We start from the raw sequence: 72,089 nt of genomic DNA on the forward strand, positions 1-72,089 counted from the left end.
ATTTTCCCACACACAATGGACTAATGGGCTGCAACTAGTTTAATGCTAAACCAGACCCAGCTACAATATGGAACAGAAACTGGACACTGGCTTTGTTTCTAGTTCTACTGAATCCCCAGCTGCACATCTGATGTTGTTTCCCTAAACCTCTGCAGAAACAAACTTTGCAGACCTGTAGGTTGAATACGATGCCACTTCTGAACAGTTACGAGGCCTTGGGAAAGCTAACCTTTTAAAATTTCTGTAAAACGGGAATAACACATCAAATGAAGCTGTCGGGTGGGCTAAGGTACAAACAAAGAACCCAGCAGAGTACCTGGCATGTGGCAGGCGCTAAATAACAGTATTGTTGTACTCCAGTTCCACTGTGCTATTTTCCCTGTGGAGACAGACTCCAGGCTGCAGGAGCATGGACAAGCAATGACTAGATGTTTTATCATTTTTCCTTTTGAAGCCGTTAATGAGGTTCTGCCAAGATATCACAAGCCCAGCAAATTTTCCTCGGGCCTCTTAATGGAGACGATCTATTTTCCTTCCCTTAGTTAATTCTTCAGCCTTCCCCTTCCACTGAGCAATTGCCTGCCTATTGTGAAAAAGATGATGGAACTGCTCTTTTCTCCCCATAATGATCTGAGTAGTCTCTCTATTAAGTTTCCATAGAGGCAATAGGCAAAGATGGGAATACAAACCCAGTACAGGGAAAGACTAGTCAGAAAACCCCTTCACTCAGTTGGCATTTGTTTAAACATTTGCCGGGGTGGGTACTAATTTACAAGCAACACCCAATGTCATTGGGATAATTGGAAATAGGGGACCAGTTAACTCAGGTTTCCACATGCGATTTCTTACGTTTCCAGCCTAAGGAATGCAAATTGGTCCTGCTCCCAGTCAGTGCATTGAGTAAGTCTCTTATTTGAAGTTGTGACAAGAAACCACCTTGTAGGAAGGAAGAATCTTGGTAACTGACATTTATGTTTGTGAGGAAAGCTAAAATCTCACCCTCGGTATGATGGTACTTAATGCTCTCAAAGATGGGATTTAGTAATGGGAGAGGACATGTAAGCTTGGAGTATGTGGTTAGGACAGCAATAAATGAGAGAGAGAGAGAGAGAGAGAGAGAGAGAGAGAGAGAGAGAGAGAGAGAGAGAGAGAGAGAGAAGAGAGAGAGAGATCTAGGAAGGGAGTGGGAAGGGACCTCGAAAATAGGGTGCATTGAGGGGAAAGAGGGAGACCCAGCAGCTGACAGGCCTGCTCTTGACGCCTGGGGAAGAGATGGTCTAGTCTAGTGCGATGTTTGAAGAAATGCTCTGAGCTGTAGGAACTTTCATTTGCCCTACAGCTCCCACTTAGCTCTCTGCTCAGTCATCTCTAAACTCTCTCACTCTTGTGAGAGTTTTGTTATTGGAGAAGGGACTAACTAGACAGCTCATATAAAGGTTCATGGTTTTAAGTAATAGAAAACCAGTTTCCCCACCTCTACCAAATACACATTGAATAAATTATTCAAAGTGTTTTTTTAAAGGGGTGCTAAATTCTTGCCTGTCCACCTCCGGTCTGGTCCTGGTGCCAGGCACTGCAGGGGGCTTTTTAAGGCATCTCACTTGAGATGGAGTCATTAGGAGTAAATGAGGGCCATTGAATTCTCAAGAGCTTCCCTTGGGGGCTGCATTTGATAAAGGTAAGGCAAAGAGAAACTGAATAAAAAAAGGGGAGGGAAAGGAAGCTTCTATTTGGTTTGTTCTTATCTCAGCAGCAGAGGGAGGCAGAGAGTAAAAAATAATGTGTTGCGCTCTACACCAACTAATGCCTGTGTAAAAAGGCGAACAAACTTTAAGGTGTTTATTGCGAGTGTTTACGAAAAGGGGCCACATGCTAACCTGACTAACTCAGGGAAGGCCTGCATGGTGGCCTTGCAAACTCAAAGACCTAAAGTAACCACAAAGGATGGTCTGAAATGAAAACTTTTTAAATGAAAAAGCAGTTTATGGTGGTAGTCATGTCCTTGGCCGATATCTTCCCTGACAAAGGTGAATCTTTACTTAATTGAGCCTACTGTCTTTGTGTATCTACGATAACATATCGTTGGAATGTCAAAGTAATTTTCCTTTTTTTCTGGAGCCCCTCAAAGCACAGGCACTGCTCTGCGGAGATCACAAATCCTCATTGTTACTGAGTTAATTGTTGACTGTTAACTATCCTGTACCCACCTAAGTAAAAGAAGTATGTGTATATCATTTTATTTTTTTATCCAATCCCAGAGGTTTCCCTGCTTTGCTTTCTCCCACCTCCCTAATCTATCACTAATGGAGCTCATGTAACCCACTTACATCTCCTCTTTTGACTGTAATGTATAAAAGAAGGTGAAAACCCGCCATTCTCTGGAACATTATCTTAATTCATTGAGATTCTGCTTCTCAGCAATTGTCAACAGTTTGGCTCAAATAAACTCACAAATCATTTTTTTACAAGTGTGACTATTTCTTACATTAACATAAATCATTTGAAAAGCTCTCAGTAACACACAGGTAGTCCTATAGAATCATTGATATTTAGGAGGCAGGACTTATAATTCTAGTCTAGAGGATGATGAGATAACACAAGGTGAGAAGATATTTGAATTTAAAAAGGACTGCGTATTTCTTTCTGACCCTCCTCTGGCCTATAGTTACATATTCCTCTGGAAACATGGGGCTTGAGTTCAAGGTTTAACTTTGCACCTTTGGATGAACAGCTGGCCTCCAGACCTCGGAGATGAGAGGGACAGAGTTGACAAGCTAGGACTTCAGAGAATCCAGAGGAGAAAGGGGCAGAAGCCCAACAGAAGCTGAAGCTCCAGACTCAAACCGTGCCCTTGACCACACGCACCCCCCCGCCCCCCCTCGCACAGGCAGGTCCCTCACCACGTTTTTGATAAGCCATTTTGCAATGTGGAAGTGAATGCTGAAGAACACGAAGCCACACTTAGTACGGTGCTCATGGGGGCATGTCACCGCCCTGCAGGCTGTTAGCAGAGGACCAGCGTCCCCAAACACCCAGCAGGCCCTGGGTGGCTGCGAATGCCTTGAGCCTGGTGCAGGCTTTATTTTTTCAACATGTAGGGTGTTCCCCCTCCCCCCCAAATGTATACACACATTTTGAATAATTATAAAGGCAGTGTTTACCTGTCATTTTCAAAATTGAGCTACCAGCTGTTAAAATGTGTAAAATCCTGTATTTCCCATTCCCAAGGCACTTGGGAGGAAAGCCTTCTTGAAGAACCGCCTTTCCAGGAAAAAATATGTCCATCTGGTGTCAGCAGCTAATTTCCTTCATAATCTGGTTCGGTGTGTATCAAGTTCTGTCCTCCAGCAGAGAAAGGATCTGAGGATCAGCTTTCTGATGTGTTCCTGACACCGTGTGTGTGTGTGTGTGTGTGTGTGTGTGTGTGTGTGTGTGTGTGCGCGCGCGCATACGCTGAAATAGAGGAAGAGAAGGGTGGGGGGGGGGAGAGATATCAAAATAAAAAATGATTTAAAAATAATAAAAAACAAACAGATCAAATGACTATGTGTCTATTTTTCCCAATGATTCTATTTTTTCTCCCTTTACTAAACCTTCTGAAAATGTCATCTTGCAAATCATTTCTTTGTTTTTTTTCTGGAGCCAGGAAGAGAGGCAGAGATGGGCTGGTTAGTGATCTCAGGTCCCCAAGGATGAACACTGTTGGAAAGATGAACCTCTTAGGAGAGTGACAAGTTTCACCTTCCACTGCCCCTCCGTTCATTCAAGGATCAATCCAGCTCTTTTTAGGGGCTTGCTATTTTGTGACAATTGTAGCTTATTTTGAAAACTCATAGGACTGTTATGAGATTCGTGTGTAAACCTAAAATCTATCATTTGGTGAATTATGTAACCGTACAGCTGGCTGCATAGGAAAGTGTGGAAGGAGGAAGGGAATCACTTTTGGAACCTGGGCACTGACGGGTAGACACAGGTAAGAAATAGTAGTCAACTTCTTTCAACTTTTAATGTTTTTATTTGCCATTTGTTATAAAAAATTGAATCTTCCTTTTACACAAAATGTACTTTAAAAACAGTAAAGTTTACCAAACCTAATGAATCTCAGGCAAAGGGATTTACCACTAAAATGCAGATTTTCATGGTAAACCTGAGGGCCGAAAACATTCAACTCAAGCTAAAGTCTTACCTTTTCTAATAATTTATTGCCAGAGGCAAAAGCTGATTATGCATGTTTCAAAATATGGGACAAAGATAAAATAAGCAATGCTAGCCTTCACTGGGGATGCTAACAAGAAAATGGCTCTACTTCAGATTGGCCCAGTATTTCACTGAAAGTGAAACATTTGTTTTTTGTTTGTTTGTTTTTGAATATATTTCTTTATTGAATTCAGAGAGGAAGGGAGAGGGGGAGAGAGAGAAACATCAATGATGAGAGGGAATCATTGATGGGCTGCCTCCTGCACGCCCCCTATTGGGGATGGAGCCCGCAACCCAAGCACGTGCCCTTGGCCAGAATCGAACCTGGGACCCTTCAGTCCACAGGCTGACGCTCTATCCACTGAGCCAAGCCGGCTAGGGCGAAAGTGAAACATTTGAAGAATTTTAAAAATATTTAAACATATTTAGGATTATACACAACACATATATGCACAGAGACATTCACTCTCATTCTATGCCCCTCTGTACTTTTTAAATTGCACCATCTCTGTTGATAATACATGACATGCAGGAGGCACTCATAATTGTTTTTCTCAGCAGTAGTGTATTATACAAGTCAAATGCAAAACTTCAGTATAAATTAAGTTCAACTGGAAACCATCTCAATTCAGTGCTTTGGCTTATATTTTCTATGTTAATGCTTTCGTGGTGATGAGATTGTTCATGTAAAAAAAAAATTTTAAGAGAATGTAGTTCATTACCAAAGGAACTTAATAGATAAGTTTCCAGTGCATAGAGAGGTGATGGACCAGAAACAGGAAGAAAGCAATTAAATAGGACTGCAGATTTTCCACTGCTTCAGCTTTCATATCCAGCTGAAGATAAGAATTATATTTAGGGCATTTTGCAAGTTTCATGTATGTGTCGTCATAATTCAAACAAGGGTACAAAATAACTCTTCCCCTCTCCCATCAGCCTTCCTCTTGTTTCCAGAAAAAATAAACACAGATTCTAATGCAATATACAGTTCCTGAAAACCGACTTACAGTTATATTCTCATGCTTTTAGGAGAGATGGAGGACCACTGGATTAGCTCTAAATGCTGCAGGGGTGGGAAAGGTAGAACTACTCAACTAGGCATGATTACAGGCTCTGGCTTCTCCTCAGGTGTCACTGTGAGTTCCCTAGCACAAATATATTGTTACTGTACAAGTGCTGATCAAATTTAAGGAGGTGAGTGAGTGGAGGGAGAAAACAAAATACCTTATGTATATCGGACAATGATAAGAGAACAAAGATGGAAAGAGCATTTTATTGAAAATACAAGGAAATAAAGCTATAAATCCACAGAATTGTTTATTATAATAGTTTCTGAACCCATCAATATTATGCAGTTTTAATTAAACATACAAAATTTGAATCGTGAAGCACTTGAACAAAAACAAATATTTTCACCATCCAACAAAGGTCTGCAAATACCTCAGTACAGCTCACCACAGCACACACATGCTGTGTAAGCCACAGTGCTGAGATTCTGGGGATCTCTACCCTGTTTCACACAAACATTCTTTACGCAACAGCGACATATGGTGACATCCAGGGGGAAATTAAGACGGAGGATGAAGAATGAAAACACAGTATCTATGTGTCACAGAGTCACCCTGATGTAGGTTAGGAAAGGAACACTATATCTTACCAGAAATGCTTAAAACTGCTTAGGTTCTCAGGCTAAGGTTGAGCAATCAGTTTCTAAAAAATGTAACTAAGAGAAAAAAAGACACTCCATAATTATGAGATATGAATAAAAAATATCCTCTTGCAACTTTGGGAAAAAATACTAAACATATCCAAGACTCATGTTACATTTTGCATATATAGGTGTATGCATGTCTCATGTGTGTATGCATGCAAATAAAATGAACCAATGCCATTAACTTTGTTCTGAATAACATCCATGTTTATTTTTTGGAAAATGTACTGCACATTCTTGGAAATCAAATGCCAACTAAAGTCTCACAATTATAAGTGAACCAACTTCATTTTCTCCATTTAAATTCCCCATACATGAATATGAACACATATAAAATGATCTGTTCCAACCACGCAGGAAAGGTGGCATTAAACCCCTTTTGTGTGTCAGGTGGTGGTCTCAGAGTTCATTGCATTGGTGTGACGTCATTTCAAAAGCTACCTAAACACTGGTGTGTAAGGATGAAATAAGAAAAAAATCTGAGAACTTTTTAAGGGCATTGAGAACAGAGTTTGCACCAGTTACTACACCCTTATGTTTGGAAAGAAGCTTACAATATTCACTATTAATCCTGATAGTAACTCACTTTCAGAAATTGAGAGAGGTGATAAGGAAGATTATCCAATGACTTTTGCATGTGAATACAACCAGTGACTATCCAGGGAGAACTAGTTTGTCAGGAAAATGGTAACAATCTAAAATTTGTTTTGAAAACTCTTCTTTAGAAAAGAGGATGAAAATTTTCATACAAATTATGGCTATTTATTTGTCCCCAAACATTTAAGTTCTGAGAACATACCTCTCCATATTTCTTGTTCACATCCAAAACTTAAGATAATCCTATCTAACACGGGATCAACACACATGACAATTCTATTGTGAAATATGAAAATGAGCATCAACTCACATTAAAAATAGGAAAAATGACAAAAAGAACTATAGTCAGAATCTGTTTTCTGAAGTCCTAGAAGAAAGTTTCATCAGTTATGCCTGGGTCCCTGAGAACTTGAATGTTCTGACTAAAGGCAAGTTTTGGTAAGAATTACATTTTTACACCATTCCTTCTCATTCAGAATAAACCATAAGGTTTAGGCAGCCTTTGGTGTTTTATAATTTTTATAGCTAATATTATTCAAATTCATCTGACGCAAACAATTCTTTCTCTGAGATTCAGTCCAGGTGTGTGTGGCAGGAGAGGGAAGCTACATTTTGTTATAAAGACTCACTTTCATCTTTTTGGAATGGGCAAAGCAAGAAAAACAGCAAACATCACAATTCCATGTTTACGGTACTCTTTACCCATAGTGTTTTTCCAGTTTTGTCTAGGTGCGGTTAATCAATTACTTCATAGTCACACCAAAAATTAGATGGCATCATAATGCCTAGAGAAACACATTAAAAACGTACATTTACCCAAAGTGAGTCCGTTGATTTTCGTTTTACAATATGCACGGTAGAAGGCCAAACACAAAAGCTCTTTATAAAAAAAGAGCAAATTGTATTCCAGAAAAGTTAACCAGAAGCATGAGATGAATTCCAGTTAAATGGGTTTATTCCTTTGTGAGCTTTGAGAACTCATCTTAAACAATGAATAGAGGCTGAGTGTTTTACATTATAATCATATCTACAGATCATGCAGATGGAGAAGAAAGTAAAGTGTTTTGGTTTAACTCTTAATTTCTACAAGATATTTTGAAGTCAGTTTTAAAGATTGAAATCTCTACCTCTCCCCTCCATCACAGTTTCTGAAGTTATTAAGAATTGTACCCGTACAATAATAGCACAGCAACAAGGGAAGAGAGAGGTAGATGGTGTGGCCATCCTTTTATAAGGAAACCCTTACATATTTTAGGGCATGAAACACAAGGCTTTTGTTATCCAAAAGTAATTAGTTGCAGAGTACAAAAACATTTTGGAGAATGCACACAAACATGAGAATCATAAGCAGGCAAAAAAAAAAAACCCCAAGCATGTTAATAGTAAATTCTTACAGAAATGCATGTGTTTTCTGTACCTTACAAAAATTATTCCCACAGATTTTGAATCCAAGATTATGCAATAAAAATATTTATGTTTTACATTTAATATAAACACGAGCAAATAAAAAAAAGCTTTGATGATACACAAGAAGACATCTTGGAGAAGACATGGATTTTCAGGGTGTCCCAAGGGTGACATGTCCTAAGTACCCTGCTCCTGTCCTAGGCAGAGGCCCGAAGCAGGCACTTTCTCAGGTTCATCATTGTTAAGAGAAAACCACAGGAAGGAAGACTCAATCAAGCTGGGACAGGAAGTAAAAAACCAAGAAGGAATTCTGCCAAGCACCAGACACCCTGCCTAAAAATAATTAAGAACATAAATCAAAGACAGCGTTGAGTGTACATCAAGGGCATTTATATTGATGAGTTTATGGTCTAGCTGATAAATATCCAAACAGGACGTCAGTTAAAACAAGTGTGCAAATAAGTCATGGGGCTGGGGAGGGAGAGGAAAGAATAGCTAATCTTCAAGGTAATAACTGCAAGGTGGACATTCAATAATTTCATGTCCCCCATTCCACCCTCAAAGCGTACATCTTACAAGTCAATAAGTAAAAGATCAATTATTCACAAAACTCATTTCAGTGTTAACACTTTTTACCTGTTTACTTAGACACTGAGACGCCTTTTAATAAAACATTTGATTATAGTTAGTCATAATTATTACCCATTTTAAAAATCTTTATAAGTTAGGAAACTTTAGTTCTCATTTAAAGCCCTGGGGCACACTTTTAGAAGTTTTCTCTGTAGGTCAACATTTATCTAAGCCCGTCTGCAAGCGTTCTGTGACAGGGGGAGGAAGAGTATTGAGCAAGTTCTCCTCGACAATCAGGCAGCTCCGTTTTAGGGACTGACACCCTTCCAGTTCAGGAGGAAGTGTTTCCAGGTAATTACCAATGAGCTCCAGATGAGTAAGGTTCGACAGCTCACCCACGTGAGGGGACAAACTCATCAGGCTATTTTTCCCCAAAAGTAAACACTGCAGCTTTTTGCACTGAAACAGCCCATCTGGTAGCATCTCAATCTGGAAACGGAAAGAAAAAAGCCAGTAAGACCAGTTTTGGATGGCCTGTTATAGTACAATTACTTATATATACCTCTACCCTTTTCCAAAAACATTTCTGGATGTTTACATGTAACACTGATGATACATTTGAAGTAGATGGAAAATATAAAGGAAAAACAAGGACATTCCAACATGGAGTCAGAATGGAGGCTACCATAAACTTTCAAACCCTTGTTATATGTGGGTGGGCAACCTATTTGGCTCTAAACATTCTAATAAGCAATTCTCAAAGAAAACCTAATCAGTTACATACTGATTGTCCCTAAGGGGGGAAAAAACAAGCTAGTAACTCAGGAGAATCATAATTATTCTTGAGTCCTAGATCAGAAGTAAATTGTTCTCAAGAGTCCTTGTGAAGAATTTACTGTCTTATGTAATAAGCAACACCCTCAAAAACATCCTGAGAACAGACATGAGGCTATTTCCTTAGGGTTTCACAGTACAGACTGAAAACATTATTCTGTAAAAAAAAAAAAAAAAAAAAAAAAAGTCGACAGAAGCAGAGACAAGAAGACATGATAATATATTTCATTGCCCACTACATATACAGGAGTATTTATTTACCCTTCTTCCTGTTTTCTGGCTGGTTCAATTAAATGATGTAACACAGAGAAATAATTTAAAATATGATAAATAGCCTGCAATTAAGTGAACTCCTGGAGCCACTCAACTGAACCGCTCCCCTATCTGGTGGGTAGGGTGCACGTGGATTTCTAAGAGAACCACTGTGTGTATATGAGATAGGGCTGTTGGGCAAAGAGGTCCACAGGAGAGCTGGGCATGCACAGTGCCCTCAGCTCTCACCCTGCCACTGAGAGGTGAGTTTGGGCCAAGCAGAGCTGGGCTGCACACACCTCACTCTACAACACTCCACATATTTACACAGGTGGGGACAGGGCATCTTTGCTACCATGAAACATGGGCTCTTGGTTCGGGAAGTGGCTGTGTTAGAAACAAGGAGGATAGGAGCATTCCGGAGGAGAGGGGCTGACGCCGACCCAGCTCTCTGCTGGAACTTCTGGGGCCATCCAGAATGATCTCCTCAAAAGGATAAACATGTTCTATACACAAACTAAAGAACTGCCATACTATATTCATAAATGCTCATTATGTTGCCACCTCCCCTCCCCTCCATCCCCCGCACATACACTCAGTAGTGAAGAGTCTTGATAATAAACCTAATGATCACTGTCGCTAAAACCAGCATTCAATATAGCCCATTACTGTACCTCAAAATACTGGGTATAAGCAACGAAAAAACATCTACCCTTTTATTTCAATCTCTTCTCAAGAATGCAAATGCAACACTATGCATATGTAGATTTCAATATAGAGATATGACAGAGAGATGAGACAGAAGAAATGTCACCCCTTCAGAGACATTGGCAGCTCGGAAGTAGAGCCAGTGAGATGGGGTAGAGGAAACATTAAGTCCTGTGCAATATGCTCAGGATAGTGCCTGCTGGTGCCTAAGCAACGACTTAGGCAAACCAGTTGTGAATGTGTGCGGAGAGCCTCCTTTTGTGCTCAGGTGTTGGGGATAAAGTGCTGAGCATGACAGATGGGTCTTTAAGAATCTTAGTCTAATGCAGGGTTTCTTAACCGTGCACTGTTGACATCGGGAGAGGATAATTCTTTGTGTGGAGGGTGCCCTAAGCATTGTAGGATGTTTGGCAGCATCCCTGGCTTCCGCCTACTAGGTGCTGGTGCCACTCCCCTCCCCAGGTGTGACAACCAAAAATGTCTCCAAGGCAAATGACTCTTGGGGGACAAAGTTGTCCCCATTTGAGAAACAGTGGTCTAATGGGAGAGAAAGATATTGAACAATTACACAATTAATTAGTCTGTAATGTTATGAAGAAGAGAGCCCTAAGCAGAGGTGCACCAGGGTACCCACATCTCACTTCTTCAGTCCGCTTTCAGATGCCAGGAAGAACCTTGCTCATTGGAACTGACTGCCTAGTGGGTGGACACCCTGAAGCCTCACTCTCCTTCTGTTGGGCTGTCAGCACTACCAGGTTTTCCCAATCTTCTTTCAAATTTCAGACTGTGTGATCTTAGCGACTTCCAGGAGAGGGATTTCACAAGGCAAAGGAAGTGAGCCTCTGAGGCTGGGCTGTCACCATGCCCGTGCTGCTGCCATGACAGTGAGTCAGGGCTGTGGTTCGTGGAACCACTTCCCCAGAACTAAGCGTCCATTGCAGGCTTTTTCTCAACATCCGCACCCCGTGAAAGCACAGCCCTAACTCATCTACTGGGATTCAATTTTGCTAAAGGAGGCTGGGAGCTATGTTAGAGACTCAAGACCTTCTTTCAACTCAGCAATCTCATCCTGAAAAATCTACCTACACCTTTAAAAAAGAGTTTGCATGAAGCTTACAAGAACACCAAACAGTTTTCGACTGGGCCAATGAATTTTATTTTTAAAAGATTTGTATAGCATTTATTTATACTGAGTTCATTTAACATGTTCTTTCTTAGACTATATATGAACCAGAAAGAAAAGAATTACCTTGGTGGACCACTGATTTCTTTTCAAAAATCAAAAGAAATACTTATAGATTTGATCAGAGAGGTAATAAAGTTCATAAACAGAAAGGTTTTATAGACTAAACTATAATATATAAATACAATAAACTATAAAATGAACAAAATGAATAGCTCCAATATCACTCTATATCCTAGAATTCTCTGGCAACCAAATATTTTCTTTCTTTTTTTTTTTTAAAAAAATATATATTTTTTAAAATATATTTTATTGATTTTTTACAGAGAGGAAGGGAGAGGGATAGAGAGTTAGAAACATCGATGAGAGAGAAAGATTGATCAGCTGCCTCCTAACTGGGGATGCACCTGCAACCAAGGTACATGCCCTTGACCGGAATCGAACCTGGGACCCTTCAGTCCGCAGACTGATGCTCTATCCACTGAGCCAAACCAGTTCGGCACAACCAAATATTTTCAACAAAATGTTCTAATATCCCCAGGACATCCGAAGGGAGGTGATTCTCTTCCTATATCTATGGCTGACATTGATAATGAAATCCTCCGTTTCCCAGAGGCTGGGACCTTACTTCAGAATCCTTCTCAATGTCAGATTTCCTTTTTTTCTGGCCATTGACACGTGCTATCTCACTCGGAAGTACTAACCAAATATATAAAATCTAATCGTTTCAAGAAACAAAGCTGAAGATTTCCGTTTCTAAGCAGTGATGGTAAAAACAATAAGCCCTGCCACATAAGTGACTTTCTGCATCATAGCACATTAATGTGTGAAATAAGGAGGAATTTCCACATTGTTCACCTTTTGGCTAGACGTCTTTGAGTTAATAATACAAGAAATGCTTTAAATGCAGAAATGTAGAAGTCAGAAGACCTAGGTGTCAATTGGGCTGGTTTACAAGATTTGAGTGACGCTATGAATCCCCCCTCGCCCCCTTCCTTGTGCTTCTCCATCACGTTCCTTATGGATGAGCATCCAATGACATTTTAGCACTGGGACAGAGGTGGACGCTGCCTCTCCCTCTCCTGTCTTCCACACACACCACTCTTCATATCAACATCAGTTGGACTGATGCATCTAAGATGCACTAGAAAGAGCTCTAGAACAGGGGTTGAAACACTTGGGTTCCATCACTGGGTAGCTTCAGACCTCAGTTCAAATTACTATGAGCCTCAGTTCAGTATCAGTAAAAGGAGGGCATTGGACTAGAGCAGAGGCTGGATAGTAATATTTTAGGTTTTGTGGGCCAAGAGGCAAAACTGAAAATTATGTAGGTGCTTATATAACAAGAGAGAAAAGATTTCATGCATATTTAAGAGATGAAAGTCAAAATATAATAATAATTGAACATATTTTTTTTTGTAATATAGGCCCACAAATGAGAGCAATGGAATTTACTCATGAACACTGTAATTTGAATTTCATATAATTTTTATGTGAGACAAAATATCATGATTCTTTTGAGTTTTACCCCCAACTGTGTAAAAAATTAAAAACCATTCTTAGCTTAGGCTGTGGGTAGATTTGGCTCCCCTATCTTTAAGACAGGAGTCATTGTCTCTCCATTTAGATCTGTATTCCTAATTGTAAATCATAACTGATCAAACCTTTTCATGGGGTTCTGTTTTTTGGCTGTCCTCTCCCAACTCTTCTTTTTTTAAAAAGGTTTTATTTATTGATGAGAGAGAGAGAGAGAGAGCGAAACACTGACTTGTTGTTTCACTTATTTATGAATTCATTGGTTAATTCTTTTATGTTCCCTGACCTGGGATCCAATTCACAACCTTGGTGTATTGTGACGACACTCTAATCAACTGAGCTTTCTGGCCAGGGCCCAATCTTCTATGCACCATAATCAGAGCCACCTTTGAAACTACCAGTTCAAGCTAACTAGAACTTTCAAGCTCAGTCTCACCATAGCTATTTTCCAATGAATCAAACATGAACTTGACTTGCAGACCTCAAGGCACTCTCCATTCTGTCCACCTTGTTAAGTGCTCTCACTTCTTATTACATCTGGGCATGTCTGTTGCAATCCTTTGTGCATGATTTCTATCTTTTTTAGATTTCCCGCCTCCAGCATTCTCAGGATGTGTTCCACGAAACTCAAGCGAGTTACTATGAAAAAGTGTCTTGCTCAAGTAAGTTTGACAAATATTGCACACCATACCTCCCTCTTAGAGAAGCAAAACGCATACTCATTTTTAAAAAGCTCTGAAGTACCCTGCTGCAAAAGCATGATAAAAAAGAAATGTTGAATGCTTTTGTGATAACACCTAGTACTATCCTGTGGAAGAAACTCTGGAGGGCCCTCCCAATGAATGTCTATCATTTGGGGACCTGCCCAATAGCTCTGCTATCTAGAGAATTCCCTATCTTATCTTGGTGTGAGCATTCATAACTCTACCAGTCAATGCTCAGACTTGGACTTTGAATTGGGGTAGTGTCACAAAGAAGCAGAAATCACTAAGAACCTATTTGGTGGAAGGGCAAGGGCTGCAGTGGCAGCAGAATCAAGTTTTCAGGGGCAGCCCTGGTGCCCAGGGTTGGTCGGTGGCACGGTATCGCTACCATTTCGCGTTTGTACTCTGATTTTGGGCTGTGGTCCTTTTTGCTGTCTAACCAGCTTGGTGCTTGTTTTCCAAGTTTAATTCTGCAACCTTTTCAGTGATATTAGCTACCCAACATCCTTTAAAAAAAAAAAGTCTTTAACTCCAGAGTTAGTATTTATTGCCTCATTTATGAATCTCATACATTTCTTAAGTCCTTAGAAGAATCTTTAAAACTTCTCTCAGGAATCTTTACCAACCTCTACTCCAAATGCATGAATCAACTCACATTTCTAAGTATATGCATATATAAATACTTATGCATCGAAATTGATGTTTTATTTTCTTTTTTTAAAATATATTTTTTTATTGATTTCAGAGAGGAAGGGAGAGGGAGAGAGAGACAGAAACATCAATGATGAGAGAGAATCACTGATTGGCTGCCTCTTGCATGCCCCCACTGGGGATCAAGCCCGCAACCCAGGCATGTGCCCTTAATCGGAATCTAACCCAGGAACCTTTGGTCAGCAGGCCCATGCTCTATCCACTGAGCCAAACTGGCGAGGGCTATTTTCTAATTTTTATAACTATTTTGGTCTACCTTATAGAATCATGAGGCTATCAAGATTAGAAGGAACCTTAAAATTAAATTCCACATGAGATGCGGGAAAAGACTGGACAAAAATTGTGCACCTAGGGATGAGGACAGTGGGGGGGTAAGGGCAGAGGGTGGGGTGGGAACTGGGTGGAGGGGAGCTATGGGGGAAAAAAAAGAGAAACAAATGTAATAATCTGAACAATAAAGATTTACTAAAAAAAAAAAAAAAATTCCACATGAAACCTGAATCTCTAATTCCCTTTAACAACCTTCCTACCAAGAGATTGATAATCTATATCTAGATAGTCTTATTAATAAGAAAATCACCGCTCCCTTCTTAATTGTTCATTCAATCTTTGGACAGCTTTTGGGGAAAGATGAGAAGTCTGCTTATTCTATTAATATTAATATTAACATTAATATTAATATTAATCAACTGCATAATTTAACAACACTAATGATAAATCTCTAGACCCGTAGACTTCAAAGTATGGTCACAAAATCAACAGTATCAGCTTCACCTGGGACATTTTAAAACTGCCAACTCTTGGATCCTACACCAGACCTACTGAAATGGGAACCCTGGAGTGGGGCCCAGGAATCTATTTTTTAAAAAATATATTTATTTATTGATTTCAGAGAGGAAGGAAGAGGGAGAGACAGAAACATCAGTGATGAGAGAGAACCATTGATCAGCTGCCTCCTGCACAACCCCTACTGGGGACTGAGCCCACAACCCAAGCATGTGCCCTTGGCTGGAATCGAACCTGGGACCCTTCAGTCTGCAGGCCGACGGCTCTATCCATGAGCCAAACTGGCAAGGGTAGGAATCTATGTTTTAACAAGCCCTTCAGGTCATCCTGAAGTGCACTATTAATCTAAATGAAGCCTAAAAGAGCTTTAAATCCTCATTATTCTTTACGACCTTAAGATTTCTTATCTAAGAATGGGCTCTAGCCTTTTACATATGTGTAAAGTCTTAAGAGTTGTAAAAATCAGAGCCCTCATTAAAATTTGTATGAATTTTGTGCCATGAATTTTGCCCTCATTCCCTGACTTTCTGGTATTCCTCTAACAATCCATGGTTTCCAAATATAATACCAGGTGATTAATATGTTTATTAGCCAACACCATCCTCACAGCTATATTTAGCATAAAATACGAATGATGAAAGGTCTAAGAGATAACACATTTGTGAGTGGGATAGAAGAAAATAGCTCCCATTTCCAAGGAAGACCACTTTCCTCTCTTGGCAGGCCTGAGTTAGGCTTCCCCGGCTCCCCTCTTTCCCCTCCCCGCCTTCTTTCCTTTTGGACATTACCATCACTCTCTTGCTGCTTTTGGCTAGCATGATTTTTTTTTTCCTTTTTCCTCCTCCTTCACATTTTAACCTAGGAAACTAGTCATTTATTTTGTTTTTTCTTGTTTCAGAGATGTTAAGTTTTCCTTAACTTGGCTTTACTGTTGCAAATTATGGTTCATTTGTAAAGCATGGATGCTGGAAAAAGCTTCCAAGAAGCCCTAGTGTTGCATTATGGAACCAGGCCTTTCATTTCGCATTGCCTTTCTAGACATGCGTGTAGATTTCAAATCCGTCTTACTGCACCACAAAAAAAGATTTATGAATAACTCATGATCACAGTATGTTTACCAAAAATTCCTGCTCCTCTGGCAGATACGGAAAGCCGAAAAGTTTTATGAAACTTTCCAAGTAGTTAAGGCCTTTCCAAAATGAAAAGTAAGTTCTGTCACACCTAACTAGTTTAACATACTTCAACTGTGCTGTTTCTGTAAAATCGAGGAAAAGAGAATAAAGAAAACATATGTTGAGCAACTACTACATATCAGGAACTGTGCCGAGAGCTCATATAGTTTTGCATAAAATCTTCCTGACAACTTACAAGTTAGCTTAAAAACTGCTGCTCAGTGTTTTGGTGATTTGTCCATGGTCACATGTCTAGTAAGTGGTGGTCAGGCTGTTCTCTGAGGATGCTTAGTATGATTTAATGTCCATCTTCTCTATCCACATTACACACTGCAACAGCAGACACTCCAATGACTAAATAAAGAGAAGAATGAATTTACTTACATTGTTGTTGGTCACAGCAAAGTACTGCAAATTACTCAAATATTGGATTTCTTCTGGAATGAAGGTCAGGTGGTTATAGCTTAGATCCAAATAATGTAGTTTAGTGCATAGAAAAAGCTGCAGGGGTAGATTCTCAATATTATTATGGTCCAAAGACAGCTGCTCTAGATTAGATAATGCCCCAATTTGGGCAGGAATATAAGCAATGTTATTGTGCCACAATTTTAAGCAAGAAAGATTCTGGAGGTGCTGGAAGCTGATGATCTCCTCCACAGTTTTGAGGTTGTTTTCTTTTAGGTCTAACTCATGCAGGTTGTTCAGGCTGAAAATGGAGTGCGGAATGCGTTCAAGGTCACAGCTGAGCAGCTCTAAGCTTTTCAGATGGACCATTTTTTTCAGGTTGTTCAACACAACCAGTTTGCTTCCCTCATTATTGAGGGACAGTTTCTGCAGGAAAGGCAGGAGGTCTGTAATGACTTGTGGGATCCGGGGCAGGCTGCTCTTCAGGTAGAGGGTCCGCAGGTTTTTTAAGTCCTGAAAGCCCTCCAACTGCATGGTACTCAGCTGCTCAGGGAGAACACAGCCCGACAGATAAAGTTCCTTGAGATTCTTCAGGTGAAATACCCAGCGTGGAATTTTCCCCATTTCAGTAAATTTCAGGCGGAGAACTTTTAAATTCTCCTCTAGAAAGGCCAGGGCAGGATGGTCTACCACCAGAGACGAATGGTACACATGAAGCTCCTTGAGGTTGACCAGCTGGGAGACGGCGGAGGGCAGCTTGACCTCAGGAATCAGCTCTAGGCTGAGCACTTCGATTTCAGTCAGCTCAAAAACGTTGTCTGGAAGACCGTTTAGCATAAAGAGATGCAGTTCTACCTTGTCCTGGGCATTTTTCACCAGCTTGCTTTTCAGTTTCTCCACCGTCCATTCGTTATTGAGGTTGATCTGCTTCAGTTTGTTCTCACTGACCTCCGACAGGAATATGGAGAAGCGTTTGGAATAAAGAGGATCGTACTGGTCAGCCAGATGGAGGATGAAGGCAAAGTCATTCTTGACGTCCGGTATGTCGCTGTAGTTGCTTTTTTCTCTCAACGCCTCAAAGGAATATTGCTTGAGGGAGCTCCTCAGCATCCACCACAAGCTGTAGGAGGAGGTGAAGCCATAAAGTATAACCAGGATGACATAGAACGAAGCCAGGACCTTAAATATTTCTGCCAAGGAGTAGACGCACTGGTAACGCTTATATCCCGTGAAAGCTTGCACGTCAACTGAACAGTCAATTTCAAGAGTGATGTAGGTTAAAAAATACGGAACGTAACTAATGATGAAGACAAACAAAATGACTTTGACTATTATCTGCTTCAGATACACTCTGTAAATGATATCCTTCTGCTCCACGTGCATGCGGAACCTTTTCACTTTTTCGAAGATGGCTTTGGCCTGCTCGCCCTCCTTCTTGTCCAGGACACTGGAAGTCGGGCTTTCTATGCCAGCCGACTCCATGCCGGGCTGCGGGTAGGGCAAGGACTGCTTATTGGCATCCACATCAGCCGAACACCCTGAGGATGAAAGCAGAACCTTGGACTTGGAGAGCGTCAGGGGCCTCACTGACTGCTCGGCCACCGTTTCCGACAGGGCGCGGGTGGTCCACGGAGAATCGAAGCACTTGTGCAGGATGGCCACAAAGTGCTCGAGCCGGGAACTCGTGCTGGGGTAGTGAAGCCAAAAGTTGCTGCAGGCTGCGAAGATGAGCGTGTGCAAGAGCACCAGGTAGGGGAAGAACTTTGCGAACCAGTGGAGCTGCTTCTCGTAGCAGACAGCGTCGATGTAGGAGTACTGCTGGCGGTGGAGGTCATTCTGGATTCGGAGGGGGAGCGGGAGCGGCGGCCCCAGGTCGGAGGACGCATTCACGCTGGCTCTCAGGAGGTGCCAAGGCACGGAGCAGTGATTGTCGAATTCCACCTTACACGGAAGACAGCACAGAACCCGGCTCTGCGTCAGCTGCAGCGCGCCCGCCAGCACGGCCACCAGCAGCATGACCAGGGTGATGTAATACCAGAAGACGTCCCACCAGGGTTTTAGGATGTGATAAGATGACTGGGCGTCTGCTAAACATTTTAGCTCCGTTAGTGTGATCATGACTTTCCCTTGGAGGAGGAGGACAGAAACTGGAAGAGAAAAATAAAAGGGGCTGAGGTAAAAGTATCCAAAATAAGCATTTAACTCTAACGCTCATATACACATATCCTAAGTAGGATTTAGTTCAGGGGCAAACCCTGGAAGGCAGGACTGATCAGGGGATACAGAAGGCACCTGGTTTCGTTAGAGAATGTGCACTTTAAAGTGCCTTCGGTGAGACACCGTTTGGTGATAAACGACTGGGGCAGGATGTGAAGCAACAATTTCATTTCCTCCTGCATTTTGACTTCATGCTGAGCTATTAAAAACCGGATTTTCTTCAATCAACACTAGGACAACTTGTTCTTATGCTACTTGTTCCTAGCTACACTTTACACCCTCCCAAAAACGGTTTGAGTAAGCTCTGTTCCACACCCTACCCCCCACGCCTGGAGCATTCACTTTAGCCTAAGAGTTGTGTTTCAGTCACTAAGAAGAACCTCTTTTGAGCAAGCACTGCCTTATAAAATTACCCCTTCAGAAAATTCTAGAGGGATCTGCCAATTCTATGTTCAAAACAAAATGTAATTTAATGCATTTGCTCCCCTAAACCCCCAGCTCTTGAGATGTAACTAAAATTCATGTCCAACTTAGAGGACTTAAAAGCTGACAAACAATAGTAATGGCTTAAAAAAGGACTGGGAATAAAAATCCAGTTAGAGCAATATTCTATTATAGAGACTCTCATGTTTAACGTTTCCATGGCAAAATACTAATAGAATAAATGACTAAGGGCATAATCTATTCTTAAATTATTTTTGCTATCAGAAAAACAAGGTGGATTTTTCAGGTTCTTTAAAAGTACTCAATGTTCCTTATATAAATGGTTTATGCAAAGTTCAGAAAGAGACATTACATAAAACATTAAGTCATTTAAAAATATTTTTAAATCACTTATTTTAAAATTGTTAATTAGTAAAATCCAGACCTCCTATAAGAGGGCACAGAGCAAGATAGATAAAAGGACATTTTGAACCTAATAATGTTTTTGGCAAGAAAAAAGAAGGAAAAACCCCCACAGCGGCATGGTTATCTTTTACTGGGGGTCCAGTTCTAACCTATGTCCATGGTCTTCTCTTGTACTTTCTTGAATCTGAAGTCTTAGCATCTTTCCTAGGTCTGAGTTTCTCTTTCTAGATATCCTAGTACTGGTAGCACCCCCAAGGAAGCCTTTTTTTGGCTCATTAATCCCCCTTCTAGAGACCAGCATCCTGCCTCGAACCCCAGAATTCCATTACAGATGCTCTGCTACCTGTTAATCAGTGTGTTCTCTTTTGCCGGTCAGCTCCAACATACTCCTTATCATCTGATCCTGAGCCCTATACCTTCTTGCTTTCCCACTTGTTAGGGCACCCATGACACCTGATTTTAACTGCTGGACTGGAGCACCACTTTCTCCCTGCATCCTCTCTGAACATCATTTTATATGGTTTCGACTTCCTCTTAGGACTTGGATCTTGATTATACAACTCGTCACCCTTCCCTCCTTTAGTTTAGTGGGTCTAATTCTAACTCTCAGCTCCTCTCATTCTGCCTCATCCAACTTCAGTTAACCATAATTGTTTGTCAGTACAAGACAAAAACCAAAACCAAGAGGAGTCCATGAGACAAACAGGAAGTCCTGCACGTAGACCCCCAAATGCCATAAACATGGTAGCAGGCAGGATGGTAGAACATACTGATGGATGATCATGTGAAAAATACCTAGGGTTTTTAGTTGGTATGAATATATGCTTTTAGCTAATAGAGTGATAGCTATCACGATAAATATAGCTATGTGCTATATTAATGCTAACTACAGTTACAACATTATTATAATCTGGTGCCACATTGATAGATGAACCCAGATAAAGGGGCAACAGTCATTCTGTACCTGCCTGGTGAGATCACATCTGGAATTCAACCCTGAGTCATAGGTTAAAAATTAATTGGGCAACAGAAAAGTCAGGAGCTACTTGTCTGCAAACCATTATCTACAGAGAAACACAGGTAACTGACGATATTCAGCTGAGATGATGGCAGTGAAGTAGATGGAAACTACGCTCACCTCCTCCCAGGACTGAACCAGAATCACAATAAATCACAGAACAATCATCCTGAAAAACCAACTGAAGGCTAGTGGAAGAGAAGTCTTATAACCAAGGATTAACAGAAGAAGCCAGGATTTGCAGTAGAGACTGGTAGGAAGGGCGGAGATGTGAAAAGGGCTGTCCCCACACCCACATGTGGCAGATAACAGTCTGGAGGGATCTCTTAGTTGCAAAGGTCCCTCCATAGGAGCAAGGGTTCTCAACCCCATATTGGGATCCCCAGCCCAGAGCACCAGAGCCAGGAAGAGGAGCCCAAATAACATTTGGCTGTGAAAATCAGTGGAGATTCCGACCACCAGAGAGACAGGAGTCTGCTAGAAACCCAGGCACGCTCTTAAAGAGCCAGAGAAAAAAAATCTCATTCGTGGCCACTCACTGTGGGTTCCAATGGAAGGAAGGCGGATCAGAGAGGACTGGAGTCATTCAAGGGGAAACTGGGTTGTGCGCCTTAGGGAAGAGAGCTGAAGAGGCAGCTGTACTAAATCCCTCCTGATACCATCCACCGACACCATCATTCCTGGGTCCGCTGTTCTCCATGCTGTGTCAGCCTGGGGAGTGCACTAGCCTCACCCACCTGACTTCCTGCGGCTCTACACTGCTGAGCTCATGCCCTGCATAGGAGCTGGCTGGCTGTGGCCAGCCTGGCAGCAGTGCAGACTTCTCTGGGGACCTCTCAAGAAGATCTGAGCACATCTGAGGGGTGGAAAAGACAACAGGGAAGGATGGAGTAGTGTGACTCCAGGGCAAGGGCCATGTTTCCCGCACATGCTGACCAGAGCCACCGCCGTCCCTGTGTTGTGCCCCCCTCCACACACCCGTTACCTTGGTCTGTGTTCATCTGATGAGTTCTGCTGGCCTCACCCTGACGAGTCCCTGAGACCCCGCCCCACCACACAGATCTGCTGCTCCCAGGCAGGTGGTGGTTGGCCGGGGTGTACACTGAGGCTTTTGTTGAATGGCCTCAGACCTAGAAACCCGATGAATCCTACTTGTCCCTACCTGGTGATTCACTAAGAACCTACCTGACACAGCTCGCGTACTACCAGAGGCATTTTCAGTGACTGAGCCTGGTAGGCAACCAGGAGACAGAGGTGTGTGTTGGGTGCCTTGGGCCTTTTGCTCACCTGTCCCCAAGCTTGGTGCTGGTAGAAGCCAGGCTTAAATAAAACACAGGTTGGCCCCTACCACATACCCAGGCCCCGCAGAGGCAGCCACAAACTGGATTGCTTTGGAGCTCCAAACTGGTAACCCAGGGTTGGGCACAGGCAGCGCCTGACATTGATCTGCACTAGAAGCCTTCACAAGAGGCCCCAGAACCAACAAACCAGGCGACAGGCTTCAGGCCACATCAGAGCATGACCAAATTAGTCCATAAGTGGCACAACCAAAGGGAGAAGGTCAGCAGGCACCAGATCCAGCTGGGGTGAATTCTGCTTTGTGGCGTTAGCCCCCAGACAGCAACTTGTACAATATGGTCAAGATCGATCCTCACAGTCAGCTAGACTGAGAATCAACACCATCAAGATAGGCCAATAGCACTCAAGACTCCACTACAACAGGAAGGCTCACATAAGCCAAACAAGAGACATTCCTGAAGCACCAAGCTCAGGTGACAAGGGAGATTGTGTCACCAAGCCCCAGAGAATACCTATTAAATAAGGCCATCATACCAAGACTGGGAGGCATAGCAGATCTACGTAATACATAGAAACAAATACAGAGAGACAGCCAAAATGGGGAGCCAAAGAAACATGCCCCAAATGAAAGAACATGAGAAAGCTCCAGAAAAGAACTAAATGAAATGGAAGCAAGCAATTTACCACATACAGAATTCAAAACAATGGCTGTACGGATGCTCAAGAAACTAAGGGGAAAATGAATGAACTCAGTGAGAACCATAATAAAGAGATAGAAAACACACAAAAGGACCTAGAAACCATAAAAAAGAACCAGTCAGAGAAAGAGAGATACCATATGCTTTCACTCATATGTGGAATCTAATGAACAAAATGAACTAACAAGCAAAACAGAAATAGATTCATAGACAGCAGGGGAGTGGGTGGCTTGAGGGGCTATGTGTGTGTGGGGGGGAGGGTGGAGAGATTGAGGGAAAAAACAAAAAGAGAAAAAACTCATGGATATGGACAAGAGTGTGGTGATGCCAGGGGGATAAACGGTGTTGGAAGGAGAATTGACTTGGGGTGGTGAACACACGATACAATGTACAGATAATGTGTTGTGGAATTGTGCAACGGAAGCCTGTATAATTTTGTTAACCAATAAATTCAATAAAAAGGAAAAACAAACAGGAGTGGCATATGCTATCCATATATATAAAAGCCTAATATGCTAAGTGCCCAACCTTTTGACTGGTCACTATGATGCACACTGCCCACCAGGGGGCAGATGCTCTGACCGGGAGGTTAGCCTGCTGCTGGGATCCTGCCGATCAGGACTGGGCGAGACAGGCCGGACATGCCCTGGAGCCTACCTCCTATGGTCCCTCCCGGCCTCTACAATATTTCTTCTAATTAATCTCCTTTCAATGTGCATGAATCTGTGCACCAGGCCTCTAGTAATAAATAAAACAAAAAAACTAGGAAATACCTAAAATTTCCACACATTTCTCCAAAACATTTCAAATCCACAAACCTCTTTTTTTTTTTTCCAAACAAATCCTAACAGCAATGCTTTTTGTTGTTGTTGTTAATTCTCACCCAAGGATAGCCTTCCATTGATATTTAGAGAGTGGGAGGGAGGGGGAGAGATAGAGAGACACATTGGTTGTCTCCTGCACCCGCCCCAACCAGGGCCAAGGATCAAGCCTGCATCCAAGGTACATACCCTTGACTGGGACCTTTCAGTCTGCAGGCGGACACTCTATCCACTGAACCAAACCAACTAGGGCTCAGATCCACAAAGCTTTTGGACTGGTATTTGATTTTGCACTTCATTGATACATTGTTGTAAAAATGCTTTGGCTTTTTCCTCAGTGAAATGAAACAAAAGACATAATTTAAGCATTCATGGCTTCAATAAAACTGTTGTGTATACAGCTGCAGTGATATTTAAATATGAAAGCATTTTATTTGAATATGAAACACACACAGGATCAACAGGAAGCTGATTTTAATAGGTGTGATGGATAATTTAAAGAGGGTATGATTCCCAGGTTCATACTCCAAATCACAGCAGTAAATGATTTCAGCAGTTGTCTAAGTTATGTTGTGTTCCAAAACTAACAGTAAGATAATTTCATCTTGAAAATATAAAGGCTATTTCCTATATTTGGGATTCAGCTATAAAAGTGTCTTTGCTGTCACTATTAAGTTGGCCTCAAAGACTGCAAATTAGACCACTGTCCTGAAAAGCTGCCTTTTTAGGCAGCTTAATCAGTTTGGTTATTCTTTTAAAGTAAGAGCTTTGTTTACATCAAAAACTTGCAATAGATTGATAAAAATAATAAAAGCAAACATATAGACATCGAAACTTACACTCTTAAAAAACGAATAAAAACCCCCCAAAAACAAAAAAAAAGAAATCAGTAACTAAAACTGTCAGATTTTCCTTTATAGCTTGCCTTTGATTTATACATTTCTATTTCCTGTCCCAGGGAGGAGAGTAAAGGCTAGGCTATGGTGCTTTAGGTGCAGATTGTCTTCTGGATTATGCTAGGTGCTCAAGAACGCTTATTCAGCACAAATTATTAGTTTTTGGCTACAAAAGTTCTAAGATTTACAGAAGGCTGCTCTCTGGATATCTGTGGTTGTTATCACCTTAGTTCGCTTATTCAAAAACTTCCCTATTCTTGATCAGTGTTGAGAAAGTGCATGCTCACAAACAGTGAACTTATAATCTACTTCATAAAAAAAAATCATTACTAATATTAATGAAATCAGTCTTTCTCTAACACTTCGTTGGGTCAGCCTGAAAACCTTTCCTCTTTTCCTGTCCCCTAGGACTGGAAGACCAGATAAGGGGACGATTCCATCTGACGGGAACACCTCAGTTTGGGGTTGTGATTGGCTCCCGGCACTGTTCACCTGGGAAACTGCTCCCCGATCCACAGATCCCACAGTCATGGCTCTCAGCGAGGTGGTCAGGAACTCTAGTCCCTCAAAGTCCTCTCAAAGTGGAGAAGTAACGTTAATGCTGGTTGTCTATGGCTTTGCCCCAGTGAAACTGAATTTCAGTGATGTGCTATGATATCATCCCAGAGGAATGATCATTTGTTTACTAGATCTTTGGACGCTGGAAAGAGGAAGGGAAGCAGGGAAGTCAGCAGAGAAAAAGAAAGGGTAAAGAAGAGAACAAGACCTTATTGAGCACCTAATGTATTCCATTCATTGTGTTAAATCAGCTTGTTTAGTCTTATAGCTACATTAAGAAATAGAGATCTCACCCTGCCCCGATAGCTCAGTTGGTTAGAGCATCATCTCGAAATGCCAAGGTTGAGGGTCCAATCCCCAGTCAGGGCAGATACAAGAAACACCCAATTAATGAATATATCAACAAGTGGAACAACAAATCAATGTTTGTCCGTCTGTCTCTCTCTTCCTTCTCTCTCTCTCTCTAAAATCCAATCAATAAATAAAAATTTAAAAAGAAAATAGAGATCTCCATTTTATTGGTGAGGACACCAAGGCAAATAGTGGTTACTTGCCAAAACCACCCAGTTAATGGTTATCTTTCTGTGGCCTGAAGCCCCCCACCAACCCAAACTCCATGCCTTCAATTGCATTATGCAAAAACATCTAAGTGCAGCTGGAATAGAGGAAGAGGAGTAGGTAAGGGAGAAAAGGGAAAAAGAAAAAAAACAAAAACAAAAAAAATGTGAGAAAGCTCTGAAATGCTGCCAATGGTTATTTAAGATTAGTCCTATCTGAGGTGAGGGTAATCCTAAGCAGACGGCAAGATAGGCATACCTTGACCCATCATCTTCCAGTTTCCACCTTTGTCATTTCTTAAGAAGCTGTTTGGTAAATTCTCAACTTAATGCTCATCCCTCCCAGAGACATTACTTGTAATAAAAAATCTTGCTGCCCTGGATGGTGTGCTCAGTTGGTTACCAGGAGGTTGCCAGTTCGATTCCCAGTCCAGGGCACATGCTGGGGTTCTGGGATCAACCTCTGGTAGAGGCTATGCAGGAGGCAGCCAATCAATGTTGTGCTCTCACATTGATGTTTCTCTCTCTGTGTCAATCCCCCTCCCTTCTACTCACTCTAAAAAACAATGAAAAAATATCCTCGGGTGAAGATTAACACCAAAAATAATTGCCAAAAGTATAATGACAATTTTCTGCAAAATACATTTGAGAAGAGAACACTTATTTGCTTAGTAAGGTGATCCAGCTTCCAGGTTAGCCTCATAAGCAGGAGGTCTGGGTTTTATTTTGCAGAGGCAACTTTCTTGACTATTTTTTTCGGTTTCTAAAATATAGCATTTTTAGGTTCCTGACACTCTGTCATCTTTCACTCTGTTTTTTAAATGGAGAAGAATTCTTTCCGTGGAGGAAGCCCTTCCCTATCTCTATAGCAATCTGATTCGAGGTCCTGTAAAGATGTTTTGTTTCTATTTCAGTAGAAAAAAGAAAAAAAAAAGAACCAGAAATGAAGAATACACTAGAAGAAATCAATAGCAGATTAGATGAAGCAGAGGATAGAATTTGTGATATGAAAGACAAGGTATCAGGAAATGCCCAATCAGAGCAGCAAAAACAAAAACAAAAATAAAAAAACCACCATTTTTTAAAGTGAGATAGTTTAAAGTTCTGGGAAAACATAAAGAGCAACAACATCTGCATCATAGGGGTACCAGAATGAGAACAGCGTAAGCTAGGGATCAATAATCTATTTGAAGAAATAATAACTGAAAACTTCCCTGACCTGGTGAAGAAAAGAGACATACAGGAAGCACAGAGCATCCCAAACAAGATGAACCCAAAGAGGCCCACACCAAGGCACAGCATAATAAAAATGGCAAAGGTAAAAGACAAAGAGAGAATCTTAAAAGCCACAAGAAAAAGACAGTTAGTTACATACAAAAGAGCTTCCATAAGACTGTCAGCTGATTTATCAATAGAAACATTTCAGGCCAGAAGAGACGGGAACAAAATATTCAAAGTAATTGGACCTACAACCAAGGACCTACAACCAAGACTCTTCTACCTGGCAAGGCTATCATTTAGAATTGAAGGAGAGCTTCTCAGACAAGAAAAAGCTAAAGAAGTTCATTATAATCAAACCAGTAATCACAAGAAATATTTAAGGGGCTTAAGAAGAAGATGAAGAAAAAAGAAAGAAAGAAACATAATTGAAAAGAATGAAATGGCAATAAATAATCACTTTAAATGTACATGGATTGAATAGTCCATTCTAAGGACCTAGAGTAGTTGAATGTGTAATGACCAGTCGCTATGACACGAACTGACCACCAGGAGGCAGACACTCAATGCAGGAGCTGCCCCTGGTGGTCAGTGCACTCCACAGGGGGAGCACTGCTCAGCCAGAACTCAGGCTCATGGCTGGAGAGCACAGTGGCGGTGGCAGGAGCCACTCCCGTCTCCGCAGCAATGCTAAGGCTGTCTGACTGCCAGCTTAGTCCTATGGGGAGTGGGCCTAGCCAGCAGTCGGACATCCCCCAAGGGCTCCCGGACTGCGAGAGGGCACATGCTGGGCTGAGGGACCCCCTTACCCCCCGAGTGCACGAATGTCATGCACCGGGCCTCTAGTGTTGTCTATAAGAGACTCACTTCAGAACAAATGACACACCCAGGCTGAAGGTAAAGAGATGGAAAAAAAAATATGCAAATAGAAACACAAAAAGGTGGGGTAGGACATTACATAATGATAAAGGGATCAATTCAACAAGAGATATAACCCTTATGAACATTTATGCCTCCAACATAGGAGGACCTAAATATATAAAGCAAATATTGATGGACATATAAAATAAATATTGATAGTTGATGTTTCCAGTGGTTAGAGTGGTGGCCTGTGCACTGAAGGGTCATGGGTTTGGGTTGCAGGTTTGATCCCCAGCCCTGAGCACGTGTGGGAGGCAACTAATCTGTCTCTCTCATATTTCTCTCTCTCTCTTTCTCTCTCTCTGTCTCTCTCCCCCTTCTTTTCCTTTCCTCCCTTCCTCCTTTAAACTCTCTCTAAAAATCAATGGAAAAAATATCCTCAGTTGAGGAATAATAAAATAAATAATTTTTAAAAATTAAAAAAAGGTATTCACCAATGTTACACCCAATAAGGGGTTAATATCCAAAATTTGTATAGAACTCATATAACTCAACACCAAAAAACCAAACAATCCAATTAAAAAATGAGCAGTGGACCTGAATAGACACTTATCCAAAGAGGACATACAGATGGCTAATAACATATGAAAAGATACTCAATATTTCTAACCATCAGAGTATTGAAAATTAAAACCACATTGAGATACCATCTCACACCTGTCAGAATGGCTAGCATTAATAAATCAACAAATAACAAGTGTTGGTGAGGATGTGGAGCAAAAGGAACCCTCATCCACTGTTGGTAGGAATGCACATTGGTAGCCACTATGAGAAATAGCATGAGGTTTCCCTAAAACTTAAATGGAATTGCCTTATGACCCAGTGATTCCACTTCTGGTTATATATTTAAAGAAGCCCCAAACACTAACTCGAAAGAATATATGCAACACTATGTTCACTGCAGCATTATTTACCAAAGCCAACATATGTAATCATCCCAAGTGCCCATCTATAGATGAGTGGATACAAAAGCAGTAGTACATATATGCAATGGAATATTACTCAATCATAAATAAATAATGACATCTTATCATTTGGGAGAGTATGGATGGACGTAGATAGTCTTATGCCAGGTAAAATGAATGAGTCAGAGAAAGACAAATACTGTATGATTTCATGTACACTGGAATGTAAAGAACAAAAATAAATAAATGAAACAGAAACAGGCTTATAGATACAGAGAACAGACTGATGGCTGCCAGACAGGAGGGGGACTGGGGAACTGGGTAAAAAAGGTAAAGGGATTAAGAAGTACAAATTGGTAGTTACAAAATAGTCATGGGGATGTCAAGTACAGCATGGGAAATATAGTCAATAATATTGTAATAACTAAGTATGTTTCCAGGTGGGTACTGGAAATATCAGGGGGATCACTTTATAAAGTACATGACTAACCACTATGCTGTACACCTGAAACCAAAATAATATTGTATGTAAACTGTAATTGAAAAATAAAACAACAAAAATGAATAGGGAAACCTGATAATTTTTTCACATTTTTGCATGATGACTATTTGATGAAAGAATAAGTGGATTTCCTCTAGAAGCAGAACTAGTTGGGTGCCATTTCAGAAAGTCATATTTTGATTCAATTTGTAGTGGAACATCCATAGATCTGGGAAATGTGTGAAACAGTTCAGCCCTTCTCCCTACCAGGGTCTAGATCAGGGGTGGAGAACCTATTTCACCTGTTAGAGATACCACAAAGGAATTCCTTGTAATGGATGAACAGTATGAACCAGAGCATCTCTAAGGGCTTTTCTAGCTCAAAGGTTGAGACTTTGTTTTCTAAAGGGTCCTGAGTTAAAATAATTCAAGTATGCAACCGAAGTTGCAGGAGAAGATAAACTTAAACAGCTCTAACAATGACAATGGTATTTGACAGAGAATGAATACGACAAAGAACACAAGCCAACATTGACCAAAATAACATATTTCAAATATTTATACTTACAACAATAAAAAAATGATTCCAATAATTTGACAATGCTTCAATCAGGAGGCCTACACCTTTTAAAATTTCTTAGAAACACCATCTCTGTGTTTGTCTTCATTCTATGAGAAAGCACACATATCTTGAAATAGCTGCAATTACTTAAAAAAATTGAGATACTGTATTCACAGAACTTCTCCATCAAAAAATATAATATTAGAAGTAAATTTTCATAAATCAGTTCACTTTCACACTGTGGCACATCTTGGCAAAGCTACATATACAGAATCTCACTCACAGATTAGATCATACTCACTCCCCAAACTCCCTTAAATGACAGAAAATTTTCTACAGAAATTTAGGCATAATAGATTTGAAATCCCGTGTCTACAGTACATTGATAAACACTTAGCTTTTCCCAACCAATCTACAAATGTTAGTTTCCCTCACTTAGTCCTCATACAGTTGGTCTTGCTTGCATTTATCAGATGTCCTGTCAGACCTTGTAATTTCTGCACTGATTTAAAACCACACATCTGTCCAAATGAGAAGACTCAACACTCTTAAAACTTAGCCTACGGATTTCATTAGAAATAGTCACAAGTAAATAACCTTTTAAGACACAGCTCAGACATAGGGCTAAATTTCTCTGAAATTATGATATTTATTAAATGTAGTTACCCTTTTATATTCATTTTTTTACCTTTGAGGATTAATAAAAGCCATTCTTAGTATCTTCTTCAAATAATCATTTGCAATAGTTTAAATTACATATGCATTAATGAATTTGAAAGGTGACAACATTCTAAAACAAAAAATTTTTAAATTTGGTGTGAAAAATTTTAGTGCCTATATAACCTCTGAATGTTGCTGGGAAGGTTAGTATACATTTGATATTTGCCCTGAAGATATGATCCTCATTTAATATGGTTTATTAAATACCTGAAATCCACTCACTGACCCCAAACTGTATTTCAGATATTTTTTAGCAATAATCTTGCTTCCTTGTCATTTTTCAAAGATAAAAAAAATTGGACATATCTGAAAGTTACTTTGGATTTGCCAGTGTATGTGTAAAGCCTGCTTAGTAATTACTAACCAGTATCAAGTTATTTTGCAGGCCAGAGAGCACAGTTAGTGTGTATGACAAACGAGCTGTATACTCATTCATGGTTAGCACCGGGCCATGACTTTCTCATTCACATTTTTCAAAGGCTTACAGCATACGATATACACCTGCATTTATGTGCAGCAAGCATGATAAAGACATTTGGTGTGTGAAACATTTTACATATTCTCCCATTGTACTGCATCTGTAATGTGCCAGAAAAGTAATTAGTGCATCATTCCAAAATGCTATTTAGCCATGATGAGATTTCTGGCATACAATACAGCTTTTAAAAAATATTGCAAATACATTTTCTACTTTAAACACAATATTTCTATGAAAGCAGAGAAATACAAATCTCCACCTATAGTAATATTTTTAAATAATCATAGTGAGAAACTACTGTAACCAGTCTGTCAGAGAATGATAACTCACTTCAGGTTCACCATACTTATTCTAACTGAAAATTATCTGTAAAGAACTTTTGTCTTTTTAAGAATTATAAACTTTTCCTCAAATGCAGATTTCCTTTGATGAGTCCCTTGTCAATAAAAGAGCAAATAAAAATCTATTATTAATGATATCTACTATCTAGTTTCCTAGTTTCAAATAACTTTCATTTATATTAATTTGTGTCATGCTTACAATAAGCCACTGAGATAAATATAATTTTTCATATTGCGATAAATATTATTTTTCATATTTTATAAGCATAGAAAATAAGGCAGGCCCAAAGACATTACCATGTCCCAGTTGACAAAACCAGGAAGAAATAGATATAAACAAGAACCTAGGTCCTCAGACTCAAATCTCAAGCCTTGTCCACCAGACCACACTGTCTCATTCAATCCATTTACTATGCCAGTCTTGGTTCTCTCAAACGCTAAAGGAAAAGCCGAATATTTAACTGTCTTTTTCAACTGCAATGGACTGAATATTTGTGTCCCCACCAATGTGATAGTGGTAGAGGTGACGCCTCTGGGAGGTAATTAGGTCCTGAGGGGAAGCCCTCCTGAATGGGAGTAGTGTGCCTATAAAAGGAACCCTAGTGAGCTCTCTTGCCCTGCTACCGTATGAGGACAGAGCAAGAAGGTGGCTGTCTATGAACTAGGACGTGAGCTCTCATCAGACACAATGCATCTTGAACTTGGACTTTCTAGCCTCCAGAACTGTGAGAAATACATGTGTTAAGTCACCCAGTTTATATAGTAGTTTGTCACAGCAGCCCCAACTGATGAAGATACCAGTTTATCCCCACATCTGCACTGTAACTGGGTTCTACTACAATCTTTTGAAAAACAAGGATGCAAATGTACAGTTTTCTGCCATGTCTCCAATCACAGATTACATAATCTACTTTCTCAGCTAACGTTTTCCCCTACTAAACATTTTCCATTGATCTAAGAGTAAATATATAAATATATAACATCTGAATGTAATGATGTATGAAAAGTCCCAAGCCTTCTGATACATTAACTGATGTTAGTTTTTCTCAGTGAAGTGTTTAACTGGAGAGCTAGAGCATAGCTGTTCTTTGTCATTACAAAATGCAATACCGTTTCTGTGTCTAGGAAATTTTTTCCAGACGGTATTATTGCAAACAATGAGGATTCAATCCAAATCAGATCTCTATTTCTAATACACAAATGCACTAAATCAGTTCAAAGAAACAATGTTAAGAGAAAAGGATTTTACGGTCCTAATCCCATTCCTTTAGCTTTTAAACCTCATTAAAAAATCATAAAATCTTTTCAAAGCACATGAATTTCATTTGACAATCTCACCCCAAAGTCTCTCAGACTGGAACAACAACACTCAAGTTAGGCATCTTTACTTTCCACTAGTCCTTACTTTACTTTGAAAGCATTTCCAAAATAACCAGTGACAAAATAAACAAATGATGATCAGATGGTATTTAGAGTCATTGTATGCTAAGAACTGGCGGATACTTCAAAGATCCCTGTTCTCTGACCCCAGGCAGGGCTATAGCTAAACAATTCAAAATGGGGTTTTTGTCTTCTTACTCTCACTGAAAATTGATTTAAAAGTCTTACATCCCTTCAAAATGTTTAGTACTACTTCAAGATGTTTCTTGGGTCGATCATACAGCTAACTGAAATTTAAATTCACCTCTTTGAGTTCTCTCTCTGGGAAACAAAGCATCAGTATCCCTGATAAATTTGTTCCTTTATTTTAAATAACCCCTTGAGAGGAGTTTTGGGGATAAGGTGAAAAAAGGTGATGCGATTTAAGGAGCACTAATTGACAGTTACTGTTAGGTCCGTCAACTGATGGAATTCATACCTCCTCCCCTAGGAAAATGACCTTTAGATCATTTTGCAATGGACTTGCCCTTTTGCTGAGACCACATTCCATTTACTAAGACCAGTAACTTTCCCCTTTGGACTTGCCCAGGATCTGGACCTGCCCAGAGAATTCCCTACCGAGAAAAAGTCTGCCTAGAATCCTTTAAAATCTCTGACTCCCCGTTCCTGGGTGCTGGCACATTTGGGGCTCAGCCCATCTGTTTTCCAGATGACCTAAGAAATTCATAATTCTTTATGTGTTTTGGCCTCATGCAGACCTCCTTTGGCGACCCTAACAGTTACAAAACAGTCCTGGGGATTTAAGGGAAAGCATAGGGAATATAGTCAACAATACTGTAAAGCTATCCATGGTGCCAGGTGGGCACTTGAATTATTGAAGGAGACACTTTATAACCAAATGAATGTCTATCTGCTCTGTTGTACACTTGAAAGTAATACAAAATACTGTTGAATCCAAACTGTAATAGAAAAATAAAATAATAAAGAAAGAATACCTTGAACTACACTTTAGAGATCTGAGAAGTACCCAAATGATCACTAGCAAGACACTTAGTATGCCAGTTTATAGCCCTTACCAATTGATTCAGATCATGTCAATACTGTATAGCAACTTTCAAATAACAAACACCCTCCCCAAATTTAGTTGTGCTTTTGAGACCTAGAACGGAACTAAGATTTATCTAGTAAAGTGTTTCTCTTCTATTAATATCCACAAAAAGCACTGGAGAGCTTATTAAAACACAAAACGAGTGGTCCTACCCTCAGAGTTTCTGGTTCATTAGGTCTGAAGCAGGCCCCAGGAATGTCCATGTCTAACAAATTCCTAGCTAATGTGGCTGCTGCTGGTGCAGAGACCATTTATAAGTATCACAAATCGATGACAGCAGTTCTCAATTTTGGCTTCACATTAGAATCACCTGGGCACAATAAAATGAAACCTAAATCCGGGCCCCACTCCCATGGAGCAATTCAAGTGGTCCAGGTAAGGCCAAAATTATTACTATTACTACTATTTCTAAATCTTTGGAGGAGGAGAAAGCCCACCAGAAAGATTGGCAATAAAATATCTGGGAAAAGTGCCTACCTTTTAAGTCTTCTGGACGTTTCCCTAGATGTCTAGGGTACCTCCTCCTCACTGCCACAGACTGTTAAAGCACAGCTACCATCTCCCCCATGAGCCTCAGAGGCTCAGCTATGTGAGGCAGGGAAATAGCGAGTCACTGACTCGAGATTTGCAGGACGTTGGAGGAGGAGGAATTAGAAACAAGGAGGCTATTTCAACCATGTGGGCCAGAAATAATAAGGGAAATGTTTAATGTATTTGAAAAGAAAGCAAAGAATGAACTAGTCACTGTAAATGAAAATTCATACCGCTGGCCAACACCAAATAGAGAAGCAGGAGTCAAGTAGATTCAGAATTTGGTCCTATGCTATTGTAGTGCCTTCCACAGTTTCTAGCACACAGTGCACCATAAATATTTGTACATTAAAGAACTGACCCTACAAAAATGCAGAAGGCAGAAAACAGTACGTTCAGATGTTTAGGAAGGGTGTCTCTCTCTACAGCCTTTTCGGAGAGAGGCTGCAACTCATCGCATACAGATGGGAAGGATGTTGGCTGGCTATTTTGCGTATTCCAAACCTTAAAGCCTTAAAAAAAAAAAGGTTTTATTTCTCGTGATTTTGTGGGTGGTTCTCTGCTTCATGGTGTTGGCTGGCACAAAGGAAGCTGGAAGATGCAAGTCATTCATCAGGCGGGGAGCTGGTGCTGACTGCTGGCTGGCAGTTCCCTCATGTGAGACTTCACGCGGCCGTTTGCGTGTCCTCACACAGGTGCACTCCAAACACACAGGTGAAAGCTGCAGGTCTGTTATGGCAGAGCCCTGGAAGCTACAGTGTCACATCCAACACATTCTAGTGGCCAAAGGAGTTACACGGCCAGCCCTGATTCGAGGAGAGAGGAAGCGAACACTTTTCAATGGGAAGAGTGCCAAGGAATTGCAGCCGTGTTTAACCACCACAGCCCATTCTCTGTCCACAAACTTACATTCCCATGCATACAAGGCCTGCTCACCCCCTCCCCAAGTCCCCGCCCCCCAAAGTTTTAGCCCACTACGACATCAAGTTCAGGCTTCAAATCCAGGATCGTGTCACCTAAATCAGGTCCTCAGTGCTATGAGACAATGTCCTTAAGTTTCTTAGAGACCCTTACAACTAGCTGAGAAGATCTAGGAAGTGCTGCCTTAAATCTTTTGAAATCTTAATACTAGGTCTTACAGCTATGCCCTGGCTTTTATTTTTATCCTGAGACCAAGTTTTATGGCAGTAGTGCTCTGGACCTAATCTTTAGACCTGAGGTGATTTCTGTACTCACAGTACCTTTTACTGGGTAAGGAAGCTGGTCCATGGGAAACAGTTTTATTTATGACCCTAGAAAATTATCATCTGGAAATATTTCCTCTACAGTCGACTTAAAATCTGAATAGTCTCTTTTTAAATTCATCTCTGCAATACTTTGATTATAGGTAGTTAAAAAAATAAGCTAATTGGCACTTCAATATTCTGCTGGAAAATCTCCCAAGTTAGATCCACAATTCATTAGGTTCATTTTCAATCTTCCATGTAGGGGACAGTCTTGCTGATTTTTCCGCCACTATAAAAAACAATGGTACCATTTTATGTTCTCCAATAGCAAGTTTCCTCACTGTTCTTCCGGGCAACATTTTTTTTTAAATCCTTACCAAAGGATATGTTTTTATTGATTTTTAGAGAAAGAGGAAGGGAGGGAGAAAGAGAAATATTGATGTGAGAGAGAAACATTGATCAGCTGCCTCCTGCATGCACCTCGACAGGGGATGGAACCCACAACCTAGGTATGTGCCCTGATCGGGAATCAAACCCGCAAACTTTTGGTGTACAGGGCAATGCTCCAACCAACTGAGCCACCCACTGAGGGCCCAGCCAACATTTAATAGCCTTCTTACTGCCCTTCAGGTCTTCACCGCCATCTGGTCTCAAAGCTCATGCCAGATGTTTTGTTATGACAGCACCGCACTTCTAGGTATAGTTGTTGTTTTGGCTCTTAATTGCCATGTAACAAACCATCCCAAAACTCAGCAGCTAAAATAGCAAAATCATTCTCCTGATGCTGTGGGATGATGAGGCAATCTGTTTCACATCGTGTTGGCTTCAATGCTGGGATGGCTGGAAGGTCCAAAATGCCTCAATCACAGAGCTGGCACTTGGGCTGGCTGCTGGCCTGGAGCTCAGCTTGGGCTGGTGACCAGGGGCCTGGCCGCTCCTCCACCCAGCCGGGTAGGCTTCCTCACAGCAGGGTGGCTCAGTTCTAAGGAGGAACCTTCTAAGGAGGAGCACATGGACGCAGAAGCTACAATTCTCTTTAGTCCAGCCTTAGAACCCTACACCATTTCTGTCCCATTGGATTGCTTCAAAAAGGAAACAGGGCCAGCTCAGATCCAAAGGGAGGGGAAACAGAGAGTCTATCTCTTGATGGGAGAATCACAAAATATTCGCAGCCATCTTTGATCCCCCACAGGAAGTCGTGAGTATTTAAGTAGTAGATAGTGTCACAGAAATGAATTAATAACTCTTCGAGAGAGTAAATTTAGTGAGTGAAAAACAGAACTTTTCTCCCCTAGATAATATATCAGATGAAGGACTACCAGACACAGAACAATAAAGGGGGAGAGAGAAGCAGGGTCAATGAAATAAAGGAGAAGCACGGTATTTCTGGAACACAAAAACCAAAGAGTTTCAAGGAGAGAAGCTGGCATCATAGTCCAATAACACAGAGAAACCAAAGGAGAACAGAGAGGTGTGATACCATTCTGCAACCTCTTACCCAAAGCAGTAGAGTGGTCTAAGAAACAATCATAAAACTATTCTAAATATTAAGATTTATATGATTAACCCTAATCATTTAAAGCCCCAGGAGAAAGTTACTGAATACGGCAATTAAAACCATGGGAACAACCTTAGATATCCTAATAAAAGCTCAGTTGCTCTGAGTTTTAAGGAACATTCTTTTTTAAAATTATTTTTTTGCATTGTTTAAAGTACTACATCTGTCTCCTTTTTCCCCGATTGACCACCCCAGCCCCTACCACCCCCCAGGACAAGCCCCCACTGCCCCAATGTCTGTGTCCATTGGTTATGCTAATATGCATGCATACAAGTCCTTTGGTTGATCTCTTACCCCTCTACCCTCTCTTTGAGGTTGGACGGTCTGTTCAGTGTTTCTTTGTCTCTGGATCTATTTTTATTCATTAGTATGTGTTCATTATAGCCCACATATGAGTGAGAGCATGTGATAGTTATCTTTCTCTGACTGGCTTATTTCGCTTAGTATAATGCTCTCCAGGCCCATCCATGCTGTTGCAAATGGTAAGAGTTCCTTCTTTTTTACAGCAGCGTAGTATTCCATTGTATACGTATCACAGTTTTTTAATCCATTCGTCTGCTGATGGGCACTTAAGCTGTTTCCAGAACATTTTTTACTTATCCTTGTTTCTCACAGTCATGAAATAAATCATGTATTAATTAATTTAAAAAACTTAAAGGCAGACTGACTTCTGCATGCAGTGCCTCATTTATATGTCTGGAGTCAGTCTTGAAAGCTTAACTGCACTATGTTCTCCTAAAAATGGACCTTGAGAGGTTGTTTGGAGGTTCTAGCAGCTACTCATATACCCTTGACTGAAGACCAGTCGTCTCCTCTGGGAGGAAGGTCATCTACTTTGGGAGGGATGAATGTGGACCAGTGAGGAAGGAAGGGGACACCTGCCTAGCCAGCCAGATCAGCTGAATCAACCCTGGCGATCAACGGGGTGACAGATGTCAAAGCCAGATTGCCCTCCCGCCCCATCATGTATTTAATTTAGATGGTGATTATCTTAGAGCAGTGGTTCTCAACCTTCTGGCCCTTTAAATACAGTTCCTCATGTTGTGACCCAACCATCAAATTATTTTCGTTGCTACTTCATAACTGTAATGTTGCTACTGTTATGAATCGTAATGTAAATATCTGATATGCAGGATGGTCTTAGGCGACCCCTGTGAAAGGGTCGTTCGACCGCCAAAGGGGTGGCAATCCACAGGTTGAGAACCGCTGTCTTAGAGGAAAAGACATCTTAGTTCTTGGCTGTTTTTAGTGAACTACCAAATTAACTAGAACATATTTAAAGAAGTTGCAGCCACATGATTATAATATTATTTGTTGAGCATAAGCTGCCAGTGGCTGCATAATTCTTAGAATGTGTATCTTCAAGCCCTTCTCCACCACCTTCATTGTTTACAAAAATGTCTCCCTGACACCCATCTCCACCTCACAGTAAGAAAGCCATAAAATAGAGCCAAACTCAGTGCCTCTGCAGTTTCTTGTGAATCATACATGCTCTCCTTTCAAAACTGGCTGAAAGCAGAGATCATCATTCCATTTGCTTCTCCTAATTCTTCCATAGGTGACCTACCTTCACAAGAGCAGAATCATATGGACTATATACTCTAGGAAGAAACCAGAGAGATTTGTAAAGTCCAAGTCTTTACAAATAAGGAAATGAAAGTTCAGAGATGTTCAAGTGGCTTCTCTAGGGTCAAAGGGTAAAACATGAGCTTAGGGCAGGGGTGGGCAAACTTTTTTACTTGAGGGCCACAATGGGTTCTTAAACTGGACCGGAGGGCCGGAACAAAAGCATGGATGGAGTGTTTGTGTGAACTAATATAAATTTAAAGTAAACATCATTACATAAAAGGGTACGGTCTTTTTTTTGAATAGTTTTATTCATTTCAAACGGGCCGGATCCGGCCCGCGGGCCGTAGTTTGCCCACGCCTGGCTTAGGGCCAAGTTTCTTAATTTGAAAAGAATTGGATGGTTAGCAGTACTGATTCTGGACATGTAGCCTAATTAATAATAGACCTTTCTAATAAAAATAAAACAGGGTTTTGGAACATGAAGCTGCAAATATAGTCCAGAACAATTCTATGTTATAATTTTTCAACTATAATCCAAAATGAGATTTTCTTTTTTAACTTTGGAGCACACAAACCAGTGTATTCTTGAAATTCTTAAAAATATGAGTGACTCACCTTAAACCTTTCTCTAAAGTTAACATTTACATGCACTCAATTATGGAGGCTAGAACTCCAAAGGGATACCAAGGAGATACGAGGCCTTGTTCTGCTTTCACAGGATTTATATTCCTACTAGAAGCCCAGCGCACGAAATTCATGCACGGGTATGGTCCCTAGGCCTGGCCTGCAATCAGGGCCTTCTTCCCCGGATGCCGGCCCAACCCCCCACCACCACTCACCCCCGGTTCCCCCTCCGCCATTGGGCGATCGGAGCCTGCTGGCCAGGGGGAGATACCGAGAGGTTGGCTGTTCCGGCCGGTTCACCGGCCCCGCCTCTGGTTGCCCTCTGTGTGGGGGTCGACTGGCAGGTTGGGGGCCTTGGCCTGGTGCCACCCGTGTCCGCCGCCACCTACCCTCAGTTCCCTGAGCACCATCAGGTGATTGGAGCCTGACTCCCAGGGGCAGGGACCGAGAGATTGGCCTGCAGGCCCTGATTGGGTGATCGGGGCATGTGGGCTGGGGGCAAATCCTGCATTGAGCGTCTGCCGCCTGGTGGTCAGTGTGCGTCAGAGTGACCAGTTTTTCCGCCATTCAGTTGATTTGCATATTACCCTTTTATTATATAGGATTGTGGAGGGAAAACATGCATAGCTGAAAGCACCCCATCTTATAGCGTCACTTCTGTGCCAAAATGGGTGCGATGAAGGCTAAACCCAAATAGTCCTACATTTGGTTCCATACAAACCAAACAACCCAAGAGACTGGGTGAAACATAACTGAACAACAGCACTTGTCAGAGCGGGGTCAGAACATTAATCTGTTCACGTAACAAATATTTACAATGCCTACTATGTGCCAGGGGGAGTTCTGAGTGGTCGGGGAGATACAGGTATGTCAGATAGACAAGACCCTGCTCTGACGGACCTTACTGGGTAGTAAGGAAAGAGAGATGATAACCAAGTAGATAACACCACGTCAGAAACACTATGAAGACTCTAAAGCTACGTTAGGTTGGAGGGTCAGGGAAGGCCTCCTTGGAGGGACTGCCATTACAGCACAGATCACAGATCTAAATGGAGCCAGACGTGATGATGCTGAGGAGGGTCATTCCACGAAGGAGTAAGAAGCTCAGGGTGTGTGAGGATCAGAAAGGAGGCGCCGCGGCTGGCATGTCAGGAGCCTGTGGAAAGAAGATGAGTGGCAGAGGGCCGGCAGCCAAGGTAAAGAGTTTGGATAATGCACAGTTCAGGAGTGACGGAAAAGTCACTGAAGAGCCATAAGTGCAGGAAGAGTTGATACGAGCTTTTAAAAATTTAGAGTCAAATCAATGAATCAGCAGGGAAATGCGGCTATACTCAAAAAGTCAACAGATCTGCATCTTCATCTATAAAAAGAAGGGTGTTCAGAAAACCAGGGAACAGACCCAATGTGCTCACCACTGCTCCCCCTCGACTCTACGCTCAGAGTAACACACTTTATTTTTTTTTAAATATATTTTATTGATTTTTTACAGAGAGGAAGGGAGAGGGATAGAGAGTTAGAAACATCGATGAGAGAGAGAGACATCGATCAGCTGCCTCCTGCACCCCCCCACTGAGGATGTGCCCACAAACAAGGTACATGCCCTTGACCGGAATCAAACCCGGGACCCTTCAGTCCATAGGCCGACGCTCTATCCACTGAGCCAAACTGGTTAGGGCAAGGTGACACACTTTTAAGACATATGTTGTACTCACGCTAGAAAGTCATGCTATTTCATACAGTGCATAAATCAAAGTCAAAAGCTCTGCCACAGAGCTAATCTAAGATTAATCTTCTATAACTATAAAAGAAGAATGATGTTTACAGGAAGCAACAGAACACAGGACTTATTTATTTCTGACTTGCCTACTCTCAGAAAGCATGGCCATCTATTACTTATGAAAACCTGGCAAACCAATTCTATGCATTAAAAATACCACCTTAAACAAAAGTCTGAAAAATACAGACATGGAGTCATGCAGTCTAAGTCTGTTGGAGACATTATATTCTTTAGATTTTTAATGTTAAAAATGAAAAAATCTCTCCCCCCCCCCTCTCTCTCACACACACACACACACACACACACACACACTTTCCTATATACAAAATTGACAAAGCACAGTAAGATAACATTTTACAAAACTGTATATAGATTTAATTTTCTGTTTAACTGGTTTAAAAACATCAGGATTTTACTCATGCCATCTATAAAAACAGTTATATTTTTTTACATACTAAGTATTCATTATTTGTTCGCCCCAAGCTACCAATGTAATAGTAATTATCTTTACCATGTGTTCACAATTCAGAATATTAATCTTACCCTATGAATGCTGGTCAACCGGAAACTTTGCAATTAGTTTCTATTTGAAAAATTCCTAAAGAGAAATCATAAACATATTGTTATATTTTGTGCATCACAGGACTCCAACACAATTTGTCAATTTATATGGTACTAAAACTTTCAACATACAAAAAAGTAACTTTTTAAAAAATTGAGTGTTGCCCTAGCCAGTTCGGCCCACAGACTGAAGGGTCAAATGTTTGATTCTGTACCTCGATTGCAGGCTCAATCTTTGGCCCTGGTCGGGGCATGTGCAGAGGCAACCAATCGATGTGTCTCCCTCACTTTGATGTTTCTCTCTCTCTCTCTTTCTCTCTCTAAAAATCAATGGAAAAGATATCTTCAGGTGAGGATTAACAAAAAAATAAATAAGAAAGTGAGTGTTGCTAAAGAGATCACCTTCTGACCTCTCATAAAAGGTGTTAACTAATACCCAGGGAAAGAAACAAGTCACTTCAGAAATTACAGATTTAATCTCATCACCATGGCAACTTATAAAGTGTAGAATATGAACATTAAATTTTTAGTGAAAAATGAGATAAGCATTATATCTAAGGCACCACTCATTTCATAAATAAAAGATAGAAACACCAATTGAAAATATTTATGCTTCTTACAGAAAAAAAGGAAAACATGGGGGAAGGAAGATTTAATATTTGAGATTGTTTTCTCATTCCAGGTTTTTTTGTTTTATTTTTGCTGGACTGGTAATTTTACACAATTGTGCCATTGTAAAATTCAATGGCAAAACACAGATCTCCTTTGCCTCACCATTTATCATAGGTTTTCTCGATGTTAGTTTCTCCAAACATAATTCATACATGGGTATGTCATAGTTTACAAAACCATTTCGCTATAGAATATTAGATCTTTTCTTTTTATTACTAATAATGTTGTAAACATTTCTGTACTCTGGTCATATGATTTCTTCTGCATAGACTTTGAAAGTGAGATAAAGAGCATGAATATTTTAAGGCCTCTGATACGTAACATCAAATTATTTCCCAAGAAGGTTATGCTAATTTTCTTTCCTATAAACAATATATCAGTAGAACTTTCACCAGATGTTAGAATCACCATTAAAAAAGGCAAAAAACAAACCAATCCCAACAACAACAAATAAAAGACACTTCACTAATTCCATGAAAAAATGATCTTATTATTGCTTTATTTTGCATTTCTTTGTTTAAGTGGGGTTGAACACTTACCAATGTTTTATTAATGAGTTTCATTCTTTTTTCTACTTATTTACCTAAACCAGAGGAATATATTGCCGAGAGATATAAATGTAGAACTTAAAAAAAGCTTTCTCAGAATGACAATCTGTCATCTCAGAGTACAACCATTGCTATTAGGTAAACACACACACACCACACAACAACAACAACAACAAACAAAATAAACTTCAGTTTCTTTATTCAGGCTAAAGCCAAATCACTCTAATTTTAGAAACCATAGCAGAAGTTATCGGCTTTCTTCCTCCCCAGCAGCAAACAGAAGTACAAGTTGGAAGGATGAGCATGCAAAAATACTAAATGGCAATGCTTCTCAGAACAGAATAAATAGTCCATGTGAGGCAGGATAAAAACAAGCCTGGGACTCACAGTAATTCTGCAGGCCCAGCTGTCCAGAGACAGCATCTGTGGCTTCTCCAGTTTGCTATGCTAATGAATGTTACAAAACTAGCATTCCCTCCTCCCTCAAAAACATTTTCTTTCCCCAGCAGCAGGGCACAGGACATATATTTTCACTTTAAAAGTCAATTCCCGAAAGTCATCTCTGAATCTGGAAGACAAGCAAAACACTGAGACTTCCCTTTCTCAAGTAAGAGCTTCTGTTCAGAAGGTTCCCCAAAAGAGATTGATAAGGGACTACTCCCCAGTGACGATGGCTTAAGGAACAATAGGGGCAACCAACCTTCTTTTTTTTTTTTTAATATATTTTACTGATTTTTTACAGAGAGGAAGGGAGAGGGATAGAGAGTTAGAAACATCGATGGGAGAGAAACATCGATCAGCTGCCTCCTGCACACCCCCTACTGGGGATGTGCCCGCAACCCAGGTACATGCCCCCGACCGGAGTCGAACCCGGGACCTTTCAGTCCGCAGGCCGGCGCTCTATCCACGGAGCCAAACCGGTCAGGGCGCAACCAGCCTTCTGATAGAAAACAAAGGCCCCAAGGTTTTTACTGTGAAAAGTGAGAAGCCTGAATGCTCTCATTTCTTGCTTGTCAGCAGAAAGAATGGAGATTGACAAAACAAACTCTCTTGTAGTAAATCGAAGAACTACTGGAAAACTTTGGAATCTGAGAAGGGCTTTCCATTTGGGTGAGTTTGTCTTTTAGTGAAAAGTAAAATTCTACAATTAAAGACTTAGCAAGAAGTCAAGAATCTTCTCATAGTCACTTGATGTCGTTTTGCAGGTCATCAAATACGGCAAGAATCACTGCAATATCCTAGTCACTTTGCTTTGTGCAATTCCGAAAGGTGAAGGCTTTCAGGGATGTGAAATTAAAGTATCCCATTTCATCAATTTGAAAGGAACATTTCACTTTACCATCTGTCCCACCCTGGGATCACGTCCATGAATCGCTTCCCTGAGCCACCCTGACCTCCACAGGCTGACGCCACTGCTCTTCCATCTCTGTCCCTGGAACACTTTCCTAATAGTTCTCTCACACTGTTCCGCAACCAATTGCCTCACGTTCCTTGGGGACTGGGGCAGGACCCCTGGGACCTACCCCAGTGTCTCTTCCCAGTGCTAGATTGAGGGTCTGGGTATCACAGTGGCTTCCATGCACCGATTCATCGAAGGGGTGTTGAAAACAACTCTGGAAAATGAATTAGATTGAACAAAAATAGTATCTATCAGAACCTCTCTCAGGAATTGTTCAAAATGTGGTTGGAAGGAAAGATAAGGAATCTGCTATTTTACTTCTGGTCCATTGAGATCCTGGGAACGGGCAGAGGGGGAACCAGAGGGCCTCTTTGGCTACGCTCTTCCCTGTCATAGAGTGCTTGCCTTCTCCTCTTAACAATGTCATGAACCAGGATTTAAAGAATACCAGTCTGAAGTGGTATTAGTAATACTAATCAAATCATTAGCCTGCCCAAGTAACACGTTACTTGCTCACCTAGAGCGACCCCATGTCTAGTCCTGTCCTGTCCTGTCCTGTCCCCACCATTAAAAAATTAGTAAATAATTACTGAGTGAACAAATAACACCAGATCAGGATCAAACCCCATTAGGAACCAAGGGTTCAGCAGGCCTGGCTCTCTGAAAGATCTGTGAACACACTGGTGCACTCGCACGATGGGTCTGGAAGGGGGCACACACAGTGGAGGGGACAGAGCCTCACGCATTGCCATCACCCTGGGGCAGAAGCAGATGCTAAGCCTTCATCCTACAGCAGCAGTTCTCAACCTGTGAGTCGCGACCCCTTTGGGGGTTGAACAACCCTTTCACAGGGGTCGCCTAAGACCATTTGAAAACACATATATCCAGTGGTTCTCAACCTTCCTAATGCCGCGATCCTTTAATATAGTTCCTCATGTTGTGGTGACCCCCAACCATAAAATTATTTTCGTTGCTACTTCATAACTGTAATTTTGCTACTGTTATGAATCGTAATGTAAATATCTGATATGCAGGATGTATTTTCATTGTTACAAATTGAACGTAATTAAAGCACAGTGATTAATCACAAAAACAATATGTAATTATATATGTGTTTTACGATGGTCTTAGGCGACCCCTGTGAAAGGGTCATTCGACCCCCAAAGGGGTCGCGACCCACAGGTTGGCGACCCACAAGTTGAGAACTGCTGCCCTATAGGAAGGAAGGAAGAAAATTCGTAGCTGACAACTTCCCCACCACAAGTGACATCTAACAAATCGGAATGGAGAAGTGCTGTCAAACTCAGCATGACTGGCTGCTTTAGAATGATGGTCAGTCTTTTTGAATCAAAGATGGGTCACTGGTTAAACGCCACAGCATTCCTGAGTTACCTTAAAATCTTGCCCAATAACTTCACAGTTCTTCTTTTATACAAGTTAACAGTATAATGCAACAGGAATAATGCTGGAACCAATGGAATTATCAAGTTATCACCCAAGCAGGGATGATATGCATCCTGCTCTGTTCACCTTCCCCTGAGACCGGGGGTTCTAGGACGGTAAGGACATTTCTTGTTTCCCCAGAGCCTGCCACATGGCAGGTGCTCTATATGTGTGTCATTCCCAAACCCTGGGAGCTATGATCAAACTGACAGCACTGCAGGTCCTTGAATGGTGTCAGTCTTATAAAACCAGTAACTTCTCACAGGGATCACTGTAAAGATTGCTACATCTGGTATAACATATTCTTAACCCAATGACAAAATTCAAATTGCCATGCACTGCAAACCAGCCTAATGTTTATCCTGAGCTCATTTCTGACCACAAAATACAAAGGTTTAATGCTCACCAAGTAGTAAATGACCATTAAACACAAAAGTTGTTTTAAATGGACACTGCTGTCCATTGAACCTCAAGACATGTAATTGCTCCATACCTCATGCTTCTTCAGCATTTAGGGAGTGTAGATAGTTCTTACGACACTTCCATTACCCTTCAACACGAAGAGCTGGTTAGATGCCTTCCTGCCTCTCATTTTGAGCTCTTAGAAAAGCTCCGTGTACAGGACAGGACCCAACACACAAGAGATTCTCAATTGTTGAATGGAAAAAGGAGGCAGGAGGTGGAAAGGGGAAGGCTACGATTTACTGTGTACTTAGTGAGGCAGGTATTATGATCTCAACTCTGAAGGTGAGAAAGCTGAGGCCTGGAATTTGCTCAAGCTCACAAAACAAACCCAGAATTCACACCAGCTCTAAGAGCCATCTGCTACAACCGCCTCTCCGAGGAGCTATGTAAAATGGAGTTTTATATAGAATATGACATCCCTCTTTTTAAAAAATCTGCAATCTATCTTTTAGAGAAACTAAAGACACAATCTAAAAAAACCTCAGATCTATATAGTTTTCTAGCTCATTACTCAGTATTCCATTTAGTGGAACAGAATCAACAAGTGCTCCCTCCATCCTGCCAGCCTCTATTACGTAATTAAGATCAACATGATAGATAGCCAGGGTGCATCCTGCCCGCGCAACCTCTACAGAGAAACAATTACCCACCAGTTTAAAGACAGGAGGAATAGCTGTACTTATGTTTAATCTGTACTTAAATAATGTTTTACCTGGCTTTTCTTCCTGCTTTCCTATTAAAATGTGGTTCAAAAAAATTAATACCACATCACCGAAATATGACCTTCTTTCTGAATGACTTAATAAAGGAGTACCACATGACCTCAACTTGCTGTTACTTTCAATATGTTACTTTGTTAGGCCTAGTTCTTATCCTCAAATTATTATGAATATTTGAGAGACCTGGAAGGAACAGTAGCAGAACAGTTGAGATCAAATTCTGACTTTGTCATTTACCATCTACTTGACCCTAGATTAGTATCAATAAGTATCAATAAGTGTCAGTTTTCTCGTCTGTAAAATAGATATTAATGAAGTTGTTTCAAGAATTAAATGAGGTAACTATAAATCAAATGCGTAGCACAGCAGCAGGTACAAAATAAGTGCTCAAAACGGTAAGTTATTAACAGAGTAGTAGCTATACCTAAAATTAATTCTTAGAAGTGGGCTTTAATGTGTTATCCTCTTAAGAGAAACTAGATTGGATGTTACAGGGTTTGGTTCTCTATCTAAATTAGTCATTTCCAGGAGGCCAGGGGATTGTCAAGGGCGGGGGGGGGGGGGGGGGGGAAGAGACATATGTAATACTCTTTGTAATACTTTAAGCAATAAAAAAATAAATAAATAGATAAAATAAAAAAATAAATTAGTAATTTCCATGCCAAATTTTGCAATGTGTCACATGACTCCAGTTACTACTCCAGTGTCATTAACTATAACTGTAAATTACCTCAATTATTTAATATATGACCCATAGGAAGACAAAGTATTATGAAGCCAAAATAATATACACGGATGCCCCCCTTTTAAAAAATTAACCTGTACAAGAACCTCCAGTTTTTGATGCAATGCCTATCTCCCCAATCAAGATCCATGCTGCAGACAAGACAGATAGAGCCAATGCCACCCAAGCAAAGGCCATGTTTTAAGTCTATAAACCTGTATGTTTAAATATGTAAATCTTATATGAAACTATTATCATAGCTGAGAATTTACGTCATGCTACAGAATTGCACACTTTTATGATTAAAATGATAAATTTTATGTTACATATATTTTACCACCAAAAATATTTATAATCATGTAAAACAGGAAAACTGTTCTAACTGCTTTAAAACGAACATAATAAATTACACAAATTAAATATATAGCAAGCCCCAGTGTACTAAAAACATGCCAACACACCAAAATATAATTTTCCTGTGTCAAATTTGCTTTGTTTATAATTTATAGGTTATTATAAAATAACTAAATATTTAATTACCAATTTTGTTACCTAGAAATAGAAGGATTTGGATGGGAGAGATGTGATCCTACTAATTTTTCCCAAAAGGGCATAGATTTTTTTTTTTCACACTAGAAGAAATAGCCATATATGAAGTTAACACATTTTAAAATCTTCTAGTGACTAACTAGGTAAACACATGAGATCTCCCCCCACCCCCCCACCCCCAAAATAACCATGGAAGCACCCACCTGTTAACAAAAATCACAAATAAATTTAGATGGATTTGGCAAATATTTGATCCTCTTATTAATCTTTCTTATTAAGAGGTCAATCTATTAAGTCGGTCAACCCCCACAAGGTTTTCTACTCTCTACATTACATCTAATGGACAGTATAAAGTTGGACAAGTCATTTTACCTCACTTGACCTGACTTTCCTCACTTGTAATATTAGAGAGCAAGATGATGGATAGATCCTCCGCTTCCTGCATTCCACTAGTCTATGAGTTGATTGATTGCAGCTGGAGCGAGGGAACACCTAATCTGAAAAGACTGCTCTGGGGTGGTGAGAATTGCACAGGGCTTTAGAGGAAAGAAGTGACAGCCCCGAGAAAAGCATTAACTCCAAGAAGAATGGTGTTGGTTTTCTTAAAAAGAGCACTGAATAGTCTTCAGTTGGCAACTAAGAAGTTGGTCTTGCTAAAAAGAAAGTAAAAGTGGGTCAAAGCAAGAAAAGAAGGTCGCCAGGTCAAGCATATAATGAAAGCACTGATTTTAATTGAAGGTAAAAAGGTAACTGGGCCTGGCCGGTGTGCTCAGTGGTTGAGTGTTGACCCCTGAACCAGGAGGTCACAGTTCAATTCCCGGTCAGGGCACATGCCTAGGTTGTGGGCTCGATCCCCAGTACGGGGTGTGCAGGAAGCAGCCGAGCAATGATTCCCTCTTATCACTGATGTTTCTCTCTCTCTCCCCCTCTCCCTTTCTTTCTCTGAAATCAATAAAAGCATACTTAAAAAAAAAAGGTAACTGGGAACCATGGAAGGATCCTAATACAAACCCACCCACTGAGAAACAGGGTTCACCACATTCAGTTCTTGGCCAGTAGATGCATATGCTCTTCTGGCGTGACATCCCCCATGGTTAAAGATCACCCACCACCTCCGGGTAGATGATTCCCGAACTATATGGTGAGCCCAGCTCCCTCAGCCTAAGCTTCCGAATCATCTCCCCGACATCTTCCCGGCTATCTACTGACGTGTGTGGAGGCAGCTCAAATGTAGCATGTCCCAAATTGAATCCGCCGCTTCCACTCACATCCACACCGCACCTGCAACATCGAGACTGAGAGCTCAATGATGCTGAAGAGTGACAGCAGTATCAAGAGCTCAGGCACCCAACCAAAAAGCCTTTCCTCTAATCCCTCAAATCGGTCCGGTCTGCTCTTTTCTTAAACCAGCTGCTTCTGCTGCATCCCTGATACCACTGCCTTGGGTGGAGCCCGGCCCAGCTCTGAGGAGGTCAACTGAAACACCCTCCTCTCTTGCCCTTCTTAGTCCTGCTTCCACGTGGCAGCCAGAGAGCTCGTTGTAAAACGTATCACCCCCCCATTTGCTCTTTGTTATTATAAAGATAAAATAATGTCTCATGGAGGGGTGGGAGAGGCCTGGCAATGGAACTTGAGTGCTATCCAGCTTCTCTTGTTTTATTAGATCTTGCTATTTCCTGCCCAGGAATGCTAGTTTGACCCCAAAGGGCTGGGCAGACTGAATAACATATTCTATGATCACTGCGACCATCACCCACCTGAGGATAGCTGCAATAGGAAGAAAGGATGCTTCACCACGTGACTCATGGGGGGCACACACGGAACCTCCCACGTTTGTAGGGCTACCTCTAACCTCAGCACTCACTGCCTATGTGCCATGGATTCTGATAGTTTCAACCACTAGGGAAGAGGTTTTTTAAGACTCTTGCTCTGTTTCTATCTACATGTTACCAGTGTCTATGTTCCCTGATACTGGCCTTTTTACAGAAGCTTTCTTCTACTTCCTGGTCAGCAGCAGTCTATTCTGGGAATACAGGGACTGCTCTTCCTGTAAACGCGTTACCCTGGGAATGTTCTGTGCTGCTTTAGGCAAGCACAAACTGCCTGGTTTCACTTTATTTATATGTCCTTTGTTCCCCCTGCACCTAGGGGCCTTCTTGTTGACTGAGTGAAGCCTCCGTTTCTCCACCGTCACTCCCTACCCCCGTGTACGAGTGAGAGGTAGAGACTGGCTTTCCATGGTGGCAGGGTGGGAAATGTGCCCTGCAGGAGTCCCAGGCCTGCCTCCACCACCGTCTGCATGGGCTTGGGCAAATCACTCGCCCAATCCAGGCCTTCCTGTCCTCCGCTTTACAGTATGGACAGTCATCCTGGCCCCAAGAGTTGATAATTAGTGGTAAAATAAATACTGTAGAAGTACTCTGGAATCATTAAAGTGCCACATAAATGTAAAGGGGAACTCACAAAGAAAGCCAAGTCTTTTGCTGGTAAAATAATTTTAAAAGAGGAGGGCCTTGGAACATTATCTTAAATTGAAACAAAATAACCCATGAAGTGAGCTCTACTTACCCCCACTTTGGTTCCAAGGAAACAAAACACAAGTGTTACAAGGTCACCGACACCGCCTAACATTTAAATCTTACTGCAGAGTCAAGAGAAACTTTGCAAAGAGCTCCCTGGCCCAGACACAGAACTACAGGGTAAGAAAAAAATTATTCTCCAAATCAACCTGGCAATAATGGACTGATAATGGACCATTTACATTCCATCAACTGAGTATTTAAAAAGAAAGAAGCAAACAAAAACACCTGAAACCTTGGGCTCACAGTGCCAAGGAAGCGAAGCCTGTTTTGTTTACCTGCCAAACACAAAGAAGATCTTTTAAAACATTCCTGTCAGCCAACACTGCGATCTCTTCAGGATCCTATTTTTCCCTGGAAAGAACGGGTGGTGAGTGAAGCATTGGGTAAGAATGCTATAAGAGAAAGACAGTTTTGAAAGAACAGGTTCGAATGTCATCTATTATTTCAAATAAAAAGTCCACTTTCACCTTGGTGTTAAGTCAGTGCTGCATATTTGCAACTTCGTTAATGGCTGCTGGCCGAACTCACTGGTTTCCATTTGCTTCTCTGCTGGAGCAGAACAAAGTCTGGTTTACAATTAGAATAACACAGTGAAATGTCTTTTTTTTTTGACATGATTTTCTCTCCCATGAACGGGGTGTCGTACAGTGTGACCCTATTCTGACATGAGTTAGTGTCCGACTCCACAGGTTTAAGGGTTCAGTCCCACAAGACTGTCCCCACTTCAGACACCAGTCACAAGTCCCCGTACTCAGACTACCTACCCTTCTGTATGACTTGATGACAAATTCAGAGGTTCCCACAACACCCTCCTTAAGTTCAATAATTCACTAAAGCATAGCACAACTACAGAACTCAGGACAACACCCTACCTAGCATTACTGTTTCATTGTAAAGCATACATACAACTCAGGAAAGGTCAAATGGAAGAGATGCATGCATAGGGCAACATATTTTGGGAAGGGGCAGGGGCGGAGCTTCCAGGCTCTCTCTAAGTACTACACTCTTCCCACACCTCAATCTGTTCAACAACCTAGAAGCTCCCCAACCCTGTTATAACATAGGGGTGTTTATGGAAGTTTAATTACATAGGCATGATAGATTAAATTGCTGGCCATTGGTTATTGAAAATCTCCAGCCCCTCTCCTCTTTTCAGAGGTCAGGGGTAGACTGAAAGCTCTAATCCTCTAATCACTTGATTGGTTCCTCTGGAGCCCAGCCGCCATTCTGCAGCTATCTAGAGGCCCACCAAGAGTCTGATTAGCATAAACTCAGGTATGGTTGAAGGAGGCTCCTATGAGTAACAAAAGATGCTCCTATCAGCACATTCCAACGGTTTTAGGAGCTCTATGCCAGGAACCAGGAGTAAAGGCCAAGTATGTCTTTCTTATTGTATCACTCATAGCATGTCACTGCATAAGAACAGTCTCACACAAGGGCTAATTCTTATGTGAAGTAGTTACAATCTGAAACAGTGTCAAGCAGTCCACTTAGAAGAGGGGTGGGAAACGTCCGGCCCTTGGGCCATATAAGGCCCAAGAAATCATTTGGTCTGGTCCTGCCAAGGCATTAAGGGTGAGTTAATCAAATGTTGGACCAGATATAGCAGGCTAATTTCTTTTTATAATGGTGTGTCAATAGCAGGCTAATTTTTAAGTTGATAATTTTGTATGGACCGCAAATGATGTCATAAGTATCCAAATGGCCCTTAGCAGAAAAAAAGTTTCCCCATTCCTGACTTAAAAGGTTAAGCTCACCTTCAAGGCCAAAACAGGGCAGCCATTTAAGCCATTTCCATTCTAAGTCAATGACTTATAGAAGTTACTTTCTAAGAGATGTCTTCCCTGACCACTCCAACCAGGCCCTTCACAATATTATCTTTTAGTTCCTTGTCCCTTATTTTCATAGCTCTTATCACACACCTTCATATGACTGTTTGGTTAAAGGTTTATTTCTCTCCCACTAAACTATAAGCTCTATGAGGTCTATTCTACATGTGTCATACTCACCATTGTATATCCAGGGCTTAGCAGGCAGAGCTGCTATTAAATATTAAAAAAACAAGTGCTGGAGAGTTTGTCAAGAAAAAGGAATCCTCATTCACTACTGGTGGGAAGGTAAACTGGAACAGCCACTATGGAAAACAGTATGGAGGGTCCTCAAAAACTTAAAAATAGAGTTATCATATGACCCAGCAACCCCTCTTCTGGGTATCTACCTGAAAAATTTGAAAACACTTAATTGTAATGATGTATGTATCACCATGTTCACTGCAGCATTACTCACGGTGGTCAAGACATGGAAACATCTATCCTTTGATAGATGACTGAAGAAAGAATATGCTGTCCATATATGCAATGGAATACTACTCAGCCACACGAAGAGAGGAAATACTGCCATTTGCAACAACATGAATGGACCTTGAGAACATCATATTAAGTGAAATAAGTCAGACAGAAAAAGTTAAAACCATATGATTTCACTTATATGGACGACATAAAACTGAAAACAACAAATGAATAAATAAGAGAAACAAATAAAAACTCAGACACAGACAACTGTATGGTGGTTACTAGAGGGAAGGGGGTGGGCAGTACTAAAGGGTAAAGGGGGTCAAATATATGGTGATGGAAGATGATTTGACTTTTGGTGGTAAGCCCACAATGCAATACACAGATCATGTATCATAGAAATGTACACCTGAAACCTATATAATCTTATTAAACCAATGTCACCCCAATAAACTTAATTTAAAAACATATTAAGGAGCAAAGAGGGACACCTGTAATACTGCCAACAATAAATTTAAAAATATATATTAAATGAACAGACAAAAGAATAAAAATTAGACCCCCTTGTTTGGAGCAAGCACAACATCTTCCAGTATGGCTACATCATCTTGTCTTCAATGCACCAAATTCTACATGACATGCAAAGGTCCCTGAATCCTTTAGCAAGTAAAGACTCTATCTGAGCCCTATCAGCAGAGAAGGGGGACTTAGCTCAGCATTAAGAATACCTAGAGGTAGCTCGGGGCATACTGAAGTGATAGAGTACAGTCAGGCTTCTAAAAAAACCCACAGATAACTGATAAGAATCAGGTAGAATGCCCACATTCGAGAGAAGGTGACAGGTAGGATTTCTGCACATTGGGCTTCAGAACTCAGCAGGATCCTGCAGCTTCACTTGGTGTTAGCAAAAGAGAGAAACCATGTTCTTCCTGGGAATTTTAGAGTTTTGATGGCTTCCCAAGAGACAGAAGCCACATTCCCCTCTGGAGGCTTAACACATGACTTCTAAATCAGGGTGGGGCTTGGTCTGGCTTAGCGACAAATTCGGTGACAGGACATTCATGATCTCTAGCCAAACTTAAGTTTCTCCTTTGTGCACAGCAAATAAATCTATAGTTATTTCTCAGCAACTCAACTTGAAAGGCAGAAAGATTGCGCCAAGATAGCTAATGGTGGTTTGTTTTTTTTCCTGTATCTATTTTTTCCTTACCCATCACAAAAAATAGTACTTTTCTATTTATATTTGACAACACCATCTGTTTTTACTGTGGAAAGTTTTATCTATTCAAGGAAGGCAACAACTTAGTCATGTTAGTTAAACAGAGTTAGAAATGAGGAGGACTCCAGGTACCACCAATGTGTGTCATGGCCCGAGATGTAATTCCCAAGAGAAAGTGTAAGAGGAATGTCTTATCTTGCATCCACTCTGACACTAGGTGTATTCAACAATCACGGCCTACCTTCTGCTTGATGCAAAACATCGCCCAAGATGCTAGAGGGCAGTGGTTGGCAAACTGCGGCTTGGCAAACCACGGCTCACGAGCCACATGCGGCTCTCTGGCCCCTTGAGTGTGGCTCTTCCACAAAATACCGACTTCTGTGCATGGGCCACGAAGTTTCAATAGCACTATACATGCACGCCTGCATGTGGTATTTTGTGGAAGAGCCACACTCAAGGGGCCAAAGAGCTGCATGTGGCTCGCGAGCCGCAGTTTGCCGACCACGGCTTTAGTGGTTGGACAGGTATCAAACTCAGGACCCTCAAAAGGAACATATGCTTTGATGGTTTAAAGCACGAATATAAGAAAGATCAAACAAGTGGATTACACAGTTGTGTCTTAAGGCAATATATGCCAAAGGTATAACAGTTAGAGCATAGGATTTACGAGTTGGGCCAAGAAAGATGTATAGAATTTATGTAGGTGGGAGGTGAAGGGATACGGGTTAATAAGGCACATAATATTTTAATGTAGAGGAATGGAGAAACAAAGAAGTAGGAGGAAGCCAAGATGAATTTAAGAAGTTAGTGATGAGACATATATTTGGAGTGGTATTTCTGATACAGAAATAAAGAAGATTAGGAAGTCGATTAGGGTAAAATATTAAAGAAAGTTTGGAATGTTAGGGTATGAACTTTTCAATACATAACCCACACCTTAGCATATAACAGGCATCTGAGAAATGATTGTTTTGGAGTAAAAATATCACTTTTGGAATTAATAGACGAATATTCTAATGAGAGCAGAAAAGAATTTAGATTTGATCTTATAGGCAATAGGGAATCACTGATGGTACCTGAGCAGGGGTACCATGGAAAAAAATATATTAAGGGTATATTATTGTATATTAGGGAAGTTAATTTGAAAGCGACGGGGAGAGGGTTAGAGAATAATATCAGGAAGCCTAATTCTACATTAGGGTATATATCAGATCACCTTGTAAAATAAAACATAAATAAAATTCACAATTAAAGTAGAAATTCTCAAGTAGAAAAACAGTTATCCTTAAAATGTTAAACTAGCCAGTAAAATAATGCAGCTGGACGAAACAGATTTTGAGGAAGATTTTCCCAGAAAGTCTTAAGTGATGTTTTTGAAAGAGAAATGGATTTCATTAGATGTTTTTTTTGGTTATTTTGGTTTGGTTTACACAGGATGGTACCTGAAGACTTTGGTAAAATTAGATGCTTTGAGGTAAAAATATGACTTTTAGAATTAATAGCCAAATATTCCATGCACTGCCATATCACATAAGAACAGTCTTTAAAACACATACACAAAAGGGTGCCAGATACTCTGGTGGCCATGTGACACCATTAGCAAGTCATCATCTTAAGAATATACGGGGCCCTTCCTCTGGAGAAATCATTAGGCACTGTCACGCACCAGGCAATCAAACCTTTGTTTAGAATCAGGTTACAATTACTCTAAATATGGGCCAACAGTGCATCTGTTTCATCACTGGTGCCTACTCAAACAGTTCTGTAGATGACTTCACCACAAGGTAACTTACTTAAGTTCAGTGCCAAAGAGTTTTGGTGTTTTTTGTTTTAAAGCGTTTTCTTTAAGCAACTGATTATAAATTTAGGCATCAGAAATCTTATATCTATAAAAATTACTGTATCTAAACCAAACCAAATTCTCTCACCCATTATAAAATAATACTCTTCTCTCATAAATATTTTACTTACATATTTCCCAGCAACAGGCTTGTGAGAACAAACCAGGAAGTGAAACCAAATATGATCCCACTGTGAAAGCCGAGTAAAATGGAAGAACGCATTTGGAATCAGCTGAGGCACTATTAAAATTCCCTTTAAAAATACATTTCCCTTAAAAACATCAATTTAATGAAAGCAGTGATATGAGGAATTTCAAAAGCATACGTCTTCATTTTGTTGTTTGGGAATTTCCCCAATCGTCTGTGCAATAGCTCTTCATATCCAGGCTGGTTCATATGAAATGCAAGCACGCACCCAGCCTGCCTGGGTGAAGGGAGAACATGGGTAAGTTATCATGTTCATGGGAGCAAATTTACTCTTCAACAAAGCAATCGGAATCTTTAGTGATTTGCTTTGGAGAAATGTACCTTTTGCTTTGAAGGTAACAAGCAAATTTCCCTTAGTTGTTTTGCTGGGGTTACCATCATTCCCTTTATTCTACAGTAAGTTGGAAACTCCCTGAAAACAGAAACCAATTTTTCTGTTTAATTTGTTTTTTAACGGAGTAGGAAGACTCAGTGACCAGGGATAGGAAGAGTTACACAAAGCATCGAATGATTATTTTTATTGTTCAAGGACAGTTTATCAACCAAGACTTGTCACAATTAATATTTCCCTTCTAAGATGGATACTAGGCAGAACTGTTAGCATAGGCAGCTAGATATTAATAAAGGAAGAGAGCAAAGGAAATTGGACATTGTTGAATCTAATGGGCTGGGAGCTGAATAAGACAATAAGCTTGCTTCACCAGGAAGTTACAGCTTCACACACTCTAGGGCAGGGGTCCTCAAACTTTTTAAACAGGGGGCCAGTTCACTGTCCCTCAGACCGTTGGAGGGCCGGACTATAGTTTAAAAAAAAACTATGAACAAATTCCTATGCACACTGCACGTATCTTATTTTGAAGTAAACAAACAAAACGGGAACAAATACAATATTTGTATTTGCATGTGGCCCGGGGGCCATAGTTTGAGGACCCCTGCTCTAGGGCATCCTCCACCCTCAGGACCTAATCTCCCCCGCCCCCAAAGGGGACAGGAAGGGTTAGAGGGGGCAGGAAGGATTGTTACTGGTCATTACCAGGGGAGGAATAAAAACAGCAAAAGAAACTCCTCTGCTGGGAACTTGCCAGGTAGAAGTCAAGATGGTTCAGGTAGAGGTGCTTCTATGATGAGGCATGTGCAACAGGAACTAAGATGGTGACCATGAAGGGGAGGTACCTAGCCTGGGAAAAGGATTGGATTGGATAAGGCACACAGAACCCCAGAAGATCTTGGAAATACATTGGTTAGGGGTTGGGCCCATCAGAAGCCCATGAAAGTTTGGGAAGTCGACTAGTTATTTTGAAAGGGTGCCTGATCCTTCCCAAGCCTGAGGTGATATAATCCAAGTTTAACAAAGCTCTATCTCTGGTGCCCATAACACTCCCTCGCCCCATTCATTCATACTTTCTCTCTTCATAGCAGCCATGCCACCCTAACAGCCACCTGGGGTCCAGCAGCCTCACGGACTCCAAGCCTGGGCTTGTGCACAGTGCTAGCCAGAGTGTAGCTGGGGATAGACCAGGGGTGGGCAAACTTTTTGACTCGAGGGCCACAATGGGTTCCTAAACTGGACCGGAGGGCCGGAACAAAAGCATGGATGGAGTCTTGTGTGAACTAATATAAATTCAAAGTAAACATCATTACATAAAAGGGTACGGTCTTTTTTTTTTTTTTAGTTTTATTCATTTCAAGCAGGCCGGATTCGGCCCGTGGGCCGTAGTTTGCCCACGGCTGGGATAGACTATGCTAGCTAGATGGTGACAGACATGGACTAAACCAATGGCACAGAATTTCTGGACTGTGGCCTTTGTACTGGGCTTAATGAAAACAAGGTTGGACTTTTTTCACAGTGGGATGGATGAAGACAGACATTGGGAACCTGGGGGCAGCCTTCTGTTTCCATCCAAATAAATTTTACCACCTCATCTTCCCAGGTGGGTCCTTGAAAATGCTTCCCTCCTGACACAGCAAAGACCCCATTTCCACTAGCAGCAGAATCATAAATTCCTGCATTCCACTACCATATCCTTTATTCCGAGTGGGTTGCCTGTGAGAGGGGGGGCTAGAAAATACCCGTGCAAAATTAAAATAAATTCTCTTAATGATTATTATTCTTTATTTTTATTCTTAATTATAAGCAGGATTTGAGTAAGTTTAATACTGTATACAATACAATATTTTAATAATTTCTTAGCAATCTAATAAATATCGTAGTCCCTGAACTACCTGAGACTTCAGCAAATGATTAGGTATCCCCATCAAACACCGCAAGCACAATGCAAAGGTGAATATCAGTGCTATTCTGCAGACAAAGCAGACACACTGCTGCTCCACATGAGAATGAAATTTAAAAGGAAAAAAGAAACTATGAATAAATATCGGCAGTGACAGACAAATCCATTGGCACATACATGCGTGCATACACATTTTGTGTATGTGCACACACAGCAGTACAAAAATTATGTGGACAGTGAATTCATCAAACATTTGAGAGTCTTCTCTGTGTAAGAACTGTGTTATTCCTAAGAAACTGAGGCAATTCTATTGTCATTGTCTAAAAAGGTTGAAGAATGTGCCTAGGAGGTCTAAATCCCGAGTTTGTCTTTGGACACATTAAAGAAGTCAGCATTGAGGCAGGCTAGTGCCCTAATCAGTCTACTTCTGGCCACTTCATTTTCTTCCTGTTACTCTCTCACTCCCTGTACCAAATGCTATACTCTCACTATAGCGCCTGATACTTGTATGTGCATTTGATTCTCCTGACAGAAGAGCTTTTACTGAACATTTGTTATGGTATGGGCTGAATAGGACAGAAAGAATAATAATCAATAAATGATAATTTTTTTATTTCACCTTATATCTACCCTTAAACACTCATAAAACACTCATAAAAGATGGAAAATATACACAAAATTAATAGGGAACTGGAAAATATATAACTGAAGATTAAATGGCATAGTTGAGATTATAAGATACAGCTGCATAATGCTTTAAAGCTTATGGAGCATTCCCCCCCGCCCCCCCCCCCCTCATAACTCATTTAAACCATGCACTTGACTTTATGACAAGGATACCAGCTTAGAGGGGGGGAAAATAAGCTGCCTAAGTCACATGTCTAGCAATCAAGAGCTTGCTCTCATAACTGACACCAAAAGTTGCATTCTTCCCACCACCTGAAGCTGCTCTCACAAAGGTCCACAGCTGTTGTTCAGGGAACGTGGACAGCAACATGGGTAATGCACACCTTGAGCCCTTCAGGATATGCAAGAGCTGGATCAGAAAGAAGAACTCCAGTTGGGGATGGGCAAGAGCAGAGAGGTCTTGAGTGAGGAAGAGCCATGGGGCAGCAGGTCCTGCTGAGGAGAGAATCTTTATAATCAGAGGAAGATGACTTCACAAATCAGTGAGGTAGTGAGGACATTCAGACTTAAGATTTCAGAATGAAGTGTATCACTTGAATTGACTCACAAAAGGAAACAATTATTGATTCTAAAACAGAATGAAAGCAATGTTTTGGGAAAATTAACCTGGTAGGGCATGGGAGATTCACTGGGGCAGCAGAAGGGAGTGGGACAGAATGAAGGCAAGGGAACCAGGTAAGACCCAACTGTAGCAATTTAATAAGAAAGTAGTGAGGCCCTTACCGGTTTGGCTCAGTGGATAGAGAATCGGCCTGCGGACTCAAGGGCCCCGGGTTCGATTCTGGTCAAGGGCATGTACCTTGGTTGTGGGCACATTCTCAGTGGGGAGTGTGCAGGAAGCAGCTGATCAATGTTTCTCTCTCATCGATGTTTCTAACTCTCTATCCCTCTCCCTTCCTCTCTGTAAAAAATCAATAAAATATATTTTTTTTCAAAAAAACAAATGGCTGTTTGTGGAGAACCAATTGGCAAAGGGCCAAGTGAATGCTGATAGAATAGACAGAAAACTTGGCATCAGTCAAGCATAATGGTTGTGTTAATAGAAGCAGAATGGTGAACGTGGAGAGAGATTGGTGGATGGAGAAACATTACGGGGCAGGATTGGCAGAACTTGGAATGGATTCAACATGGAGAATGAGGGGGAGAGAGGTGCCAGGGATGACTCTTAGGTTTCTGGTTTGAGCAATGAGATGGATGGGATACCACTCACTGACATAAGGAATATCGCAGACAACTGATAAGATGGGGCCGAGGATCACACGTTTCGGTTTGAATCTGTTGATTTCTGAGGTGCGTTGAGACATGGAAGAAGCTACGTTAATTAGACATTCGTATGCATGAGCTCAAAAAAAAAAAAAAAAAAGAAACAAAGAAAGAAAGTAGTGAGGACCAGCAGTGAGGAGAGTGTCAGTGAAAATGGCCAGGAATGAAGGAAGTTCAGGAGTACTAACAGGTGAAGGGGGCCAAAATTTTGCCACCCTGAAGCTGCCTTTTTAGGATATTGACGTTAAGCTACTTATTAAGAAACTAGAGGCCCACTGCAGGAAGATTCCTGCAAGAATAGGGCTTCCTGAGACAGGAGCGAAGCTCCCTTCCCCGCTGCCTCGCTCCCTCCGTCTCCGCTGCCTCGCTCCCTCCTGTCTCCACCGCTTCGCTCCCTCCCATCTCCACTGCCTCGGCTCCGTTCCCTTCTCCGCTGCTTTGCTCCCTTCTGCAGCATTTGGCTTCCTTCTACACTGTCTTCAGTCTTTGCTCTGCACCTGTGTATGCAAATTAACCGTCATCTTTGTTGGGTTAATTTGCATATCACTCTGATTGGCTGGTGGGCATAGCAGAGGGATGGTCAATTTGCATGTGTCTCTTTTATTAGTGTAGACAAGACTCAGAAAGAACCTTTGACATCCTCCTCCCCTTTCCTGCTCAAGAGATTCAGATAGACAAAAACCTGCTTCAGGAAGATCTTAGGATGTTAGCTTTAGCCGCATTTAAATTAACTATGGTAAATAAGAGGGCTTCTGGGTGCTTGTTAGTTAAATACCCCATGTGTTCCATTGTTTCTGTGTCTCCTAGCATGAATTTGCCTACCATGTATGTTAACTACCTGTAAATCACTCATTCTCAATTCTGAAATCTAAAACCCCATTCCCACCCTCTTCTCCTTTGTCCAAAAATGTCATATATATCCAATGTTGCCTCACTGTCTTTGGAATTTTCATGCTTATGTGAATTCCCCATGCACATGTATTAAAAATTAATTTTGTCCAGTTAAATCTTCTGCTCATTTGATTATTAACCCAACTAGAAAACCTTCTAAGGTGGCAGGAGAAGAATTAATATTTAGCCCCCACACAAGGTAAATATAACATGCACTGGCCAATGTAAGAGATGGAGAAAGGAGAGAAGAACTAAGTTGGGCTGGTAAAAGGCTCTATCATAAAGTACTAGTTAATATTCTAACATTCACTGGCAGACCAATGATCAATCTGGTGAATTCTGCTCTTTCACTTTGAATCAAGGATGACTTACTAACATAATTAAGATTCCATACCCTTATTAGGGGTTTGGCATAACTAAGTTATGACTGAGTATTGCTCTCAAGTGTAAACCCAGTGGGAAAGATGAAGATGGGATGAAAAGGTCATTTTGTAGGTTCAGATCATAAAGATGGGTACTATACTATAGAATCAATTAAGGTTTTCATGCAAGGGAGTGACATGAGTTGGTCAGTGTGAAATTTTAAATTTAGAAATTTAGAATTTGCCCCTTTGGTAGCAGCATGGAGGATTCATTAGAAGGTGGAAATGTTTGATGTAGGTAGAAAACCAGATCAATAGTGCAAGGGATAAAGCAAGAAGAAGGCTTGAACTAAGAAGTGACTGGGTGTGAGAAGAAGAGGGAGTAAAAACAAATACTTTTAAGCACTTTGAATTACTATACTTTTAAGAAATTTTAAGCAAATACTCTGCTAAATAGCTTATGGGCATGAATTTTAGAGTTACTCGGGTATTAATCAGAAGGTTGAAGAATGACCTAGAAGATATAGATGTTAACAAGAAGGAGAGCCAGGACTCAAGGGCAAGTGATCACCCTACTTTTGGCCACAGGGTAATGGTGAATACTGGTCGGTGGAGGAGGGTGATGAGCATGGTTTTTTAAATATTGAGTTTGCAGTACCTTTGGGCCATTTGGGTGGTGAGGTCTAGTAGGCAGCTGGAAATACAAACTGGAGCCCTGGGGAGCGGAGAACATGTGAATGAGTTTTTTTGCTGCCCACCTTCGCCAATGCTGCATTTAAAGGCTTGGTAATTTGAGGGAAAACAAGTTATTTAAAATGAAGAACTGAATGTAGCATGAGTCTATCTCCTAAGTAAAGGAATTCACTTAACCTCTTCATTTTCCAAAATTTCCTTTTACAGATGAGACAACTTAATTTTTTTACAACGGCAATTGTCTAAGATAAAAAGTCTTATGTTATATGACACATACACACACCACTTTTTTGAATGGCTTCTACCTGTCTTGCCCAACTGGAGGTGAACAGCATTGGAAGCAAAGATGTTTTTAAATACCTTCCAGCCTCCTTGTGGTAGGTGCTCATGGCCTTCCTGATCATGAACGGCCAACTCTCTAACAAATATGTGGGGCATATTTTTAAAATTTTATTTCAGTGTAAAAAAGCTGCTCCCTCTCCCACACTGCTTCAACTTTCATTTGTGCTCTAAACTTAGCAACTGTAGAAATAGTGAATATATTTAGTTTAACAGAGTTAATAGATACCCAAAGGAATTTCAGATGTGGTATGTTTTGCATTTTTATAAATATCAATCTTTCCTCTGCTAGCTTTGATGAAGTTGGAAAATGTACCCTCAGGGAATCTAACAGGAAGAATACTTCCTGTTTTGATTTTCTCTATGGAATTTATCTCCATTTAATGTACTATGTAATTATTATGTCTACATTCTGTGTCTACCCATTAGGCAGTAAGCTTGAAGAACACAGGCTTTTATCTGTAGGGTTCACTGATGTATCCCCCAGCATTCAGCCTAGAGAGTAAGGGCTCAATAAATAATTGAGAGTGAATAAATCAGAGTCCTGTGATTATTATACCTCAAGAAATTATCATGTGTTTTCCCTTAGCAATCATGACTCAATCTCCATGCTCCAACTTAGTCTTGAACAGTGATTTCTATTTATATACCCAAGAGAAATTCTTTCAGGACCTATGTTGGGGTGGGGCCCTGCAGGGCCTTGAACGTTATCAATACAAAGAAATTAACATGGGAAAAACTGCAGCCAAGTGTCAAAACCTCCCAGGTTCTCCAAGTGATTCCTTTGCCTCGCTCTGTTCTATGAGGAGTTATGATTTCTCACCTACCCATACTACTCTGACTTCTGGTTTCCTGATCTCACTTCCTGTTTCAGCAGAGGCTTCCTTTCAGTGTTCTGACCCCAGGTTACTTGAGTGTGACATCTGTTGTTTTCATTTTTGACACTTTGATCTGTGTGTATGTGGTTAAACCTAGAGAATTGCCCCAGCCTGAATTTCTAGACAGATTTCACAAAACTTTAGAATTACAAGACAGATATTATGGACTACTTTTCTCCTCAAATTTCTTAATGTCCTTTGCTCTCTCCATTATAAAACCTAATAATTTCCTCATCGCCCTGCTTGATGGGCTAATCACTGTGACCACTTGCATACCTTACTCAACATGAAATTTTTTTCCTGGTTAACTGGATTTAGTTAGTATGAATTATTATGCAATCAAAGACAAGAAGAAACTATTATCATACTACAAATTCATGTTAAGAATGAAATTAAAAGGACTTTACAATGAGAAAAGATATGTTTTCTAAGTAATTTATGCTAAAACTTTTCCATTAGATATCTAGATATGTTAGGGAAAAAACTGAATTTGTGCACTCTTTGTGAAATGTATCCACTGTATAATATAGGTTATGGCTTTCTAAATCATTGATTGGTCTAATTTAATTCATGGACCGACAGTTCCAAACACATCAACTGTATCAGTGAGGCACTATTTAAAAAGGTTCTCATCACCTGCACAGAAGACAATTCACTTGACAGCACTCTTTTCTTGGGCAGTGACTCAAATCAGCTGGACTGAAAAATAAATCTAAAGGGCACACAGCTGTCATATAGCCTGAAGTAGCCCTCTGAGCAATAACTTGATTCATTTTTCCCTGGTTCTGCAAACAGGACTGCAATCCAAGAACCTATTTCCCCTCCATATGAAGAGAGCTGCTTAGTGCCCTAGCAAGGGCTCTCTTGAATTCCTTTGCCCTTATGGGTATGGTAAACTGCACACAGTGATTTGTTGATTTTATTTAACAAGAAACAGGCATTTCTCTTAATGAGTGATGTGAATCAGTCACAAATAAGGGCTCTAAAATTAGAAAACAATATTTTATCAAAGTAATGTTAGCATCAGAGTCTGAGGAACAGACAGGTACTGGACTGAATTTCTATGTATACTGGACATAAGCGACTTATTAATTTTCCTTGTGACAATCCCTAATTATTTTTTTAAACTTTTGGTTATGGAAAATTTTAAATATACACAACAGTAGAAGAGAGTGGTGTAATAAAGCCCATGTGCCCATCACTCGGATATAACAATCATGAGACCCACCTCCCCTACATTATTCTAGATGTCATTTTACCTGTCTTATTTCAATATGTATCTCTAAAAGGTAGAGAGAGTCCTTAAAAAATATAGGCACAATATCATACCCATACCAAGTGGTATGCTGGTAGTTTTTAACAACAATTCTCATGGGGGGGAGGGGGATGGTAGGGGAGGGAGCCCTGATATGCAGTTTATGCCAATTTCCATTTCATGGTGTAAATATTCCCACCATGGCCAATTTCAAGGTACCAACATGATGCCCCTGAATGTGGCATTGAGAAGGAAGGTGCAGCACACCATTTTATAGAACTTCTGCTATGCAGATACATTAGACATAAATAACCCTGAGAACATCAATAACAGCAAATTAGAGTAAAATAATTAGGAAGCAATACATTTTGAGCATTAATTTTATTTTAACACTTTAATTTCGAGTATGTCTAATTTAATTTTTAATGGCTGCATTTAACAACTGGCTTGCAAAATTCCTGAAATATAACAACCAGCTCTCGTCAGCTCTAGCATACCACTGAATCACATCCAAATATTTAACAATTCTTTAAAATTCCCAACTATCCCAAATTCTCTGACATGCCTCTTTCCTCTTTTTCTCACAGTAGAGAAGCATCTCAAGCAGGGGTGAAGAGGGAACTCAGCTTTAGGAAGCTACACCAAAAGCGTGAGGCTTTCCAAATGGCTAGTCCGCTGTGAAAGTCTGTTTCCAGGCAGTTAAATTAGATGCGGCACGCGCACATTCCTTTAGATTACTGGGAATCAGTCATGTTTTTATTTCACTTTTACTGCCCATTCTCAAGTTCCTAAAGAAAGAATTTGAAAAGGGATAGGGCTGGGACTTTTCAGAAGGAAAAATAAGTCCTTCCCAGGTAGACAACCTCGAGTTGATGGAGGGTTCCACAAGGAAGATTCCTAAGAAGATATGAGATACCCTTCTGTGCCTGATATGTCCTGCCATTGACACGCGGTTAAAAAGCCCTCTTTAAATGAGCCTTCTAGAACTGAATGTAACAGTTCAGATGTGGTAGGGCCCAAGCAGACGTTAAGTGGTATAGCTGCCATCCTCAATGAGGGTGCCCGGCTACACCAACTCCTCCTTGAGCTCACAGTCAAGTAAAACTGGAGTCCAGTTAGTGAACCAGTGTTTACCACTTACCCAGACTCTACAGTGTGCACTCATGAACCCAGTCCCACCACCAAATCTGTTCCCAAACTGCCTTTCCAACATCATTTCCCACTATGCCTTTGAACAAACCCTTTATTCCAGACAGGCCAGCCTACCCACCACCCAAAAAATACATACCATTTTTATATTCCAAACTTTATATTATGAAAAATTCCACATTCATACAAAAGTATAAATAATAGTCTATGAAAGCCTCATGTACCCTTCACCCAGCTTCAGCAATTATCAACTCGTATCACACCTATGGCCCTGAATTGTTTTGAAGCAAAGCCTGAACGTACCATTGCACCCACAATTATTTCAGCATTACTACTTTCCTGCACACCTCAGCTCAGACATTTCTCTGATACCTCCTTTGTCTTTCCAAATTCTATCACATCCTGGAAGGCTAAGCTCGGGTCTCACCTCCCACATTATTTCCATTGAACTTGTCCCTTAGTCATAAGTCTCCTTGAGTAAGAGGTAAGGAACTATAATTCTGAGTTTATGCTTCCTAGGACATTTTCAAAGCCTTTGGCTTCTCAACTTTGCATTCTGTTTTACAATCCTATTTAATAAAAGAGTAATATGCAAATTGACCATCACTGTGTGATACAGATGGAGGCACCCACAGCCAATAAGGAGGGAATATGCAAACTGACGTGACAAAGATGGCGCTGGCCAGAGCGGAGTGAGTGGGGGCTTGGCTTCCTTAGTGGTGGGCAAGATTGACGTCCTCCTGGCCACGCCATTGGGGTTTGTGGACCTGCGTGGCTGCAGGCCTCCAGGGTGTGCATCCTCTCCTCCCTCCCTGGCGTGTTAACATCCCCAGCGCGCTGTCACCCACGCGTGCCTGCAACATTCCCGGGCCATGGCGCATGCAAGTACCCCCTCCCTGTCCCTCCTCCGCACTTCCAACAACCCCAGCATGCCTACGTCCCCCACAGGACGTGCGCACATCCCCTCCGGCATGCTCATGTCATTTGAAGAGTGTCTTGGTGTTCTGGGTGCTGGGGGTGGGCACCTGTAAGATGACAGTGAGAGGGTGGAGTGGTGCCACCCTGTTCCCGCAGAGGCCAGTGCAGCGATGAGATCACCTCTGGGGGGTTAATGCAGGTGCTGAGGCAGGAGCAGGTGCAGACAGACACACCTGGTGGGCGCGGATGGCCCTCGCTGAGGTGCCTTTGGTCAGCCTTCAAGATCGGGAACCCAGAGGAGGTGAGGAGTTCCATCCTCTCAGTGAAACAGTGGGATAGCCGGGGCGACTGCAGAGGAGGAATGTGCATTTTGGGTGCTGGCACCCATGAGCGAAGGCTGCCCTGACTGAGCCTTGCTCGCTTGGGGCCTAGCACACTCCTGCCAGGCAGCAGGTGACAGGATGCGTTTTTCCAAGTTAATGAGAGAAAACATTGATTCTCCCGCTGCCGGCGAAGGTGGAAAGTGCAGTGGGGAGACATGCTGAGAGTGAGCAAGGTTCCCTGTCTGGGGGTTTCCAAATCCACTGTGGGTCCTTTCACTGCTGACTAGAGATATACAGGGTGTCCCCCCAAAATGTATACACACTTTGAATACCTACTAATTCCAATGGGTTTAAGCATGAAAAGAAACAACAATGGAGCTGTCATCTGTTAAAAGTGCGGGCACAAACCGGCAGTGGGACATTCCCTGAGGGGTCCCAGACTGGAGAGGGTGCAGGCCAGACTGAGGACCTTCCCCACCCCCCTGCATGAATTTTGTGCACCGGGCCTCTAGTCATTAATATCAAACTGCAAACATTTACTATATTATACCAAACACTACTTAAATTACAATGGAATTGAGATCTCTTTTTTCCCCAGTAGAAAAGGGGATAGAGCCCAGCCAATGTGGCTCAGTGGTTGAGTGTCAACCTATGAACCAGGAGGTCATGGTTCAATTCCCGGTCAGGGCACATGCCTGGGTCCTGGGCTCAATCCCCAGCGTGGGGCATGCATCAGTGATTCTCTCTCATCATTGATGTTTCTATCTCTCTCTTCCTCTCTGAAACCAATGAAATATATTTTTAAAAAATATATGGGATAGATGGCTTTCTCAAAGAAAATACTGTTCTACAAACCACACTGCAATCCCTGAGAGGCAGGTTTAGCCTTTTAAAACCATCCACTGCAATATTAATATTATTATTATTATATTTTTCTTACAAGTCAATGAAAATTATAAGGGTTGGGGAAAGGCTTAAATTTTATAAAACTCTGAGCTGGAGTGGCCTCGTTTGTTGGGCATCATTCCATACACCAGGCCGGGAATCGAATGGGCAAACACTTGGTGGGGGGCATGCAGGAGGCACACAATCAATGTTTCACTCTCATATTGATGTTTCTCTCTCTCTCCCTCTCTTTCTAAAAATCTGTTAAAACATTTTAAGTAAAGCTGAATAATTTAGAGCAACATAGAAAAGAGGGTTTTTCAACTTTGGACATTAATACAATTTAGCAATAGATGGTAAAAAACAACAGCTGCTACGCCTGGTAAATCCAAATAAGATTACTGGGTCAAAATCACAGAAATACAGAGAACACTTCAAAATTCCCAGCACACTAACAACAAAGCACCACAGCGGAATTTCATTAGGAAAGGAAATACTTTGTGTAGAAAGAATTTTTTATAAGATTTCACCATGTGTGGTATCTCTGAGGACTTCACTAGAGAGGAAAAACACAAGAATCAAAGGGTAAACTTCAAAACAATTGTTTCCTTCCCCTCTCATAAACCCCCACTGCACACACCAGGCAATTCTACATCTCCTTACATCTTGTTCTCTGTACACACATATATACAGAGATTTTAGTTTTTCAAAAATGAGATATTAGAATATACTTGGGCTCGTATAGATCAACTTTAAGATAAAGAGAGTACCAGTCACTGGTTCAGTTACTTTCATAACAACAGGAAAAGAAATAAAGGAATTGTAAGACTTCTAACAAATAAAAATGAGGATTGTGTGCCATCTAGACCAGTGATGGCGAATCTTTTGAGCTCGGCATGTCAGCATTTTGAAAAACCCTAACTTAACTCTGGTGCCATGTCACATATAGAAATTTTTTTATATTTGCAACCATAGTAAAACAAGACTTATATTTTTGATATTTATTTTATATATTTAAATGCCATTTAACAAAGAAAAACCAACCAAAAAATGAGTTCGTGTGTCACCTCTGACACACGTGTCATAGGTTCACCATCACTGATCTAGACATATTACTTTGAGTATTATTACTTATGATGATCAATGATCATGAGAGACTTTTAAAGGATAAAGTCTACATATAGCAACACTTTAAAAATGTGAAGGACAATTAATTTTTTTTTTACTTGTTCACTTGCTAAATAATTCAAGGTTGAATTTCAGTGGATGTGAAGAATGAACAAATTTTAGGCTATAACAGAAACTTAGAGATCTTTCTGTTCTGGTCCTGGGACAGCTATAAATTCTTTTAATTTGTCTGTAGTGTTCCTTTTCCATCAATAATTATACAAGCCTAATTTGTCAGAATTAAGTAATCGGGCTGTGCTTTAAAAATTAACCAAGAAAAAGTCCATTTAGGCCTAGTTAACTGAAACAACAAATTATAAATCATCAAAAGACAAATCAAGTGGAGCTTTTCCTAATCATTTCTCCTCTGTGGATAACACAAAGAGCCTAGTGTGAGGACACAAAGACAGACCCTAATAAGTAGTTGATGTGAGGCTGACGTAGTTGAATATGCTCACTGTATTGCAACAGTCATGGGAGTGGATGCTCGTCACAAGATAACTGTGTTAAATATTCTTCTAACCCCTTAATGTCAGTTAATTAATGCTCCCACAACTCCATGAAGTTACTGCCACTTCATAGACGAGGCAAATGAAACAGTTATGTCATTTACCTACTAAGCCTGCACAACCCGTAATAGTAGAACTAGCTAGCATGAATATGAATCATCATCAAAGTAATCTTTGAGGAGAACAAAAAGTAGCTTAGCTCACTGGAATGAAGAGAGTAAACATGCAGTCATTCATTCACCCATTCACTCAGTAACGAGTGGAGAAGCCAGCAAAACCATGGAGGAGCGTGAACTCCCATCCTGCCTACTATCTGCCTAAACTTTAGCCAAGCTATGCAGTCTCTCAGAATGCCAGCTTCTTAATTGTACTAAAAATAAGAGCGAATTCTTCCTGGCCTACTTTCTACCTTCACATAGATGATAACATCAAGAGCAATGGAAACTCCCTCCTCCCAGGAGGTATCAGAGAACAACTGCCCATGAAGGAGGGACCTCCTCACAAATACAAGCTCTGTTGTCCCCACAAAACCTACCCAACATGCCCACAGTTTCAAGCCTTCTGGAAGATAAACTGTCCTGCGTGGTTTCAGCAGACCTCTCCTGTGCAAAACGAGTCATTATTCTTCCCACAGAACAAACACGACCTTTTCCCAAGTCTTTTCTCATTTCCAGTCAGAAGACATTCATGTTTAGAAGCTGCCTTAGTCTGTTCTAGCTTCTATAACAAACAACCATAGTCAGGGTGACTTAACCAACAAACATTTATTTCTCACAGTTCTAGAGGCTGAGAAGTTCAAAATCAAAATGCCAGAAGACTGAGTGTCTGGTGAGAGCTCGCTTCCCGATGCATAGACAGAGCTGTTCCCGCTGTGTCCTCCCATGGTTGCAGGGGCAAGGAAGCTCTCTAGATTCTATTTTATAAACCCCACTGAAGAGGGCTCTATCCTCACGTCCTAATCACTCCCCAAAGGCCCCACTTCCCAAGACCATAACCTTGGGGATTAGGCTTCAACCTAAGAACCTGGGAAGTGGGGGAGACACAAACATTCAGTTTATAGCAGAAGTTATCATTTTTAAAGTTGTGCTAATATAATTTATATTCACTGGCAATCTGAAATTTGAGGGATTTTTTTTTGGGGGGGGGTGCAATAAATAATCAGGAGGAATTTAATCCATTCCTTCTATGAAAAACAACTGAAGTTATAAAGTAAGCAAAGCTTGACTTAAGCAATTACCAGCGGATCCTTGTGATATAAATAAATAAATAAATAAATAAATAAATAAATAAATAAATAAAATAAAAAAAAGTTAATGGGGCCCTAGCCAGTTTTGCTCAGTGGATAAAGCGTCGGCCTGCGGACTGAAGGGTCCTAGGTTTGATTCCGGCCAAGGGCACATGCCCAGACTGCAGGTTCGATCCCCAGTGGGGGGCGTGCAGGAGGCAGCCAATCAATGATTCTCTCTCATCATTGATGTTTCTATTTCTCTATCTCTCTCCGTTCCTCTCTGAAATCAATAAAAAATTTTTTTAAAATAAGTTAATGAAACTATTTAATTCTATGACCTTTTCCTCAAATTCCTTTTATATTAGTCTCTTCTGTTCTATCACCACTGCCCTATTTGGTCTCCCAATATAATCTCTGTCATCTCCAGCATGTCCTCCATACAGATGCTAGCATTACTTTCCAAAACAAATCCGATGTCATCTTCTGCTTCAAAACCTTCTCGTGGCATCTCAGCTCCTCCTGATGAAGCTATATGCTATTTGCAAGGTTAAAAATGCATCTCCAAGCTCACCCCAGGCAGCAGCTGAGCCAGAGTCAGCACTGGGCGGTCCAGCTCCCACTCCAGTGCTCTCATTCTTTCATTCATGCCACAACAGGAAAAGCTGACTGCTTGGGAAGGTCACACTGTATCTAAAAGACTTAGTCCTAGTATGAGGTTGATTTCAAGCATTTTTTATATCAGTGTAATAGCAGATAACAAAATTGGCAAAATATGGGTCATCGGGCAAAAAGAAAGGAGCTACGTGACCAAAAGAATCAAGAATGTAGAGCTAGAAGGAACTTCTGGCCCTCATGTCATGTCACAATGCAACAGGCATCCAGAACATTCAGTTTCTTTAGCTCCAAAAATTGGATTCATATCCCATGATTTTATATTCTAAAACACTGTGCTAAATTATTTTATTCTGTATCTGCCCCTTAAACATAAAAATACAAGCAATGCAAA

At 41.0% G+C, this 72,089-nt stretch overlaps 1 protein-coding gene across 1 annotated transcript; it reads right to left on the reverse strand.

Moving 5' to 3' along the window:
- Window positions 1-7,438: 7,438 nt before the first annotated feature.
- Window positions 7,439-29,880, reverse strand: LRRC8B (leucine rich repeat containing 8 VRAC subunit B). The gene is made up of 3 exons (XM_081087770.1): window positions 29,780-29,880; window positions 16,753-18,920; window positions 7,439-8,971 (listed from the first exon to the last, which is right to left on the reverse strand). Exons 2-3 carry the CDS (start codon window positions 18,889-18,891, stop codon window positions 8,699-8,701), a joined length of 2,412 nt encoding a protein of 803 aa, XP_080943896.1. The 5' UTR covers window positions 18,892-18,920; window positions 29,780-29,880; the 3' UTR covers window positions 7,439-8,698.
- Between the last annotated feature and the right edge of the window lie 42,209 nt (window positions 29,881-72,089).

This window comes from Myotis nattereri (genome assembly GCF_964212035.1).
Source record: "Myotis nattereri genome assembly, chromosome: 3".
NCBI classification, from domain to species: domain Eukaryota; kingdom Metazoa; phylum Chordata; class Mammalia; order Chiroptera; family Vespertilionidae; genus Myotis; species Myotis nattereri.

Coding starts and splice junctions, on each gene's coding strand:
- LRRC8B (XM_081087770.1), bottom strand. CDS start 18,891: ATGATCACACTAACGGAGCTAAAATGTTTAGCAGACGCCCAGTCATCT. Junction 8,972..16,752: donor TTGCTGTGACCAACAACAAT/GTAAGTAAATTC, acceptor TTCCGTTTCCAG/ATTGAGATGCTACCAGATGG.